The 53,735-nt window shown below is 39.9% G+C and overlaps 3 protein-coding genes and 1 pseudogene across 3 annotated transcripts; all 4 read right to left on the bottom strand.

Annotated features, from left to right (window-relative positions):
* Nucleotides 1–11,497: 11,497 nt before the first annotated feature.
* LOC120292231 (6-hydroxynicotinate 3-monooxygenase-like) lies at nucleotides 11,498–13,597 on the bottom strand. The gene is made up of 4 exons (XM_039310459.1): nucleotides 13,121–13,597; nucleotides 12,564–12,863; nucleotides 12,267–12,477; nucleotides 11,498–11,965 (listed from the first exon to the last, which is right to left on the bottom strand). The coding sequence occupies exons 2-4, from the start codon at nucleotides 12,815–12,817 to the stop codon at nucleotides 11,690–11,692; spliced, it is 741 nt and encodes a 246-aa protein (XP_039166393.1). The 5' UTR covers nucleotides 12,818–12,863; nucleotides 13,121–13,597; the 3' UTR covers nucleotides 11,498–11,689.
* A 9,375-nt stretch (nucleotides 13,598–22,972) lies between these two features.
* On the bottom strand, nucleotides 22,973–25,951 carry LOC104437701 (6-hydroxynicotinate 3-monooxygenase-like). The gene is made up of 4 exons (XM_039310509.1): nucleotides 25,567–25,951; nucleotides 24,561–24,865; nucleotides 24,246–24,456; nucleotides 22,973–23,722 (listed from the first exon to the last, which is right to left on the bottom strand). Exons 1-4 carry the CDS (start codon nucleotides 25,837–25,839, stop codon nucleotides 23,213–23,215), a joined length of 1,299 nt encoding a protein of 432 aa, XP_039166443.1. The 5' UTR covers nucleotides 25,840–25,951; the 3' UTR covers nucleotides 22,973–23,212.
* A 7,379-nt stretch (nucleotides 25,952–33,330) lies between these two features.
* Nucleotides 33,331–35,480, bottom strand: LOC120291963 (aurachin C monooxygenase/isomerase-like). The gene is made up of 4 exons (XM_039309777.1): nucleotides 35,207–35,480; nucleotides 34,441–34,742; nucleotides 34,145–34,354; nucleotides 33,331–33,826 (listed from the first exon to the last, which is right to left on the bottom strand). Exons 1-4 carry the CDS (start codon nucleotides 35,474–35,476, stop codon nucleotides 33,331–33,333), a joined length of 1,278 nt encoding a protein of 425 aa, XP_039165711.1. The 5' UTR covers nucleotides 35,477–35,480.
* Nucleotides 35,481–39,222: 3,742 nt separating this feature from the next.
* On the bottom strand, nucleotides 39,223–49,808 carry LOC120291962 (annotated as a pseudogene).
* Nucleotides 49,809–53,735: the final 3,927 nt, after the last annotated feature.

The raw sequence follows: 53,735 nt of genomic DNA, 5'->3' as shown, positions 1-53,735 counted from the left end.
TTCGAACATCAACGATGATGAGGACAACGAGCTAACAGCTTACACCTGCGTCATGCTCGACCCACGACCATGAGATGTGGGCGTCATATCGAGCGAGCGTTGATCTTGGCCCATCCATGCTCGATCGATGCTCGGATTGCCTACCATCTTTCGACGAAGGTATTGGAATTCTGTTAAGGCGGTGGCAAATAAGGTTGAAGGCATTGATGGCAAGGTCGGCGGGGACATGGAGATGGCTCTGGAGAAGGCGATCTGCAGAGCAACGAAGATGGAGGCATAAGGATGATGAAGAAAAAGAAAGAGAAATGAACAACGAGAAAAAAAAAAAAGAAAAAAAAAGTCTTTATATGAAAAACAGCTCCTAAGATTTGCAAAAGATTTCAAGCTAGTTTCTAAGTTGAGATTCTTATTCGAGACTCACTTTAGGTCATTTTTGAGAAAAATGTTCCACTTCATGCCTTTATTTAAAATCTTACTAAGCCTTAGGTTTTATAAGTACATATTTATTAATGTATGTCTCGAAATTGTAGCCACATCTATGAGATCTAATCCTAATTAAAGCATGTGAAGGTCCAAATATGAAAGTACAGGATTTCTGGGCACTTGGATTTTGAGGTGTTTCCAATTCCAAATTGGACTCTATTTCATGTGTAAGATATCTCAGTAAAGTTGGTCTCAATCTGGGTTCATGGCATACTTATAATTCAAGGGTAAGTTTTACGTTTGATTGTTTTAACCGCACAAAAGTTGACTCACATACCATTTAATCATAACTGTATAATTAAGCGATAAATTAGTTGATTTTTTGTGGCTTGCTCTCCTTATGAATTAGGTATCAATATTCGCAACAAATAATGTAAATCTCTCATATTCTCTAATGTTCTTCGTTGATTTTTTCCAACAATTTCGTTCTTTCGTGTTAGATTCGAATTACAACATCCATCAGCTCCCGCCCTATTTCACCACGACATAAGCAAAGATGCTTCTGGATATATTGTACTAGATGCTCCCACAGATTTTCACTCTATAACCGAAAACACATGAATGAATGAATGAACGAACTGCAAGTTTCGAAAAATCTTTAGCTTGACTGGTGGATGTCGGCTGATGCTGGTAGCAAAACATAAGCGTCGTGCAACAGTAGTGTGTCAAAACATAATTGGGACAGGACTCTTGACGAGGAGAAAGAAGACAAGCAAGACGATGATGGTCCCTATTTTTCGGTTCACCAGAAATCACACCTTCCTCGATCCGACCGGGTGAATGACCGGCCGAGCTTCAGCGATGGCGACAGGACGGAGACTAAAAGAGACGTCACATCGTCGAGAACTTTCCCTCTTTTGGTACTTGGCCTTTGGGTGTTCGACTTGGACGGGTCGACTTTCCCATAATTTTTGCGTTCATCGCATGACCAAATCGTTTGGTATAATTGTAGTTGAACTATAATTATGTTGTGATATTACTGTGTTGTGAAGTGTTGTAACTTTTATGTTTGATAAGCCTATTTTAGAGTTACAACGTCTCAAAATTGGACGAGGCAATTTCTCGAAATCTGCTATCGGCTATTGTAATTTTGTAATAGGTGCAGCTATGAGCCTATGAAGTGTTTGTCAAACGACGCTAGGGTTTTCTCTCTTCCCATCAAGCCGTCGCTCAAATATCCTTCAGGGACATCCCTAAGGGCTCCCTCCCCCTCTCCCTCTCCCTCTCCCTCTCCCTCTCTTTCTCCTTATCTCTCTATCGCCTCATCTTCACGCTAGAGTTTTCTTCGTTGATTTCGCGGAGTCGCCGTGGACATCTTCCACGGAAGTGGGAGTTTTGTCACGTGATCTCATCAGTTTGAAGCGAGTATCTCGGAAGAATCTGCTCTTTCGAATCCACTTGCTTGCTTCGACTCTAGTGCTTGCTCCTTATAGTCGTGCGCTCCCCAATTCTTCACTCTACTGTTGCTTTGCAGCCGGCTTATATGAAAGTGATTTTGTGATCAACTAATATCTCTTTTGCAAATCTTTTCTCCTGACCTCAAGCTATAGATTTAGATTTGGGTGCTATTCTATTCTGATCTAGACATAGATCTGGAATTATCGGCCGTCGGTTGTGTTTTGTTGCTATGACAGACCCATCTTTGAGGAATAAGCAAATCTCTATAGAATATACCAAGTTAATTTATCTTTCAGATTTTCTTACTTTGTGGGGTTTGCATATTTATCTTTCAGATTTTCATTCTAACCAAAAAAAAAAGTTGTTTGTCAAACATCTTATAAAATTTGCAACATAACTTTTCATGGTTGAAGTCGATATGAAGAAGTTATATCAAATATCATATAGTCTTGAAATATTGTCAAGGAAAGTTTTGATATTTGAAGTATTGTTTACATATATTTGAAAAGAACCAATCCGCTTAAACCTTCAACAAATTATCATTTGATTGTTTAAATGGTGGTCTGCAGATCCCCTTTTTTTTATTCTTTGGTAAGGGTGATTATGTTATCTTCCATCTTTAGTTGGATGAAACTTCTTCTAACCACGTCTCAAAATTGATGGTAGACATGATCATTAAGTGAGCTAAGCTTAGTTAGACTCTAAGAATGAATGCTTTTGAGGCACTTGTTAAGTATATTTAATAAAAAAATAGTTTCGATTTTAGAAGTATGTATCATCGGACACAGTTAAACTAAATTATATTAGTGGAGAGAGAGGGGGATGGTCATTTATGTGAAATGGAATAAAAAATTCACGAGTGGAGGAAAATCTACTCATGATTCGCAAGAAAGGAGTTATGCCATATGCCTTGGTGTCCAAGAAAGCATGATGATAGTTATTGTCACATTGTTCCGAAAACGAGTTCGTCATAATTTGGTAGTGAGATGATTGGTTGATTCCATGAAGTTTGAAAAAAACGAGAGGCGTGCAGAAAACTTTGAGAAATGGCACCCCGCCCCCCGGGGGAATGACATGTGATCCTACATGGGAGTTAAATTCAATGTCATGATGGTATTGGACAATAATTGAAAGACACCGAACATGTGAGTTCAAGCCTTATACGGACAAGGATTCAAATTACACGAGAAGAAAACTTTTTCGAGTTCATCTCGTGAGCTCTTGTCTCCATAATCATCTGATCGCAATGAATGAAAGAGTTACAAAGTCCTACAATTATTGCACGGACATCAATTTAGCTGTAAATTTTAATTTTAACAATTTACTTCTAAATCTTTGCATTAAATTTCAATATGATCCTTTTTACCAAATTTTCCCTAAAAGTAGCTAACAAGGAGGTCTAATCATTATCGGTCATTCTCCATGGCCCATCACCATATTTGAGATTTTTGGGCAAAAATTATTCGAAAAGACCTCATTGAAATTTCATGCAAATATTTAAAAATTAATTGACATAACTGAAAAGTTTATGGTCGAATTAGCCTCCATTCAATAGGTTTAGAATTAGCCAATTTTCCAGATATTTTTCCATTTGCACTTGCATAATTTGTGAGAACAAGACTATGTTGATAAGCACAATCAACATAATCAAGAGAATAATAAATGAGTGTTAGGTAAATTTTGTTCGGCTGAACAAGTAAACGGTAGATGCACCCGTGCGTAATCGAATTTAGTTATAAAATAATATGTAATTTCGTGGAAACAATACAATGGTTGCGCATGCTGCCCTAGGCAAATAATCTATTATTGTTACAATTATTATTATTATCATCATAGTCATCATCTTCCATCAAATGTTTATGTCATCAAGGTTTCGTGTACAAACTTGCAAATCGCTTCTCAATATAAAAGAAAGGTCGAATCAACGTGCTCATTTCTCGAAGATTTCTTGAAAATGACACACATACAAAAGGACACTATAATTTAAGTTAAGATATATATATAAAATTGTCCATCAGTCCCCTAATAATTTAATTTCTTCTGAAGCAAAACAGTTACACACTAAGATTCTGGCATAATATCACAGTCAGAGACTTTGCACATAGATTGAATTTCTCTGGGGATTGTGCATATGTCTTTTTTGATTGTGTATATTTCTGATTAGTTATAGTCATCGTTTAAAAAATATAAACACCCCATGTAACTTTGCATTACAGAGTACGTATAGAAATTACAAAATTCACTATTTCGTATATATTTATCTATTTGCACTGTCTATGCGAGGGACATTTAAAATTTCTTAGACTAAAGAATTGCACGGCCAATTTTCAAATAAGAAGACGCATGGGTGACAAAAAGAATACTAAGATCTAAACCCATTCTGGTTACCTAATACTAGCACTACAAGCTTCATTGCAGTTTCTCAGAAACAGCAGATGCTTGACTGAAGACTTGGGATAACTGCTATATTCTTTTTCTTTTATTATTCTTATCCCACTTGGCCTGTTTTATATTCCTGTTGGTAATGATTTTTCCAATCCCAAGGATAGGTCATCAAACGTTATTTAATTAAACTAAATTTTTTGGGCGCATCTAGGAGATATACACCAAAGCTGGAATGAATTTATTTATGGGATCTATTAATCCCCTTTCACCTGGTGTATTATTGAGTCCAAATCCCCGAATACTAAAAGGGTCCTCAATCTTAATACCCGTGTCCACCCTTAGTGCTAGGAAACAAGCTTTATACTTAAACATCTCGTTTGCATATTCGAATCTTAGTTTGGTGACATCAGGATATTGTGCAAAAAGAAAACATTTTCAATAATGATCGCCTCCTATAGGATGATTAATTTCATAATAGGTCACTAATATATGCACATGTGCCTATGCGGTAAAAAATTGGGCCAAAAAAAAAAAAGAGTAATGGATGCACAGAAAATTTATTTAAAGATTTAAATTAATTCTGAGAAAATGAATTTTTTTTAAGAAAGTGGAAAAAAAAAATGACTGTAGGTTAAGAGTTCGTTTGTTTCGTGGAAAATGAATGATTTGAAAATATCTTCTAAAAATGATTACTTGAAATAATTAGTTAATGAAAATTATTTTCATTATTGAAAATAATTAATGCCTAAACATTTTCATGAATGATGAAAATATTTTTGTTAATTCATTTTTATAAGCAATATAAGCTATCATTTTTAGAAAGATTTTTCAAATAATTTATTTTGCGTGAAACAAACGAAGCATAAGAGATATTTAGATCTAACTTTGGTTAGTGAAAGATGAAATGAATAACAAATTAGATGCACTAACTTAATTGAATTATAATTTATCTATTGTGCAACACTACAAAGCTACATGAATATCCATTGAACTTTTCTTTATTTTTGGAGAATCATTGAGATTGGAAATTGTTTTAGCTTTGCTTTTTGGATAGTGGAGTATTGCATAATGGAGAAGAGATAAGGGTAAGACAAGATTGCTCTCAAGTTCATCCCGCAAGTAATAAAATTGCTCCTAAATATAATAGACAAATGCCTCAAACCTCGAAATACCACACCAACGAAACTCCACTCACAATTATTTATATAGAAAACACCCATTCCATCAAAACGTGATGGACGTGGACCCCATCATCTTCTTTCAAATTTTTGTTTTCAATCATATTCTAACTTTCAACTCACTTTTTAAATTTTGTTCTATGTGAGAATCAAAACTTTCGCCGGCGGCTACAATTGATCGAGTCGATTCTTCATGACATCCAAGCATACTTGGGCTAAGTGTATTTATTTTACCTACAGCAGTCTTGGATCAAATCAAAAAAATTCTTAGACAATTCTTATGAAAAGGCCCAGAGTTGGGGAAGGGTGCAAAGGTCTTTGGGAGGACGTGTGTGCCCAAAGAAGAGGGGGCCTTGGCATCTGTGTAGGCTTCAAGAGTATAATAAGGCTGCCATGTTAAACATATATGGATCCTGTTTTTACCGAGTAAGGAATCTTTATGGTGTAAATGGATTCACTCGACTTCTTAAAAGTGTCGACTTTGTACAGGTGTAAAAAAGCCGACACATGTTGTTTGTGGGCTTGGAAGAATATCCTCAACTCATGACTGGAGTTTCAAGCTCCTTCTATTGGAGAATTGGGGATGGTGCTCGGTGTCCTCCGGTTTGATAACCGGCACCCCAAAGGTCCTCTCGAACTTGTATTTTCCCGAATTCAGCCATATACATCTGGCCTCTCTAGGGCGATGGTGGCGGACCTATTCACCAAAGCCGTGGAGCTTTGACCAAGTTGGTCTTGGACTCCTGACCAAGAACCCCTTCCCACCCTTTCTCACATCTCCGACATCATTTTGGAAGGGAAACACCTCACGTGTTCCACAGTGGCCTCGGCTTGGGATTTGACTAGGAGGAGGAAGACTCGGGTCTCAAGACACGTTCATATGGAACAACTCGATCACTCCAAGGTACCAACAAAACCTTGGTTTATTGCCAAACACTTCCTACCCAAGCTTTATTATTATCTTATGGTAGGATAGAAATGCCTTGTGTCCCTTCTACAATGAGGTGTCGGATTCCATAGACCACCTATTTTTTCGATGCCACATCTCTGCTAAAGATCGCCTTCTTTTGGGCCTCCAGATGCAATCCTGCCATGGCGAGAAATAGTTTGTGGGTCGAGAACCTCAACTGGCCGTTTCCTTCCTTGCAGGCAAAGACTTCTACAAGTTGTTCTGCTTCTTTTTGGGCTCTTTGTTATTTCTATTTGGTAACACAGGAATAGCATCCTCTTTAGAGAACAACACTTATCCATTCCAGCGGTGAAGAATCAACCTTCCTTCGCATGGGTGCTTCCTTGATGGCTCGTAGCTGGGGTATTGATCCGATCATTTTTTAGTTGGGGAATCTTCTACTTCGGCAGAGCTCCTCAGCTTGGCGTTTCATGTCTCGACACTCTCTCCTTCGGCATGGGTGCTTCCTTGATGGCTCTTCACTCTTTGTCGCTGGTGGATGCATGTAGTGATTTTCAGGTTCATCTGACCTTCAGCTCCCACTGCTTTCATTTTCCTTTTGCCATTATTTGGTTGTTTCTTGAGCTTCCTTAGGCCCGCTTGCGGTCCTCTTTTGCATTTGCCCTTCACTCTGCTCTGATCAGGGTTTTATCGAAAGACAAAGTTTTGTGTTGTCGAATCTTTGTAATTGTTCAAGCTATATATTCTTACCCTTACCAAAAAAAAAAAAAAAAATTACACTTTAACTTAATTGCCCCTACCCCAACCCCTCTTAAATCCACTTCCCTTCTCCTGTGAAAAGAGTGGCCATTGAAGCAAATCTCAATGATTTCTTCTTTCAATTAAGCCCTCTCATTTTGGCAATTCTCCATAAGATGAAGCTCACCTTAAATAAGTAAATCCTCTTCTCAAGAATGCTAATCTTATAGACTATGTACAAATGCAAGCTAAAGCATACGGAGTATGAAATCTCTTACACTCTCGATAACGACATAGAAAATTGAATCTACATCGTGTTCTAGTTGATCTAGATACGTAACACAAGCTTCAGTCTTTCAATAATTAAGTCAATCTTATGGTCTAGAGTTGATATTATAAGAGTGATATGGGACTAAGACATCATTTCATTTTAGAAATGATTGAATGACTCGCCTTTAATCTATTATTAGAATGACAGTATATTCTAAACTATAAAAAACTATACATAAATAATTATAAATTATTGTGGGATCTAATTTTTAAAAAAATTTATGGCTCATAATAAATCACTATCCTCGCAATTGCCCAATAATCATTATACTATTAAAGCCCTTTCACTTTCTTTGTGACGAGCCCGCATAGCATCTCCACAGTCACCAGGAAACAAGACAAAAAGTACCAAATGGGACGTCCTCTATATCAAATGAATGTGCATCACAGGAAGACGTCCTCTCTCTCTCTCTCTCTCTCTCTCTCTCTTCATAGTCTCAACTTTGTCATGGTTCCCACATGGTAGCTGGCATGGTTTTCCAGGCTAGCTAAACCAGGGAGCTCTCCCAGGCTCATAATCTGCAAAAACTTGGTTGCACTGGAGAGAAGAACGTGAGGAGAAACAGCAGGAAGCTCATTTGGAAGGAAGGAAGGAAGGATGGTGTCGGGAGACATGTTGAGCCACAGCATGAGCAGAGCAACCGAAGCAAGTAAGCAAAACACGTTCATATCGATTCATGCACGTCCCCTCGGGTCGCATCTGGAGATCCTCCATCTCCCTCAGTGTTCTCACGTGTCAGGACATAACCCAATCTTTCGATGCTTCCTACGCATCGAACGGTCGAGAACCGATCGAGACACAAGTCGAGACGGCGTGCGGAGCAGAGGATACTCATGGAATACGTACCTTCATGTGTTGTGTCTGCATACATAGTTCTCTTTTCCTTCGATATGCAAGTGCGTGTGGTTGTGCGTGTCTTTGTGTTCTGCGTCTTGCATTTTGCGCTCGGGCTCAGGCAAGTTAACATTACGTAAGTCCATTCGACGTCTAACACGCGTAACTTTGAGCTCACCTGTCGGAAACCCTTGCATCCTTCACCTCTTCACTTAATGTTTTTATTTTTTATTTTCCTTCTTTTTCTCCTTTTCTTTTTCCTTCTTCTTCTTCCTCCTTTCACTCTCTCTCCCTCTCTTCTGCATTCTCTCCTTTTCCAAAATGATCTCTCACTTCCAAGACCCCGCCGCCTCCACACGTTGCCTCCATCTTCGCCCGCTTTTCCAACCTCCTACACTGCCACCTCCTGTCCAAAACCTCTCGTACCTCCACGTTGGTGCCCGCGTCGGCCAGGAGCACGAGGCCCTCTGCCGCATCGATGAAGCATGCCACCGTCATTCGCCTCGTCTGCTGGCTATGCCGACCCTGGTCGAGCTGAGCTCTAGATCACAAACTAGGGCTCACTCGAGCTTAGATCCAAAATATGAGGCTCAAGTTCGCTGGCGAAGCTCCAGCTTGACGACGAAGGACCGAGACGACGGTGAGGTGGTGGTGGAGGAAGGAGATTCGGGGGATTAAGTTGATAGTGAGTCTGAGCTGAGGCGTTGTAATCTCCGGTGGAGTGAAAATAGGAAGTCTCCGGCGGAGTCCGGCTGAGGGAAAGGAGGAGGAAGAAGAGGAAGAAAGGACAAAAGAGAGTTAAAAAAAAGAAGGTAAAAACATTAAATGAACAGAGAGACAATGAAGGGTTTCTGACGGGTGGGCCAAAGTGACACGTGTTAGATGTTGAATGGACTTATAGTGCTGACGTGTCCATGACTTGACACCAAAATGCGATTGTTTCGCAAGAAGCAAATCTGACCATCCGACGGTCGAGTTAAACTAAGAATCATCTTTAACTTTGATTTATAGCCGCTCTCAAACAGCCAAGAGCCACCCCAGAACATCCATGATGTCGCTTTAGAGTGTCTGAACGGATTGGGATTTTTCAGACGGCGATTCTCTATTTGGTTGTTAACGTCTCAATCCATGTCGTATGCGTAAAAACGTCATTGATCGTTAGGTTCCTTAGAAATTAAACTTTAAATATATTACGGGTTGTCATCCTTTGTATTGTTAAAAAAGTAAAAGCCAAATTGGCCGTCCATTAGTCTGAAATTTCCAAGCTATCGATCCAATTTGGACGTAATCACGGCATCAATTTGGGAAAGCTTTGTAATTTTACCTTGCTTTAAAGTGTTTTTATTTTTTTTTTTGGCTAGGAAGTTTTATTTTGCTAAATCATGCTACCATTCACATGCTTCGATAAAATTATCGCAATGCTTTGGATAAATATGAATCAATAATTCTCAATTCAGTTAAAAACCACATACATTCTCAACTTCATCAATGTTTCAATCTACGTGAGTGGAATGATTGAATAATTCCAAATTTGGCCAAGACCAAGACTTGGACAAACGTGGACCACCTATTTTTGGGGCAATAATTTTATTTTAAAAAATTAAATCTAATTTTCATTGTACCCAGAATGTTGTTTTATCTAAAAAAGCCTCAATTTTCACTTTAATCTTGAGTCTACTCACGCATCCAAAATTCCCCACTAGTTTCTTCAAATTATCAATATCAAGGCCAGTTAAAGGTTCATTACTCGAATCCATGTGTTTTCAGCACCATCAATTTCGTATGAAATAACATCGACCTTTCAATATTGATAATCTAGAACAAATTACAATGATTTTTGGATGTAGGCAAATTTGAGATTAAAGTAAAGTTGATGAACTTTAGACCAAAAAGGGTCCGGTGCATAATTGAAATTGGACTTAAAGTGCCTTTTTCTTTTTTTTTTCCTTTTTAAGGAATAAAACCCCATTTTTGGGTTACAATCACTTAGGAACCTCACTTATATCTTCTACGGCACTGCACCACAAGGCCTCAGGTGAACATTCAGGGAGTTGCTGATAAAATTTTGGATACGGTGGATTGCACTTTAAAACTAACGTTCTCGCGCTTGGATCGCAAATCAGCTCGATACCACTTGTCACGGGCCGATTGATCAACTCTCGATCAACTCTCGATTCACCCTTGTGGCCTTAAGGTTTTACCCCTAAGCAGCCTTTCATACTCGACTCACAATGAACTTCTAGAGAGAGAAACACTTGATGAGAGAGAAGCTCTGGATTTTCATATATGTTGTGAATGAGAATACAACAAGGGAGGACACCCCTTTATATACAAGTATAAGGCAAATCCCAGCCGTAGATCTCCCTTAGATCTAACGGTGGAGATTGCACCTCCCCATCTACCAACCACCGGCATTTATAGCCAACTATTAGCTACTCGCATTTATATCGTATGCGTACAAATATAGTATCACCCGCCCCTAGGAGAATACTTTACATCTCGGGAACATAGGTCGAGGTTCATCACGTGTCATGCCCGTGCCATGGAAACCTCTTGGACATGCTAACTTTCGGGCCGTGACATTCTCCCCCACCTAATCAGGCAACGCCCTCGTCGCGTCTTCGGCATGAAAGGTTTCGATCTCTTTCTTGAACTACCAAAGATTCTCCTCGGGCTCCCAACTGGCTTAGCTCTCCGGAAGACCCTTCCATCAGATCATATACTCTCGCTTGGGCACACAATATCGTTTCCGTATGACTCGATCCGCCAAGATGCTCTCGACTTCTCGATCATACGAGGTTTTGGCCCCGAGCGGCGTCCGTTGTGACTCCCCTCGATCTGGGTCTTCCTCATCAATTTGGAAAGGTTTGAGCATACTTACATGGAAAACCGGATGTACCTTCAGCTTTGTGTGAGTGAAGAACGAGTTTTGTGCTGCTGTACAAGGGCTATTGCAACTGGAACAAGAAATAGCTACATTGAATAGTGTTTCAGTAAATGAAATGATCATTAACTCTCTAACACAAGTCTAATATGAGTGTCACCATCCATGATAATCCTGTTTAAGTCGGATACTTAAAAAGACACATCTCTTGCTATATTCAGCTGGAGCTAGAAATAATCCGTGACATGTCTGAAATCAACATTGACACCACCAGAATGGCAACATATATGAGATGATCACCATTTGCCGAACAATAAAAGGATGCTCGCTCGGAGCAAAGGATTATGTTTGAAGAAGGGCATGCCTCTCTGCAGAAGCATCTTGCAATCCTCCCAAGTGGCTGTGTTAGGATTGAAAGGTTTGCACTCAGGAAGCGTAAGGCCTTGTTTTATCCTCCCGACTTGCCGGGCATGCAAGACTTGCTTGGATGCAACACGTAGCCTAACGGATTGCTATTCTTCAAGAGCAGCTGTTAGATTTTTCAATCCCTACTTCACCCAGCACCAGCTTAGGACAGCAGCATCCAGAATCGACATGTTTGTGCTCCTTGAGCTGTGCGGTGTCGTGGGGTGTGCTGCGTCACCAACAAGTACCACATTGTCCCATACTATTTGTTCTAGTGGATCACAGTCGTAAATGGCATTTATGAAAGGTTCTTCAGTTTCTCTCGTGAGCTGAACTAAAGCTGGATGCCAAATTTTCTCTGCATCTTGGTACATCTTCAGAATCAAGTCATCCCTTACTTTTGTAGTAACTAAATTTCCCTGTTTTTGTCAATAACAGACTAAATATCATATACTATAAGGCGCAAGGGACTAATGGACAGGAATGTGCGTATAAAGAAACATCTATGATGATTTCTGTGATCTAGGTTTTAATGAATTTGGGATATATCAATACCCAGATCTTCTATGAGGTATGCTCATTTAGTTCCTCCAACTTATCTTTTGAATAAACAGGAAAACTATACGGCAATTTCCATCATGATCATTTGCATCTCTAACTAAATTCACAATTGCTACTACTATAGTACAGTCGGTGATGAGCAAGATGGGCGAATATTACCTGCAAGTCAGGTTCAGGTTGATTTAAATACCATATCCAGTTCAGCCTTTTGTTTGGGATCTCGAAAAGAACAGTTTGATTTCCGGGTGCCAAGTCTAAGTACAGGCATTTTCCAAACTCCAGATGTGCCTCCCTAACGTTTTTGATAGTTTCAGAATCTTTGCTCCCCGAAAAATTGAAAAACACCCTCCGGGCACAATAGCCAGAATGTCTATAATATCAACATAATTATGGTAAGCTAACAAAGTGTCTAAGTTAGGGATTGGCGCATAACAATTTGGACAGAGAAGTAACCACCTTGGTTTGACAATGGGAAGAAAGTGATTGCGAATTAGAGAGGCATCCATCTGCAGCGATGAGCAAATCTCCGTATACTTCGGTGGTTTCACCAGTGCTGAGAACTCGGGCCTTGATTTTGACTGATTGCCGATCATTGGAAACAGAGAGAGAGAGGAAAATATGGCCCTGGAGGAATATTTCTGGTGGCAATGCAGTGAACAGGTGGTCATGCAGAGTAGCCCAATGTGCTGCTTCATGATTGAAATTATCATCTCTTGCTAGTATCTTCCTGGTTTTCTCATCATCGATTGCTTGGCTCTGGTACAAATAGAAGCATAAGAATTTGGTAAGAACAAGGACACATTGTTAACTGCTCCATAACAAACATGATCAATGTCTATATGTTTAACAAGAAACAAAGAAAAGGAACCGTATCTCATTGATGAACTTAACATCTCTCCTCACTGTCAAGCAAAGCAAGAACTTAAATTTCATGCTGCTAGAAGAAAGACATATTCTGCGCCAATTCTCCAGTAATTGTGATCTTATACTTCAATACATATCATAACTCAAACCTCAGGACTTTCAATAAGGCTGAGTTCGTCATATGAAGTTTCCTTAGTAGATCAATGCAGAGAGGACAGGTGATGTCACGGAGAAGATCAGGGCGCCCTGTCCAGGACCCGATGAACTCCTGAGAGAGCCGATCCAAACTGAGTCCTGCACCGGTGGGGCTTCCTTTCGGAGCTTGCACGATTTCTCTATGACCGCAACGTCCACCCTGCCCGAATGAGAGCGTGTGTGCAGGACACACCTGCTATGCTCCCTCCGACGATCACGGCCTTCGGCTTCAGCTTCTCTTGACGAGGAAAATCACGACCGGGATTCATGACTTCTGTTGTCTTCTCCAGGAATTGCTCTGTGTTTCTAATTTACATGAAGGAGAGACCGTCCAAGTCTCCCAATTGTTGGGTCTCACTTGGTTGGGACTTTGGATTGCTGATTCAGGCTATGGTTGCAGGAAGTGGAATCTACCGAGTGCAGAAGGTATTGAGAAGTAGTAGACAATTGGGTCATTGACAAATTTCATGTTCGCTTGTTAGCGAGCCACGTGTCGTCTAAACTTTATCTGTAGCATAAAGGGAAAAAGAAAAAAAGAAGAAGCATGGAGTCATCATTACAACACCACCAAATGATTAACAAATCAATAGTGCTTGATTCACTCATTTATCTTGTTGGGTAAATTTTAATATTTATATCATATAGAGTTCTTATTTGATTCTATAACTTTATCTTTTGCCTTTCAACTCGAGATTTTCTTTTTGTGACAAAAAAAATTGATATTTTTTGTATAGCTATTCAATTAAAGAAAAATTAGTTGTAAAGTTACTATAGAAATATATACTACCTTGTAATTAGCTTGAGCAAAACATGATTGTTTCACAAAACTTGTAATCTTGAAATAAGAGGGTTCTAATTTTTTTTATGAGACTTTTAATGAGTTTGGGACACCTGGAGTACCATAACTTGGCACGGGAGGACACTTAAGTACCATAACTTTAAAATGGTACACTTCAGTGCCAGTTTCGAAATTAAATGGAACACTTAAGTGCCACTTCGGCAAAAATTCGGCCAAATGGCCGACGTGGCAATTTTCTAGCAAGTTTGGTCCAAAACAACGTCGTTTTGCATGTTGATGTGGCGAGAAAATGCAAAAATGACGCTATTTCGTATCTGACGTGTAAATAATAATATAAAAATTAATTAAATTAGATTTAAACTTAATTTTATTTAAAATATTCTAAAAATTAAAAGGGGGAGGTCAAGGGGGCGGCGAGGGCCGAGCCTCGCCGCCGCCGCCGCCTCCTCCCCACCATTGCCGGCCCTTACCGGCGACGAGGGGGAGGGTCGGCCGGGGTCGCCGACCCCCGCCGACCGGGCGGCAAGGGCCGTGAGCCCTCACCGAATCGCAGCGAAGGCCGCGACCCAGATCTGGGCGAGGGCTCACGGGCCCTCACCGCCAATCGGCCGGCCTCACCGGCCCGTGGCCAGGGCTCGGCGTCCCCGGCCGACCCTCCCCACTCCGTCGCCGGCCCTTCCCGGTGGGAGTGGGGAGGCGGCGAGGGCCCGCGACCCTCGCCTCGCGCAAGACCTCCCCGATCTCGGGATGAGGGTCGCGGCTCGTGCCCGCATTTGGGGCGAGGGTCACGTAGATCCGGCGAGGCTCGCACCTCGCCACCTCCCCCGTCGCCGCCAGAAGGGCTGGCAACGGAGTGGGGGGGTCCGGGGTCGACAACCTTGGCCGACCCTCCCCTCCATCGCCGCCCTTCCCGGCGACGGTGGGGGGAGGCGATCATGCGAGGGCTTAGCCCTCAAAGAACCCCCTTGACCTTCCCCTTTTTTTAAATTTTTTAAAATTTTTTAGAATATTTTTAAAATTAATTTTTGTATTAATTATTTACACGTCAAGCACGAGGGTCGAAGGGGGCAGCCGAGGGCCGAGCCCTCGCCGCCACCGCCTCCTCCCCCACCATTGCCGGCCCTGCCGGCAACGGAGGGGGAGGGTCGGCGGGTCGCCGACCCCGGCCGACCGGGGGCAAGGGCCGTGAGCCCTCGCCGATCGCAGCGAAGGCCGCGACCTGGGATCCGGGCGAGGCTCGCGGGCCTCACTTTGCCAATCGGCCGACTCGCCGGCCCGTGGCCGTGGCTCGCGCCCCGGCCGACCCTCCCCACCCATCGCCGGCCCTTCCCGGTGGCAGCGGGAGGCGGCGGGCCCGCGACTCACCTCGCGCGAGCCCTCCCTGCATCCGGGATGAGGGTCGCGGCTCGCCGCATTTGGGGCGAGGGTCACGTAGATCCGGCGAGGGCTCGCAGGCCCTCGCCACCTCCCCGTCGCTGCTAGGAAGGGCTGGCGACGGAGTGGGGAGGGTCAGCTGGGGGTCGACAACCTTGGCCGACCCTCCCCCCTCCATCGCCGGCCCTTCCCGACGGTGGGGAGGCAAGGACGAAGGAGGGCTTAGCCCTCAAAGAACCCCCTTTGACCTCCCCCTTTTTTTTTAATTTTTTTAAAATTTTTAGAATATTTTAAATAAAATTAAGTTTAAATCTAATTTAATTAATTTTTGTAGTATTATTTACACGTCAGGCACGAAACGGCGTCAGTTTTGCATTTTCTCACCACGTCAGCGTGCAAAACGACGCCGTTTTGGACCAAACTCGCTGGAAAATTGCCACGTCAACCATTTGGCCGGATTTTTGCCAAAGTGGCACTTAAGTGTTCCATTTAACTTCGAAACTGGTAGTCAAGTCTACCATTTTTAAGTTATGGTACTTAAGTGTCTTCCCATGCCAAGTTATGGCACTTGGACTGTTCTTCTGCCGACTTTTAATCATGGTAAGCAGCTTATTTCATTCATTTGTTACGCGACCCACATCCATCACCATAGGTTTGGGCAGTCCTCCGTTGAAAACTCAACAACTATCCCAATCAATGGCAATGAACAAGAATTGTGCAAAGAAAAAAAATTGCCATTACAATGTATTTGAAATTAGGGTGAGTTTGTTAGGAGTTCAACCATTCTTGGGAATATGTTTATGGACTTTTCCCTTCTTTAGACGTCGATAAATGAATCGGTCAACAGAAAATGTTTCCCATTAGCTAAAATTGACATGCTGAGACTTTGGCCTGATGCAACACTAATGAGGACTTGTCTCTCTACACTATTCATGATATCTTGATATTTGACCCTTTTTGAAATATATGAAATTGTTATTTCATTAATACATTGATAGTTAAATTTACTCTAAACAGATAACTCATGAGTTAACTAATTTATTGGGAGAGGCCGTAAAGGATTAACACGCGAACGACCAGAGAATTCAATTAAGGATAAACTGCTCAACCATAAGAATTGATAGGGGACAATATTACGTTGTTATAAGTCAATTAACAAATGGATGTAAATCGATTCGATAAGATTACTTAGTTGGCTCGTGGGTGATTATGCACAATTATGATATTTGCTACAAACGATAATAAACTAATTTTCTATTAATATTGTACTCAGAGTAGATAATTAAATTATCTCAATTACATGATAACCGAAGGTCATTCACGATTTGAAGAGGCACAAACGTGAGTCGAAAATTATCAACCATAGGACGCACGAAACTCCTTAAAGCCACTCAATAGTTTATGTCATATTAAAGTCACACTTAATCGATTTTAATCACGAAATTTAATTCGATTTCGAGTATCGACCTTTTGAGGATTTCAAAACCAACATATTAGACGTCGCCTCATTTATCCGTCAATTCATTGGTAAGCTTTAAATTTTCGGTGAGGCTCAGTAGGTTGAGAATTCAAAGCCAAAAAAGGGAGCCAGGCCAAGTGAAGTCCCAATGGGCCTCATGCCTATTGGATTCAGCCAAGTGGGCCCAAGTCAAGCCCACCAAGCCCATCTAGGCCCATTTCAAGTATTTGGATACAAGGGCAAAATGGGAATTTTGGTTAAATTTTGTGAAATGACCAAGATACCCTTTCTAGAAGGTTTTTGGCATTTAAGAAGAAGAATAATACAAAAGAAAAGTTGCATGGAGGAGAGTAATGTAAGGAGATTTGGTATGGGGAAATGATGAAGAAGATTTTTGGGGAAAATCTCTCAAGTTCATCCCCCTTTTTTTTCCATTCCCCTAGTTGGTTGACTCTTCCCCTCTCCATTTTCACTCTCATCATCATCATCTCCTTCTTCTTCCTTTGTTCATCACCATTCACCACTGCCACCACTGTCACTTCCACCGTTGCTTGTCCGTGCCATGTTCACTACCCCGAGCCACCACCACCATCTCCATCAAGCCGCCCCTCCCCAAGCTTGTTTGTGAGCCCAAGCTTCGCTGAGCCGCGCCATTTGTGTCGCTATTCGAATCCCGAACATCATGTCTTTGTTGCCATCATGCTGTTGTCATTGTGAGCTCGTTGTCACCATAAACCGTGAGTTAATCTCTTAATCCATGAGTAGGGTGTTAATTGTGTTTATGGCTAGTTTAGATTAAGGCTAATTGTAGTTATCTTAATTAATTACAGTTAATCTTAATTAATTGCAATTAGTCCTAATTAATGACAGTTAGCACTAATTAATGACATATTAGTGCTAATCAATGACGGTTTCATCAATAAGTAGAATTTATGCTCGAATTGTTAGATGAATTTATGCATAATTCATGTTGTTGGAAGCTTGTTATGCCTTGGAAAATAATTGCCCAATTTATAAACCTTTAATTACTATTAAGGAAAGGTTTTATGGATATATAAATGGTAATTCACGAGGTGTAATGTTCAAATGACATGTTTTATGTCTCAATTGGGCAATGAGGTTTTAAAATAAAAGTATGCAAAATTAGATGGGTTGATTATATGCACGTGACCACGTGTGATTATTTTACTGCAAATTCTATGTGTGAAAATTGCCGTAGTTTGTAGTATGAACACAAATCATATTTGCATTGGGCTAATTAATGGGAAATAAAACTGGCATAAGTATTAATGTGCTTGAGTGCTCACTTAAAGGAACCCATCACCTAATGGGAGTTTGGGGTTTGGGGACGATGTCCGATTTTTATCGGATGCCAGGCGAGGGTCCATATGTTGAGTCGTAGTTGAGATAGGACTGATGTTCGAGGGTTTGGGGCATGACATTACTTCTCTCTCATTTTCATGCTTGCAACCAAACAAAATAAAATCGACCGCTTTCCTTGAAAATGCATTTCAAGTGAATCCATTTCCTTGAACGATAAAGTTTTAGGCGAAACAAGCTCACCCTTTTCAAGTGCTATTGTGAAGTGTAATTTCTATGTTTAGTTCTATTTTGACTGTGTTAGGTATTTGCTAATAAATTGAGTAGGAAGACTTGATGTATCATGTCATGCGTTGCAAAAACATTGTAGCATGCCGGTGTGAGCATAATTATGATATGATAGAGAGTTGTATGTTGAGATGTGATGACACTGGAGTAAAACTACAACCGATCCTCGTCCAAATTGCAGTACGTATCGGTCTTCTACTTGGTCAATTGCCAATGGGTCATGCCCTCTTTGCTACCCGCGAGAATTAGTACGCAGATTTGATTTTGACTAATCTTTGAGGCTAGCAGTTGGTGTGTGTCGTAGTCCCAAAAAATGTTGGGAGTAGCCCAACATGTTTAGGAATCGATTTAGAATATCCTAAAAATTGTTCATCAAGATTACATAATAAGAAGGGAGTCTTATTATGGTAGGACACTGAAGAGAAAAAACATGTAAATAAGAATTAGTCTTAATTAGGCTGTATACCAAGATATAATTCTATTGACTACCTAAATTAGAGGAATTCAATAAATCAGGAAAGTTTCTAATTGGAAGGTGATTATTAATTAGGCAAGATTCCTAATTTGGGTGGAGGTCTACCGCTATATATAGAAGGATTAGATGGAGATTTAAAGAGCACCGGAAAATCCTCTAAAGAGATCATGGAAGTCTTCAACAATGTGAGTAAACACAAGAGTTCTTGAGAGTTTTTCAAGAGATGATGTGTTTTGTGACAGTTGTGAGGATTTATTGTGAGAAAAAAACTATTAGAGTGTTAATTGTAATCATTTGATTATAGTGGAGAGTTCTTGGATTAGCATCCCATGGTTTTCCCATTTGGCATTTTTCATGTAAAAAATTTATGGTGTGTCATTCTTCTTTTCTCTCATCTGCTGTGTATTTATGTTTTGCATATTGCGCAATTCTGATAGTTAGAATTCCACGCTGATCAATTATGATTTGACTTGATTTACAATACGTGGTATTAGAGCCAAGTTGTAAAAGATGTCAAAAGACAATGTCAACATGATCATGCTCATGGCTACAAATTACGTAATATGGAGGTGCAAGATGGAGGATCATCTCTACATCAAAGGCTTGCAAAGGCCAATCAAGATAAGAATGCCCCCAAAGGGCATGGTAAAAACTTCGACATTAGCTTCTAAATCGGCAAAAGTTGGAGAGGAAGAAGAAGAGGAGGATGAGTGGACTATCCTCAACAAAAGATGTGTTGGCACCATTAGAATGTGGCTCGATCAAAGCATCTTTGAAAAGTTCACTCAAGAAAACAATGCTTATGACTTGTGGAGAAATTTGGAGCAAACATACGCAAGGAATACATCTCAAAACGTAGCAAGCCTAATCAAGAAGGTGTTGTGTATGGAGTACAAAGATGGAACAAGTGTCTTTGAACAAATAGGCGCTATAGGAGGCTCGGTTAATCAAATCAATGCAATGGAGATGATGATTAATCCAAAATTGCATGCGCACTTCCTGATAGGTTCTATGCCAAAAAGCTGAGACACCTTAGTTGTGTCTATTCACAATTCAACACCTGATGGAGCATTGATTGTGGAGTTAGTGAAGGACAGATTACTGAGTGAAGAGCAAAGATATAAGAATGAGGGGTACTATAACCATGGTGAAAGAACTCTTATTATCAATGAACCGGAGAAGAAAGTAGATTGTGGGAGGAGCAAAAGCCGTGGACCTAAAGGCCGTTCAACTTTAAAGGCCAATGGTTAACAAAGAGCTTGTTTTCATTGTGTAAAAATCAAACATCTCATTAGAGATTGTCAATTCAAGGCAACCAAAAAGCAAGTTGAAGCATTAGCTGTAAATGTCATCACGGTTTATGAAGACATGATGATTATCCACACTAATGAAAACATCAACTTAACATGCCAAGACACCACTTGGCTAGTTGATTCTAGAGCATCCTTCACGTAGTCACCAAGAGAGAATTTTTCTTTTCATATATAGCTAGAGACTTCAGTCTTGGGAAGATGGGTAATGATGGCTCATCAAAGATTGTTGGCATAGGAAACGTTAAGATCAAGACCAATAATGGATGCAAGCTGATCTTGAAAGAGGTAAAGCATGTCCCTAATATTCACCATAACCTTATCTCCATAGGAAAGTTAGATGATGATGGTCATGTAAGTCATTTTGGGGATGAGAAGTGAAAGTTAAACAAGGACAGCTTGGTGGTAGTAAGAGAAGTGAAAAACGTATCACTCCACACTTTACAAGTAAAACTATGCGGCAAAGATGTTAATGCAGTGAGGGAGACATCTACCAAGCTTTGGCACAAAAAGCTTGGACATATGGATGAGAATGGAATCAAGGTTCTCGTATCAAAGAATTTACTCCCAAAAATAGAAGGTACCTCTATAAACCCTTGTGAAGATTGCATTGTAGGAAAAAAATAGAGTTGCCTTTAAATCTATTCTACCATTGAAAAAGGCTAATCGACTTGATTTGTTACATACGGATATTTGTGCTATGACTTCAAGAACTACTGGTGATCATCCTCTTATGTTACCTTCATAGATGATTTCTCAAGGAAGGTGTGGGCTACCACATTGAAGATGAAGGATCAAGTTCTTGATACCTTCAAAAATTTTACAAGTGAAACTAGAAAGAGAGATTGGCAAAAAATTAAAGTGCGTGAGGGCTGACAATGGCGGGGAATAATGAGGGTCATTTGAAGATTATTGCATAATTCATGGCATAAGGCTTGAGAAAATAATGCCTAGGATACCACAACACAATGGTGTTGCCAAGAGGATGAATCGAACAATATGTGGAAGGATAAGGTGTATGCTCTCCCATGCGAAGTTGCCAAACTCCTTTTGGGGGGAGGCAATGGGGATGGTGGTGGACTTGATAAGTCTATCACCTTTGATTCAACTAAAAGGCAATACATCACAAAGTGTATGAAATGGTAGGAATTCATCTTACAGTTACTTGAAATTGTTTGGTTGCAAAGCATTTGCACACATACCAAGAGATGGATGAGCTAAGCTTGATGGAAAAGCCAAGGAGTACATACTCTTGGGATATGCTCATGAGGATTTTAGCTATAGATTTTGTGGTCTCGAAAGCAAGAAGGTATTCAAAAGCCGAGACGTGATGTTCCTTGAGGATCAAACTATCAGAGACCTCAAGAAACATGAAGAACCTCAGAGTGTGGAGGAAGAATTAGTAGACTTGTATCCCATAGGCTTATTAGAAAATTCTATTAGTAAGAGAGCACAAGAAGATGCCGACAATAATGCGGGTGAGCAAACACAAATCGAGATTGTAGTTAATGATGAGGCCGCCGAAGGAGTTGAGGTCGAGATTGATAATGAAGATGGTGGAAATGCAGTCATTAATGATGAGGTTGAGAAGGAAGCAATTGATGTTGATGGTGTTCCTCAAGAGTAGCCAAAGAGATCAACAAGAGAGAGGCAACCTAATTGAAAATGCTCTCCAAATACGTGCTCTCACTGACAAGGGAGACCTTGAGGATTTCCAAAAAGTGAAAATTGATACCTAGAAGAATGAATGGATGAAAGTAATGGAAGAAGAGATCCAAAAACCTTGTCTGCGGCTTCATCTCTCGACCCTACATTCTTATGCGTCAGGATGGATTTCTCTGGGAGAGACGTCTCCTTTCTTTAACATGATTTTATCTCTGATTTATAATCATTGCCGCATGTTCCTGGTGATAGGCTTTGCGTGGGAATAATTGGAAGCAGCTGTGCTCTGTCAGACGCTCAGAACGCCTCGCTTTTTGTCAAGATCCTAGTGATAGCTTGGGTTATTTGGTGTGATTGTGGGAATAATCATGTCAGCCCAAGCTACATGGCCTTCAAAAACCGTGTAAATTGTTGGTCTTGAGGAGCTCAATTAAAAAGAATGGAGATATGGTTCCGTGCTACTGCTGAACTCTGTATTCTGAGTCTTGGTTTGGTTCATTTGTAGAGTCGTAAAACGGTGTATGTTGACTCTGTTCATTCTCTTATTTCATTAATTATGAGGGAATGGAGTAAAGCTGGATCACTACGAATTAGAGAATTTTTACTTTGCATGTGAATATATGCTACTACAAATGGAAGGATAGGTGCAAAGGACATGTATTTCTTGAGAATGCTTCTGAGCACATCAGTTTGTGAGCCTTTATCTGAGCTTTATGAGGATTTCAGCAAGACTCCGGATTTGAGAGCCTTACCGTAACTGGTATCTGCTTGGGCTTTGTTTATGGAGATCTATTCATTACAATAAATTTATCTGACAAGCGGGTTGTTGGGCTTTCTAACAAGCCAATTGTAAAGAAGAGAGCAGAAATTTGGAGCTATTTGATGTCTATACCGCAATTAGTTTCCTCTTCCATATGGATGCGAACTTACATGACCTGGAGCCGGGGACACTAGGAAATTTTGAGTGCCCATGTGGACACCATGACTCAGGGTAGTATGCACGTCCATGGCACTCGACTGATAAGCCTTGATTCATTATTTTGGACAGAAATTCACGGTTGTACAACTCCCTTAGAAGTTTTCCATATTTGCGGTTCCCTTGATATGATTCTGGATCAGTGAAAATGAGGATAGTCTTTTCTTGTCTGATTTGCATGAGTAGGAAAACTTTGGGCATCAACCTTCATGAAGGACAGTGTCATTATGCGAAATGTAGCTATCTTACTCTTAACAAGCTAATTGAGTTTCCAAACCAATAAGTGACTTGCATACAGCCCCGCAATTTACAATAACAACCACAATATATTCATTTGGACTGGAATCTAGTAGCAACGCGTTCCTTGTTCTTCAATTAAGCCATCAAATTGAAGAGTCCTCTGGTAGGGGAGCTTCATCAAAGAACGGCATATTCCTCTGCTGGAGCTCTAGACACTCTTCACGACCTGACGTCATAGGATCAAACCGTTCCCAGCCAACAACAGGCAAACCTTGTTTAATGCGACCCAGTTGCCGTGAATGTAGGACTTGCTTGGAAATGACTGGAAGCCGTAGAGACTGATATTCGCATAGAGCTGAATGCAGATTCTCAAGTCCCCATTTTTTGAGGCACAAACCAAGAACCGCAGCATCTGATATAGACATGTTAGTGCTTCTTAAACCGTGAGGAGTCGTCGGGTGAGCCGCATCCCCGACCAACACCACATTGTCCCAGAAGATCTGCTCTAAAGGATCACAATCGTATATGACGTTTATGAAAGGTTCTTTCGTTTCTTTCATTATTCTAGCCAACTCAGGAAGCCAAACTTTCTCTGCTTCTCTGTGCATTTCCTGGATCATTTCGCTGCTGACTTTCATGGTAACAGAGTTTCCCTGTATGAAATTTTAGAAATATGATATTATCTGTTGTTCCATTTTGGTTTTGCCGCACCTAAATAGATGGTAAAGAACTTTACAATTGATTAAATATTATGCTTCCTAATGCATCTGTGTTAAGCAAAATGTGGATTTTTTCTACCATATGAAGAGTGCTACGGCTGAAAATATTGTTAACTAAGAATGTTCTGGTCTGAGGAGATAGTAGTTGTATAGTCCTTTCAAGATAAGGTGATCTACTACTATAAACTGCATTGCTATCCTCTGAGGAAACAAGTCTTCAAAATTAGGACTGCACATAGTCATCAAGACTCAAGTCTGCAGAGAACTAATTGTTTCGTGTTGACAATGTTTGAAGAAGTTTGGCATTGCATATTTACTTGATAGAAAATTGCAAGGAAGATAAACATTTTGGCCAATGTTGTCTTTCCTGATTAAGATAACAGCATTCAATGGTGGTTAACAAAATCGAAAATTCACCAGAAAAAAAGCAGAATTAGGATTATACCAGAAGATTTACCTTCAGTTCAGGCTCAGGCTGATTGATGTACCAAATCCAATTAAGCCTTTTGTTCAGGAGTTCATATAACACGCTATGAGTCCCCAAACCCAGGTCAAAGTACAGACACTTCCCAAGATCAGGATAAGCTTTCTTGATCCCCAAAATGGCTTCTGAATTCTCTCGTCCTGAAAAATCGAGAACTCCCCTCCATGCACAATAACCTGAATACCTACAAAAACAGTTGCTGTCATTTCACACTACAAGCTCAAATGCAAGTCTTTTGTGATAAAAAAAATGGCATGGGGATCTAAATTCATTGGTTTCAGAAAGAACCTCAGTTTAAGGTCAGGGAGGAAACTCTGCCGAATGGAAGACAGACACCCATCTGCTGCGACAAGCAAGTTACCAGTTATCTCAATGGTATCATTGGTCTTAAGAACTTTAGTTTTGACTTTGACTTCAGCCTTGTTGTCAGATAGGCTGAATGACAGGAAAACATGACCCCATAACACAACACTCGGTGGTAGTTCCTTGCGAAGAAGGCCATGGAGCTCGGTCCAGTGCGCTGCTCTGAAATTGAATTCCTCATCCCTTGTGAGCACCCGGCTCACTTTCTTTTCACCATCCGTTGCATTGTTCTGCAGTACTTTCCAATAAATTAGCAGGAATTGGATATGTATTCGAACTCATTCAGAGAAGAACTCGGTCTAATTTGGTGTAACTAACTCTTGAAACCAAACTGAGTCAGTGAAACAATCAATTGGGTTGCCGGGTTTCACCTTTTTCACAAAGACAGGATATGATCCTCACGTTATATCACAGAAACAATCTGCTTCATTCACACAGAAACAATCTGTTTCATTCACATCTTCACGCACGTTTCTTGTTTGATCTTTTCCACTTTTGTTGGCTACAGCAGAAAGATGGGAACTAAATCCAAACCTCTGTCCTTGTGCATAAATCATAGACAGACAGTTGTTTTTTTTTTTTTTTTTTTCCGAATGTAAATACAACAAATTGAATCTATCACCAGATTCACCCCAAATTCCTTTTTTGGCTGAACCAAACAGAATTCTATTTTAAGTTTTCTGTTCAATTTCTGTGCTAAGAAAACCACATTTCTAGCTTTTATGGCTTTTGTATCAGTTGAAATCCGCCCATCTTAGCTAGATTACGAACTAAAGCTTCAAGCTTTGAAGCTGAATCTAACCATTTTCGCTGGCATAATAGCATTCCTTTATTCTTCAAGTCCGAACCCAACAACAAAGGACAACCCAACTCGCAAAAACTCATTTTTTCACGTCCTCGTCAACTCAGAAGACGGATAACAGGGCCTGACCTGATCAACAGCGAGTGGCAAAGTGGCATCGTGGAGCCGCTGCGCCCTCCCGAGCCAAGCCCCGATCTGCTTCCGAGCCGACGGTCCGAGCCCGAGCCCCGCGCCGGTGGGGGTCCCGGTCGGCGGCGCGCTCGACTTCTCGACGACGACGACGTCCCATCCGGCTGAAATGAGCGCGTGCGCGCAGGATAATCCCGCGACGCTCCCTCCCACTATCACTGCCTTGGCCTTGGGCTTCGTGGGTTTCTCGGTTTCTTCCTCTTGGCGCTCCATCGGGAGTCTACGAACATGATCGTCTTGTGAAAGCTTGTGGCTTTCGTGTTTCGCTCCGGGCGTTTGGTGAGAACATGTGGCGGCTTGGCTCGGAATAATTGAGAATCATAGCCCGATAGTGACCGGACGGTTGGATATTTTATGCTGTAATCTTATAATATGAACAGAACTAATAAGACGATTTCAAGAATCAAGCCCAGAAATAATTTATGATGCCCATCATGCGTGCGACGTGATTGGTAGTCCACATTTAGCTTAGAGAACGAATGAATAATAACTTTGCCTAACTAATCCATTAATTAGCCCAATAATCCTCTCTTAAGTGTAATTAACCTCCTAATTAAAGATTATGAGGTAAACTCACCAGTTTAGCGCGAAAATCGATTTATTGTGATGGTGGCACGACGGTGACCAAAACTCGGGTCTACGACAATACCAAAGGGGCCGAAAAAGGCCAACTAAGCCTTAGCTCTAAGCTGAGGTTTGGCCTTGCTTGCTAGTCGAGGCCATTTGAACATGGCGTGGGGACGGGCAGAGCTGTTCGATGGCGCGAGTAGGGGTAGGTGGCGGCGGCTTAGGTGACTGGAATGGCAGACGGCTGGAGCTAGGCGGACACAAGGAATTGGCGGCTCAGGGATGGTGACGGGCAGCCAGACGTCATAGACGAGAGTGCTAGTCGAGCGAGCAACGACGCGTGGGTTGGCCCTAGGCTCGCGAGTGGCTTGCGGGGGCAACGGGTTGCTCGAATGGGCGGCGTGAGGCTAGCGGCTTCAGTGAGGGGCTGTGCTGGTTTGTTTTCTCTGGAAATGGAGGTTGAATGAGGTGAAAATAAAGAAGAAGTTGCGGCTGGAAGGGGGACAATGAGCTTTGAAAGTTAAGCTTAAATATCCAAAACACTCAAGTGCAAGCCCTATAAGTCTCCAGCCATATCCAGCAACCATTTTCCCCTCCCATACTTCTCAAACTAGCCAAGTTTGAAGGCCAAAACAGCCCTGGCAACAGCTCTACGAATTTGCACCCATTCACCTCAATTTCCTTTCAAATCCTCACCAATTCAAGCCCAATTGGTGACCAAGAAATCTCCTTAAAGCTGCCATATAATTTCCACCATTTCTCCACATATTAATTAAATTTGGTAGCCCGAAAATCCAACTAAAGAGGTCCCTCCGAATTTCCTTGAATTTAATTGGCCAAATTTGATATTTTGCCAAAAATCTAGGCTCGCCGAAAATTCTTCAAAGGATGAGATGATGTCCTAAAAATAAATCGTGACATGTTTGAACTTTCGATTCCTAAAACCGAGTTCAATTTCATGGTTAATTTTAATTGAACGCGATTTTAGTGTGACCTAACCTACCGGGTAGCTTTTAGAGATTTTATCGCATTTAACCCGTGGTCAATAATTCTCGATCCATGTTTGTGCATTTTGGATCCATCGATGACTCTTGGTTGTCATAAAAATCTTAAGGTTTCAATTACGGGCATTGGGTACATAATCCACTAAAAAATCGGTTTAGTGTCGTTTGATGCAAATTTTACAGTCAGATGAAATCATCCACAATTTAATTACATGCTTTTGTTGAATCAACCCATCTTCGATCTCTAATTGATTTTAATGGTGCAATATTGACAATTGCCGATTAGCACAGTCGAGCAATCGATTTCCGGTTGAATTCTCAAGTCTGTCGCATTTATATCTCTAATCGATTTTAATGGTGCCGTATTGACCCTTGCTGATTAGCATAGTCGAGCAGTTGATTTATGGTCGAATTCTCAAGTCTGTCGTATTTATATTTTTAACGGCTTTACTTGATAGATTAGTTATTTCATGAGTGATCAACTTAGAGAAAAAGACTATAGGCGCATCGATAAAAAGCCCATTTTATTTAATTGGAACAGGGTCGAAAATCAGAATGTCACACTTAACCCTTTTAACATAAATCTAAGGTAACACCGATCGGAACATGTGGCGATTTGGCTCAAAATGAATAAGAATCATAGTTAGACAATGATAGCCAGATATTTTATGCAATAGTCTTATAATATGGCCATGACATATGATACCCATCATGTGAGTAATGTGATTGGTTGTCTGAGTTACATTAACCATGTAGAACGATGAGTGATAGGTTCAACATATTTATTGTATTATAATTAGATAAATGTTTCGATTGATGTGTGGATTTTGAGATATTTTTTTAAGCTATCTAAAGGTGCTACGTTAGAAACTTTTTATTTTTTTCAATAAGTAATCAATGCCATTCCTTTTTCTTGATATGTGAATGCATATATGCCTAATTTTGACGTAGTGATAGATCAGGAATATTTTCTTATTTATAAATCAAGTTGACCAATTTGTGAGAGTGATTGAATACGTTTTTTATTGCTGTACAAGGACCATTGCTGTTATGACAAGAAATAGGTAAACCACGTGCATCAATTGACCTAATCCAAGTGCTTTGGTAGATGAAATGATTCTTAATCCTTCTAATACAAATCCAAGGGGACATCAATCGAAACATGTGATGGTTTGGCCCAAAATGATTGAGAATCATAGCTAGGCAACAACGACCAAATGCAGTTTTTTTTATAATATAGCCATGACATATGATGCCCATCATACGAGCAATGTAATTGGTCGTGTGTTATGCTAGCCATGTAGAATGATAAGCAATAGGTTCGACATATTTGTTGTATTGTAATTAGAGAAACATTTCAATCAAAATATGGATTTTGGTGTATTCTTTCTGACTATATAAAGGTGCTATGTCAAAAGTTTTCTTTTCATTTTCAATAAGTAATCACTAGCATTCCTATTTCTTGAAATGTGATTGCATATATAGCTAGTTTTGACGTAGTGATAGATTAGGAATATTTTCTTATTTATAGATCAAGTTGACTAATTTGTGAGGGTGATGAACAAGTTTTCTACTACTGCATAAGGGCAATTGCTGCTGTGACAAAAAATAGGTAAACTACATGCATCAGTTGGCCTAATCCAAGTACTTCGGTAGATGAAATGATTCTTAACCCTCTTATCACAAATCTAAAGTGACACTAATCAGAACATATGGCGATTTGGCTCAGAATGATAGAGATTCATAGCTAGACAAGGACAATCGGAGCTTCGTGGAGGTTCACCGAGAGTTGGTTGTCGGAGCTTCGGCGATGAGGACCAGCAGCGAGCGGATCGGCGGCGAGCGGCGGCGTCCCGAGGAGCAGCGGGAAGCGGCCTCGCTCGGACTCAGGCAGAGAGCGGAGCGGCTCGGCTCGGGCTCGGGCAGAGGCGTCAGATCGCCGGCAGGTCGCTGGCCGGAGTAGCACCGGCGGAGATCTGCAGGCAGAGACAAGAGGGGGACAGCAGCAGCGTCGTCAGAGCGGAAGGGCTGCGATCCGGCTCGGGTCAGGCTCCGGGGCAAGGCCGCGATGGGGAAGCAGCGGCGTCGGACGCGGGCCGGCTCGGTGAGTGTTGCGGGCGAGACCGGCGCAGCGGCGGTGAAGCAGAGACGACTCGCGGGCCGCCGGCGGAGCAGCGGTGGGCGGCGGCTTGGCTGCCGGCGCGGGTGGTACCTGACAGAGGCGGTGCCGGCGCAGGCCAGGGGGGGCGGAGCAGCGAGGAAGACGTCTTCCTCCTTTCTTTTTCTTTCTTCCTTTTTCTTTTCCTGCCGCACGTCACTTCTGCCCTTTTTTTCTCTCAAAACCGAAGGCCCCTCACCTTTTTTGCTCTAAATTTTTTCGAATTTCGCCACCCCGCGTCCATACACGAACAACTCCTTTTATAGGGAAAAAAAATTAGAGGTTGGTTACATATTTTATTTCTAATTTTACCTATGCATAATCCCTTAAATATATGGTTGCACTCCACGCGATATTCTCTTTTATATTTTTCGAATATTCCATTCGAAATATTTCCTTTCTGCTCAAAATACATCCCCCAGTATATATTACTTGAATATGTGAAAAATCCTTCCCTCATCGGCAATCTAAAATAAAATAAAAACAAAACAAAAATAACATAAATGTTCCTAAACTATATTCCATGTGATTTTTTTTTTTTGGTAAAAATTAACCCAAAGATTTAGGTGTCAACAATTGTCGCGACCTAAATTTTCAGGGTAATCCTAAAGTTTAGGTTAATGGATTACTAAGTCGAAGACTTGGCGCGGACCTCCCAAGTCCTACCAATCGCGACTTAATAGAAATTTATTTAAACATGTAATTATATTCAATTTGGAGCCGCCACTAACCAATTAGGGTTGGTTAGAAACCCAAGTAAAGTATGGGAGAATACTTTACTTTTGCGAACCAAAGATTCGCAGGTCCGGGGACATGATTACGCTAGATTAGTCTAACGCCCTTTCGGTACCTTTTATTTTAATTTCAAAAATATTTTGCAGGCAATGTTGATTAATTTTAACTTAAGCTACTAACATGCAAATGGTGGTCATGCGGGTGCACAATCAATAAAATAACATTCAATAAAAAAAATGCTAATAAAAATGCATGCCCTAAACATGATTACCTAATTTTTCTTTTTTCTTTTAAAAATGTTAATTATATGCAATCTTAATTTAAACTTAATATGCATGAATTTATTTTAATGACATGCGAGATGCAATTCATATGGTATGACTTAAACTTATCACTATATGTATGCAATCTAATTTTTATAATCCTAAATATGCATGTGCTAAATGATATGATATGAATGAAATGGTATTTCTACATGCATGCTCTTTTATGATTTTATTTTAATGATGATTCATTTTTAATGCATATATGCAACCTATGCTAATTAATGATGATATGAGATTAATTATGAATTAACCTATTAACTAACCAAGGAAATGATTTTTTTTTTATTTTTTAATGACATAATGTTTTTTATTGGAAAGGAAGTAACTTAATGGTGCAATGATCATCTTTTAGCATTTTCTTTTTTTTTTTTAATTAAAAAAAACAATTAAACTATAACTCATATGGCATGCATAACATTTTTTGTTCTTCTTTTTGTTTTACTAAATGAAAATCGACTTAATCTAAAAATATCTAGGTGTATTGCTTTAATATGAAATGTGCATGGACCTAAATACCTAATATGATGCATGATATGTGATGAGCAAATAATAATAACACGCCAAAATAAAAATCCATCCATGTAAATCAATAGCATATTACTTTAATATGAATCAATGATGCAAAGTAATTCATGAATTTTGTTATAAAAAGTCGAAATAATAAAAAATCTAACCCAACGTCTCGCGGGTCAATATTTTTTATTATCATAACTTAATATGACAAATTTCCTAATGATAAAAATAAATCAAATTAGAATAAAAACAAAAACATGAAATCAAATATAATAATTCACCTAGTCTAACTCACGGTTGACTTGAGGAATGACGAGGAGTAGCCGGTGGTTCGGTGATGGATCGCCGTTCGGAATAAGGGCTGTCCGTCGGAGCTCCGGCGAGGTCCTGCAGCAAAACAGAGGAGGCAGCAGATGGTGATGGTGCAGCAAGGATAGCAGCAGGTCGTGCAGTGCATTCGTTGGTTGCGGGGGACGCCAGTGAGAAGACGACGGGCTTCGGGGCGGCGAGCTGCGCGTCTGGAGATGGAGCAGCAGCGAGCCCTTGTGGTGTCGGCAATTGTGGCAAGGAGACTCAGCAACAGAGAGTACACGGACAGCAGAGACAACAGAACAGGGGAGTTGCTTGGGAGGAACTCGGATCAGCACAGGAGCAGCTTCGTCGGGCGAAGTAGGGGTGTGGCGCGCGTCGGCGGACGGCGGCACAGCAAGGCGGCAGCGAGCAACGGGGGGTGAGGCGTCACGGGCTTCGGCTGCAGGCGGTGTCGGCGCGATGAGCAGGTACGGCGTCGACGTTCATGGGTCAGGCGGAAACGAAGCTGAGGCGTTGCTGGTGCTTGAGCGCAAGGCTGGCAGAGCGCGGCGAGGACAGGGGAGCGCGAACGGATGCCGGCGGGACTGCGAGCGAGGCAGACGGCGGGCGCGGCGCTGGCTGGGGAGCGGTGGTGCAATCGTGGCGGCGCGGGTGGTGCAGGCGCGGTGGGCAACAGCGGGCACCGGCGGCTTCGGAGAAGACGGACTGTAGCCCCTTTTTCTTTTCTTTTTTTTTGTTTTTCTCCCTGCTCTCACGTCACTTCTCTCTGCTCTCACCTGTCCCTGTCTCTTTCTGCAGAAGCAAAAGCTTCCGCTGACTTTTTCCACTCTTCTTTTCCTCTCTTTTCCCTGCTCACGTCAACTTCTTCTCGTTTTCTCTTCGCTATTTTTTTTTGGACGAACAATGAAGAGAAGCCCCCATTAACCGAAGCTCCCTTTTCTCTATTTATAGAGAAAAACTCCAATTTGTTTTTGCAGATGAGATATTCACTCAACCGTTCAACAAATTAGCAGCTCCAAAATCACACGATTTTCGAACTTTTAAAATTTTGAAATTTGGTTCAATTTTTTAAAAAAATTCCCTCCACAACTAAATGCTCTATTATTATTTTCTAAAAGATAAATTAAATTTTAAAATAGGTGTCAACAACAATTATGAATATTTTCTTATTCATAGATCAAGTTGACTAGTTTGTGGGGATGCAGAACAAGTTTTTAGCTGCTATACAAGAATTATTGCCGCTATAACAAGAAATAGGTAAATTATATGCATCAGTTGGCCTAATCCAAATGCTTCAATAGATAAAACGATCCATAACCCTCTTAAGACAAATCTAAGGTGACATCGGTCAGATCATTGGCAGTTTGGCTCAGATTGATTAAAAATTATAGCTAGACAGCAATGGTCATATCTTTTATGTGGTAGTCATATAATATGGCAATGACATCTACCAAAACTGGTAAGCTAGTTTCAAAAATCAAGCATCAAAGTTGTATGTGATACCCATCGTGCAAGCAATATGATTGGTCGGCCATGTAGAATGATGAACGGTGGGTTTGACATTTTTGTTGTATTATAATTAGAGAAAAAATTTGGTCGAAGTGTGGATTTGAGATATTCTTTTTGGTTATCTAAAGGTTTAAAAACTTTATTTTCTTTTCAATAAGTAATCATCATCATTCCTATTTCTTGATATGTGAATGCATACATGGCTAGTTTTGACACAGTAATAGATCGAGAATATTTTATTATTTATAGATCAAGTTGACTAATTTGTGAGGGTGAGGATTATGTTTTCTACTACTGTACAATGACTATTGCTACTGTAACAAGAAATAGGTAAGTTACATGCATCGGTAGATGAAATGATCGTCAACCATCTTAACATAAATCAAGGTGAATGTCACCATTATCAGTAATGATACTGGTTTAAGTCGAATTACTTAAGAAGATGCATCTCTTGCTCTATCCAGCTAGAGCTAGAAATAATTTGTAACATATATGAAATCCACATTGACATGCCCAGAATGGCAACAAACACAAATAATCAGCATTTGCCTGTCGAGAAAACATTGCTCGATCAGATCTATCAGAGCAAAGGGTTGTGTCCGAAGAAGGGCACGGCTCTCAACTGAAGCATCTCGCATTCCTCCCCATTGGCTGTGTTAGGATTGAAAGATCTGCGGTCAGGAAGCTCAAGACCTTGTTTTATCCTCCCGACTCGTCGGGCATGCAAGACTTGCTTGGATGCAACGGGTAGCCTAATGGATTGGTATTCTTCAAGAGCAGCCGTCAGATTTTCCGACCCCAACTTCTCCAAGCACCGGCCTAGGACCGCTGCATCCAGAATCGACATGTTTGTGCTCCTCGAGCTGTGTGGTGTTGTGGGGTGTGCTGCATCGCCGACAAGTACCACGTTGTCCCAAACTATTCGTTTTGGGGGATCGCAATCGTAAATAGCATTGACAAAAGGTTCTTTAGTTTCTCTCATGACCTGAACGAAAGTTGGATGCCAAATTTTCTCTGCATCTTGGTACATCTTCTGAATCATTTCATCACTTACTTTCATAGTAACCGAATTCCCTGTATTTGTCAATAACAGACAAAGTATGAGATAGCGCAAGACGCAAGGGACTTACGGAAAGGCATGCATATACAATGATATCTATATGATGGCTCCTATGTTCTAGGTTTTAATGAATTCTGGATATATATACACATACATACATACATAAATAGACCAAGATCTTCCATGAGATATGCTCGTGTAGTTGCGCCAATAAATCTTGTGAATAAACAGGAAAACTATTGGAAATTTTAGTCATGATTGTTTAGGTCTTTCAGTATATCAGCAACTGCTATTACAACCGTACAGTCGAGGAGCAATATGGGCGACTATTACCTCCAAGTGAGGCTCAGGTTGGTTTAAAAACCATATCCAGTTCAGCCTTTTGTTTGGGATCTCAAATAGAAGGGTATGATTTCCGGGTGTCAAGTCGAAGTACAAGCATTTTCCGAGCTCTGGATGTGCCTCCCTAACGTTCTTGATAGTTTCAGAATCTTCAATGCTCGAAAAATCAAGAACTCCTCTCCAGGCGCAGTAGCCTGAATACCTATTATATCGACATAATCATGAAAGATAACAAAAAGGGGTAAGTTAGGGATTCATGCATAACAATTTGGGCAAAGAAGTAACAACCTTAGTTTGACGTCGGGAAAATAGTGCTTGCGAATCAGAGAGTTGCATCCATCTGCAGCGACGAGCAAATCTCCGTCTATTTCCGCAGTTTCTTCGGTCGCGAGAACTCGGGCCCTGATTTTGACCGATGGCTTATCCTTGGAAATAGAGAAAGAGAGGAAAAGATGGCCCCACAGGAATATTTCTGGTGGCAATGCAGAGAACAGGTGGTCATGCAGACTGGACCAATGTGCTGCTCTATGATTGAAATTCTCATCTCTTGCTAGTATCTTCCTGGATTTCTCGTCATTGATTGCTTGGTTCTATTACAAATAGGCACATACAAGTTTGGTGAGAACCAGAATACAATTTTGCGTGCCACCCAACAAGCAAGATCAATCTCTATATGTTCAACTACAGAAAAAGATTTAAGTAGGGATCCCAGGGATAATTTACTAGGCCAGCTCCCGAAATTTTACGTCTAAATAGTGGCTTGCGGCGAGGCCCCACCAGTGTTACCGAGCACCGGAGGGTCGTGTGATCCCTGAAAGGTGATCTTTGACGGTCCCTCGGTCATAAAAAAAAAAAAAGACTCAAATCTCCTGGAAGAGCTAAACATCTCCTCTCGGTGTCGAGCAAAGTAAGAACTTGACAATCAAGGTGCAAGAAGAAAGACATATTCTGCGCCAATTCTTTAGTAGCTGCGATCTTAACTTCAATGTATATCATAATTCAAACCTTAGGAAGACTTGGAGTAGACATAGTTTATCATATGAAGTTCCCTTACAAGATCAATGACGAGAGGGGAGGTGATGTCATGGAGGAGTTCAGGGTGTCCAGTCCAGGACCCGATGAGCTCCTGAGAGAGCGGATCCAACGCAAGTCCTGCACCAGTGGGGTTTCCTTTCGGAGGCCTGCGCGATTTCTCTATGACCACAACGTCCCAACCCGCCACAATGAGCGCATGTGCGCATGACACACCTGCTATGCTCCCTCCTACGATCACGGCCTTCGGCTTCAGCTTGTTTTGATGAAAAAGATCATGACTATGATTCATGGCTTCTGTCGTATCTTCTCCAAGACTTGCTCTGTGTTTCTATCTGATAAAGATGAAGAGAAATGGGATTAAGAAAAATGAAGTTAAGAAAAATGGGGCTCGAAAAGATTTGAAATGAGGACCTCCTATGCTTTGATACCATAAGATGATTGAATTTACTTTACACTGATCCATCGTATCATATAGCTAGAGATATCATCAATTATAATTATGATGAAAATTAAAGATGTAGGATAATGATTTGATCTATATGGAAATTGAATAAAAAACGAATTGAAAAAGACCTCCAAATAATCTACTCGATATGTTATCTTTCGATGCTGATCTTTAGAAGATTCTGCACTGTACTGATTTTGATTTTTTACCTTTTAGAGGCTGTCCAAGGCTTTTAAGTGTTTTGTCTCATTTGGTTTTGTGACTATAGATTGCTGATTTAGACTATAGTTGCATAAAGTTTAATTCCAGAGTCCGGAAGTTAATAAGTAGACGATAATTGGGTCGTTGACAAATTTCACGTCCTAATAGGGTCACTAATCACGCGCAGAAATATCATTATAAATCAGATCTAAGATTCTAAAGTCCATTAGCTTAAAAAATGATTTTTTTTTATTTTATTTCAATAGCCACGATAATAAATAATGATAACACACTAATCTCGACATTTCTCGTGAAAATGATGGCAATAAAATAAATTCGTTTTTTCAATATACAAACCTTCACGTACCATGGAATCATCATTTAACATAGATTTTATGTCAATTCATATATAATTTAGATGAAATTAACCTTTAAATGATTCTATAAATTAGATAACGTAGAATTCAGAAATTGCCTAAACGAAATAGTTAAAGTTTTCCACTAAATTAATAACCAGATACCTCATCTTGAAGCCATAAGATTAATATATTTATATATCCATATCAAGTCGCATGAGCTTTATTTTCAAATTAATTGACTGCCTCATTACTGAGTCATTATTAGACCTTAACTACTAAGACCGGGTCATGATTAAGTTCACCTCAACCATCAAATTATATGATTGCCTCATTCAGGCATGGTGGGACGTTCTGATTTTTATCCTAACCACCAGGTGTAACTTTACAGTTTGTGTCGAATTCTAACTCTTCTCCATACAAATAGTATGGAGATAACTAGAAGGTGTATTTTTTTTTTTTACATAATCTTTTTTTTTCATTGATTTAACAATTAGACGAAGAATCTTGAATTGAAAGGAAAAAGATACAATTAGAGAGTCATATATGACCACAATGAGATCCTCCACTCTATGAGTAGAAATTTCAAAATTTACCCATTAAGATAAATGATTAAAGCGATAGACCTAAACGTTGATTATACCGTTCCACATAATGCGACAATAATGTGCTGAGAAGTATTAATTTGTTGATAATTTGGAAGTGTGGTAATGATGATTAAATACTTCCTCTTTCTGGGGAAAATTTCAAATAAAACCTTGAAGTAAGCATTTTTTTCAACAGAATTCCTAAAATGAATCTTGTATCAAATAAGGTTATGAAGTAGCCAGTTTCATCTCAAAACACACCCCTAGCACCTAGGCTGGCAAATTCTCCATCGCATCTTCAAAGTTCAAGTTGTGGTGGACATCCTTATAAGATTTTTGATAACTCTATCCAATTGAAGAGCTGTATAGTTTCCTTAAGTTTTGCTTATTTTCTCCCTCGGTATTATGAACAAACACGAGTTGATTTTGGCCATTTCCAATTCCTTAGATGGTGAAAATAATTTAAACAAAGTCCCACAACAATGTAGGAAGACTACATAAGTGGAATCGGGGCCGATAGAGAATTCTCATGATAGCAAAAATCTAAAAGATATCAATATGATGCGAATGAATAAAGAGAATATATATATATATATATATATATATATTAATTTCTAACTAATATACCATATTTTCTTTCATTTGTAAACTTTGCGCAAATAATGTCGACCACATTAACAATTTTTAGAGAAGGGAGATGATGTTTCGAAAGTACTTAATCACTTCTTTTTTTGTCTAGACATTATCATAATAATTCTTGGGGAGAAGAATAGTGTAAGTGTTATAACTTTCATATGATGCTCATTTGAGGGTCATAATTTTATTTTGGCTCTCTTATGATGCATTTGGTAATATTTCTGTTTCGAAAAATAATTTCTTTTTAGATATAATATTTTTTCTATGTTTATTCTCTATAATAATTTCTAAGTAAAAGAATGCATTTGGTAATTATACAAAATTTATATTCTTCACATAGAAAAAGAATATGAATATGTTTGGTATGATTCACAATTTTTTTTATTTATTTAAATTTTTGATAGTTTTTGTGGATTTCTCCTTTTTTCCTCTTTTTTCTTCTTGCTCAGCGGCCACCACGTGACTAGTGACCAAGGCCAATGGCAGTGGCTAGCAACAGGCGGCCGACCATCGGTTGGGGGCAATGGACAGCGGGGGTGAGGAGCAAGAAAAATGAACAAAAAGAAAACTTATTTTTAGAAATTATTCCTAAAAACAAGAAGCTACTTTTTCTAATTCTTGTTTTTATTCCAAATCTAGTCTCCGGTTACTTTTCTATTTTAGGGAATAGGAAAATTAATTGACGTTACCAAATGGATTTATATTCTTTTTTTTTTGCTTCGGGGAATAGAAGAACGGAAAAACAAAGAAATTGGAACATTAACAAACAAATCCTTAAGTGCCACATCAGAATAAAATCAATTATTTGAGTGCCATTTCCGGCCAATCATCCTGCGTGGATTTTTTAATTTTTAATTTTTTTCCTTTTAAATTTTTTTTTTCCAAGGCTGATGCCTTTCTTACCTTTTTAGGGCTGGTGATTGACTCTTAAAAAATTCGAAGAAAAATTAAAATTATTAAAAAAATTATCTATATCAATTTTAACGAAGTTATGTGAAATGATTAGTGTTCACATCAAATTTTCCAGCGAAATAAATCGCTGATAGCACTCAAGTAAACAAAATAAAGTTATGATACTCAAGTGGATACTGTAAGAAAATTATGATATTTGCGCTGTTCTCATCTCAATTCTTGGGCTATTTACACCTTTTTTTTTTCCTATTGTTGTTGAGGATTTTCCGTAAGTTTGAACTTTCGAAGATGTGACAACGGGTGGAGTGATTTTCTTTTGCACCCTTCTTTTGCAGGGTACACCTTTGATCGGGAGCCTTAGTCAAACAAAAAAGCAGCTGATTTTGCAGACAGCACCAACAGCTGATTTTTTATTCAATATTCATTTTGAGCGTCATCAATCAATGACGCAGAAACTTTATTGATTGGGCCATGCTTAGCCTCTTCAGTGTCTTCAAAGGGTTGACAGAACCCTAAATGTCGTATCATTCCTCCATAGCTCTTTTGCCCGCATGATGCAAGACCCAGTTTTATATTTGAATAGTGACCCAGTTTTATAAGTCGGCAGGAAGAACTTGTTAGGGATTCTTTAAGCTTAATTTGAGCATATTCTGCTACCTTGTTAAGAGCTCGTTGCCTCATGGTTAATGACCAAACATGTATCCATAAAAATAGTGGTGGATGCATATCTAACTTAGGGAGGTGAGACAAAAATAATTGCAATACAAAACTCAGAGGAGGAAGGGGGAGACATCACAATCTTGTATAATATTGCATAGAGTATGGCACATGGTATGATAAAGTTTCAATAAGTAACAAGCCGTTGGGCTAGCAGAGTGATGTAGTCCGCTCTTCCCCTCTACTTGTCACTATATAGAAATATGAGAATCATTCGTGAAAAAGTTTGAGATATTATTTTGTTCATCGTAAGTGAAAAGTACAATTTTTTCGAGTGTTATTTGTATTAGGAAATTGATATGTATGTTTGTAGATCATAGCCCATTTCCTAACTTCTAAAAGAGACAATTCAAAAAAAAAAAAAAAAAAAAAAATCTGAAGGAGACCAAACTAGTTTGGTTAGATTTTTTGGCATTTCTTGTCTTATCTTGCTAGGTATCTCACTCGGGCAATTTGCTTCATATGACTTTGTGTGCTCATGATGATATCGAAAATGGTTTGGGGTTGTGCAAACTGTCATGATATATATATATATATATATTCAAAATCACTTTCCCCTATTTGGTGTATAGTTTAGTTCATTCTTGCCTCTTTTGTCATCCTAGAAACTTGCCAGGAATTGCTCATTATATAGACCCTCTAGCCCTAGTGATCATCCTTTGCCTTCGTTGGAATAGGTGGTTACATTTGCCATCTAATATTATATTCGATGCAAAATTGCAGAGAAGATAAACATTTGGGCACATGTTCTTTCTTTTTCAGACTAAGATGACAACATTCAACAGTGTTTTCACAAATCGAAAAGTTTACCACAAAAAGGCAGAATTAAGATTGTACCAGAAGATTACCTACAGTTCAGGCTCAGGCTGATTGATGTAACAAATCCAATTAAGCCTTTTTGTTCAATAGTTCAGAAAGTATGCTATGAGTCCCAGAACCTAGTTCATAGTGCAAACATTTCCCAATATCATGATAAGCTCTCTTGATCCCAAAAATGGTTTCTGAATTCTCTTATCCTGAAAAATCAAGAACTCCTCTCCAGGCGCAGTAGCCTGAATACCTATTCTATCAACATAATCATGAAAGATAACAAAAAGGTCTAAGTTAGGGATTGATGCATAACAATTCGGACAAAGAAGTAACGACCTTAGTTTGATGTCGGGAAAAAAGTGATTGCGAATCAGAGAGTTGCATCCATCTGCAGCGACGAGCAAATCTCCGTCTACTTCCGCAGTTTCTCCGGTGTCAAGGACTTGGGCCCTGATTTTGACCGATCGCTTATCATTGGAAACAGAGAAAGAGAGGAGAACATGGCCCCACAGGAATATTTCTGGTGGCAATGCAGAGAACAGGTGGTCATGCAGACTGGACCAATGTGCTGCCCTATGATTGAAATTCTCATCTCTTGCTAGTATCTTCCTGGATTTCTTGTCATTGATTGCTTGGTTCTAGCACAAATAGGCGCATAACAAGTTTGGTGAGAACCAGGATACAATTTTGAGTGCCACATAACAAGCAAGATCAATTTCTATATGTTCAACTACAGAAAAGGAAAAGGACCCATATCTCCTGGAATAGCTTAACATCTCCTCTCAGCGTCGAGCAAAGCAGGAACTTGACAATCAAGGTGCAAGAAGAAAGACATATTCTGCGCCAATTCTTTAGTAGCTGCGATCTTAACTTCAAGGCATATAATAATTCAAACCTTAGGAAGACTTGGAATAGACTAAGTTGATCATATGAAGTTCCCTTACAAGTCAATGGCGAGAGGGGAGGTGATGTCATGGAGTAGTTCAGGGTGTCCTGTCATGCCCATCGAATCTTTACTTATCATTTGGTCATTCGATTATGACATCTTAAGAGACATTGCCGACCCAAATCGTAATAACATTAAAATGCACAAGCAGATATGTGAGCAAATCTCCAACCATCAAATAGCAGGGATAGTTAAAATATAGTCATATATATATAAGCTTCATAAGTCATTATATCATACATAGTGGGTTCAACATTAAACAACTAGCTTCACATATTCGACATGGATAATCGCTCCGCCACGCCTCCAAAAATGACTTGGGGGTAAACCTACGCCTCTAATACTACAAGAGTGATCCAAAAAATGCTAACAACCCACACCACTACCTAAGCTCCTATGGCCTCCAGCTCCTTGAAGATCAACTCGGTTTCGGACTTGGGGTTGGACACTTCCCCATTGGGAATCTGCCTATCCTTGGCATCCCAACTAATGCCTTTCCCGAGCCTCCGACATTGGGTGGACTGTCTCGAGCTGTGGATAGGACCATGACTCTCATTGCCCACCCAAAAATATCATGCCACAAATTGGTGTGGCACGAGATTAGGCAAACCCTCATCAACCCAGGTGGTTGTGACATATTGCGTGTAGTGCACGTTGACTATTCCCACTACTAGGTACTTTGTCACCTCCTGACTACACTCGATAGGGAGGCAAAAACGAATCTGACGGAATGGTTCAGTCATTCTTAGGGCCTAAAAACATTTCAACAAACAAATATGAGATAAGCTCAATGAGTGAACTTCCTAGACTTCGTGTAGGGAAGTCATTCACCTCGGAAACGTCCTAAACATGCAAATATCTATTGATGGGGAAACATGGCAACACACTTCTCGTTTTACTCTTATTGATCTCATAACAACTTACCTACTATATAAAGCCATCAAAGTAGATGCATAGGCCATTTTTTAACATAAACTTCATGTTGAGACAACATATGAATATGCATTATGTCACGCCCCGATCCTTGGGCACGCACCCATCCCTCACCTTGGTCGATTTATAGTGACGTCCCAGGATGCATCGCCGACCCCTTCAATTTTAATACGCATGCGGAAATATATAAAACAATCCCCAGACAATAAAACAATAGGATAGGAAGTAGGACTAAATTCCTAACTTTAAAAAACAACCACACTTATTTACATTGCAAACCAGTGCATATATATATATGAGGTGAACTACTAAGTCGGATTCAACTTAAACAAGTTGAGAATTAAGGTTTACAAGCAAGGGTGAGGGTTCCACAAACTATGGGTCCTCGTCCTCCTCTCCATCATCCTCCACACTCCAATTGGAGCCTTCAGCAGATTGCATTGGACTTCCGAGATCTTTAAAATCTAGGTCTGCTGCATCTAGGGACCTGAAATGTTGTCCCATAATCAGGATGAGACTACGTCTCGGTAAACTCTACCCCTTAAGACCTGATTAGAAAGCCAATACACCTTAGGCTGCATAAGCACAACACGAGTCAGAGGACTTACCTTGGCCTCAGTTCCATCCTACAAATCAGCATTATTTATAGATGCTTTATATCACATCAACCAATCATTGAATTACGTCATCACGTCAATTCAGAACTCAAATCGAACCATCGATTGATCGATCGATTTAGTCGATTACGTGTCATCTCGACCCTTTCTTGGTTGGCACATCTCATACTATCTATAAGTCCGTTCATATCAGGACTGCTCGCTCTAAGCTGATAAATAAATAGTATAGCTCGCACTAAGCTGATAGGGTTAAGGTATATTGCTCTTGCTAAATTGACATATCGCCTGCATGTTAATATAGTATACCGGTATACTGCTCTCGCTAAACTGACATATTGCCCGTAGGCTGATATAGTATACCCCCGATGCTCACTCTAAGCTGATAAAGTGTACTGCTCGCGCTAAGCTAATATATCGCTCGCAGGCTGATATAGTACACCGATATCTTGCTCTCGCTAAGGCCCGACATATCGAGCTCGTAGGATATTTTAGTATACTATCTTGATCATTCAATCAATTTGATCTTTTATCATTCTCGATAAAATAGCCGTGAGTGGGGACACGGTCAGCTTTAGCCAAAATATCATACTTTCACTTTTTGAACATCCCACCAGTTTCAACAGCCCATATAATATTTGTGGCGTTGTAAACCAACACCCAGTTATTTTTCAATTAATAGCCAAAATTATTTAATTTAGGAATAAATCCTAAAATTACCAATAAATCAATTCAGCAAAAATCAATGCTCAAATAAATAAATGGACTGTACCACAATAATCAGCATAAAATTGTGGTTGTCGACTATCCTATCTAATTTTCGAAAAATAAATAAATAAATAAATAATTTTGAAAATTATTAAATAAATACAATAAATCCAATTTAGGCCCATAATGCCTAATTGGAAGTCAAGACAAGCTTGGAAAATTACCGAGACTAGTTCAATAAATGATATGACTTGTCTACTTGCTAAGTACACTAACCGTTTGCCTAACATGCATAGGTAAATCCCTAATTTAATTATTCTAATATAATCTATCAACCTAATTGCACTTAATTAAATCTAATCAACCACTAAGCATCATTAGCATACTAATAAGGGATTAGTGAGCAAAACTCACCCGTTAAACAATCCATTCGGATTGAAACTTCAGGAACGTCGTGAGGGACGTTTTTCTCCAAAGCGGGCCTAGGGTTCGGGGCACACAAGCACCTCAAAACGGGCCTAGAAGTGGCTGTGATACCCACAAAAGTAGTTGCTATTCTTGGCTGGAAATGGAAGGAAATCAACTCAATTTATTTGGGAATTGATCGAGAAAGAGGAAATAGGCCAAACCGGGCCTAGATGTGGACTCACGGGGGTCGAACAAGATTAGAACAGCTCCGATTGAGCTCCACCAACTCCGAAACAAAAGTGGGGATGGCGTGAATGGCGAGAAGGCCAAACGGTGTGGGCGGTGGCTTGTGCGTGGACCGCGAGCGGTCCAACAGTCCGAGCGGCGGCATGAGGCGGTGACGGTGGCTCCGGCTTCTTCCTTGGCTTGCTGGTTTCGCACAAGGCAAATGGAGGAAGAGAGAGATAGGAGTGTGGACGGCAATGAGGGAGAGAGAGATAGGAGTGTGGGGCAAGTTTTGATTTTGGTGGGTCCTTTGGCCAAGTTTTTCCACCAAATTGTCCCCCCTTTACTTGCCCACCACACCAAGACTCCATGGCTGCAAATGAGCCACACACACACTCCTCACAACTTCTCAAATGGTCCAAAATGGCTAATAAGAGGGGGAGCTACGAATTTTGAGGGAAATGACTTCAATTGGTTGCTCAATCTTGCTCCATCTATCCTCATTTGGTCTCCATAAATTAAATTGACACATCAACACTTCAATCGACATTTTTCCCTAACCCAATGAACCATCTTGAATCTCAATTTAGTGACAAAAAATAATCCTTGGCCCTAATTGAACAAAAATGTTTGTAAGCCGACTTTTTCCTAAAATGTCTCGATTGTCAAAAAAATATTTTAAGACTGAGTCGACGTTCCTAGAATTTATTGTAACATGATAGAATCTTCAATTTCTGAAATTGAACTTGAATTCACGGTTAATTTCCATTTGACGCATTTTTAGCGTGACTTAGACTATCGGGTAGTTTTCGAAGATTTTTAGTGCATATGACCCGTGGTCGATTTTCTTCAAGTCACAATGAACCCACTCGACACATTGGCAACTCTCAGTTGTCGTGTAAATCTTGAGGATTCAAATATGGACACAGGGTCCCAAAATGATAGAAAAATCAGTCTAGTGTCGATCGACGAGAATTTTTCAATTTAGTGGTGTCACCCATGATTAGCCACATATCTCAGTCGAATAGACTTATCTTTGATCTTAAATCGATTTTATATTGTGCCGTAATGACCTCTAAAGATGAGCACGGTCGAGAAACCGATTCCTGATCGAATTCTCAAGTCTATTGCATTAAAATTCCTTGATAACTTCCATGAATAGTCTAGTTATCTCCAGAGTGATTAGCTTTGAGAATGACCATATAAGCGTGTCAATAAAACGCCCGATTTATTCAGTAGAAAACATGGTTGAAAATCTGGGATGTCATACATTATGATCTAAGTCATGTGCTCATGCCATGCACTTTCCTCATGTAACTCATACATATATCGTTGCCACACATGTGCAGACTATGGCATCATTCTCATCATATGCAATTAGTATTCATGCACGTGCGCGTAGGATAATCCCGCGACGCTCCCTCCCACTATCACTGCCTTGGCCTTGGGCTTCGTGGGTTTCTCGGTTTCTTCCTCTTGGCACTCCATCGGGAGTCAACGAACATGATTGTCTTGTGAAAGCTTGTGGCTTTCGTGTTTCGCTCTGGGTGTTTGGTGAGAACATGTGGCGGCTTGGCTCGAATAATTGAGAATCATAGCCCAATAGTGACTGGATGGTTGGATATTTTATGCTGTAATCTTATAATATGAATAGAACTAATAAGACGATTTCAAGAATCAAACCCAAAAATTATTTATGATACCCATCATGAGAGCGATGTGAATGATAGTCCATATTAGCTTAGCCTTGTAGAACGAATGAATAATAGGTTTGACATGTTTCCTATATTGTAATTAAAGAAGTATTTCGATTGAAGTGCGGATTTTAGAATATTCTTTTCGATCATTTAAAGGTGCTACGTTGTAAATTTTCTTTTCCTTTTCAATAAGTAATTGCTGATATTCCTATTTCTTGATATGTGAATGCATACATGATTAGTTTTGATGCAGTTATAAATCATGAATATTTTCTTATTCCTAAATCAAGTTGACTAATTTGCGAGGGTGATGCACAAGTTCTCTATTATTATACAATGACTATCGTTGTTGTCACAAGAAATAGGTTAATTACATGCATCAATTGACCTACTTCAAGTACTTTAGTAGATGAAATGATCTTTGACCCTTTTAACACAAATCTAAAGTGGCATCGATCGGTACATGTCGCGGTTTGGCCCAAAATGATTGAGAATCATAACTAGATAACCACGGCTAGATATTTTATGCAGTAGTCTTATAATGACCATAACATCTGCTAAAGTCAGGTAATTTCAAAATCAAACATAGAATTATTTATGATACCCATCATGTGAGCAATGTAATTAGTTGTCCGTGTTACATTAGTCATGTAGAACAATGAACAATAAGTTCAATATGTTTGTTGTATTGTAATTAGAGAAATATTTTGGTTAAAATGCAGATTTTAGGATATTCCTTTTGGCTATCTAAAGGTACTGCGTTAGAAACTTTATTTTCCTTTTCAATAAGTAATTACCAGCGTTCCTATTTCTTTATATGTGGATGCATACATGGCTAGCTTACACGCAATGATAGATGGTGAATATTTGCTTATTGATAGATAAAGTTGACTAATTTGTGAGAGTGATGAATAAGTTTTTTACTACTGTATAAAGTCTATTGCTGCTGTAACAAGAAATAGGTAAATTATGTGCATTACTTGGCCTAATCCAAGTTCTTTAGTAGTTGAAATGATCCTTAACCCTCTTAATACAAATCTAAGGTGACACCGATCGGAACATGTGGCGATTTGGCTCGGAATGATTGAGAATTATAACTAGACAAGGACAGCCGGATATTTTATGCAGTAGTTTTATAATATAACCACGAGATATGATACACATCAAGTGAGCAATGTGATTGGTTGTCTGCATTACGTTGGCTATATAGAATGATGAATGATAGGTATGACATGTTTGTTGTATTGTAATTAGAGAAATGTTTCAATTGAAGTATAGATTTTGGGATATTCTTTTTGTCTATCTAAAGGTGTTATGTTAGAAACTTTCTTTTCTTTTCAATAAGTACTCAACAACATTCTTGTTTCTTGATATGCAAATGCATACATGGCTAGTTTTGATATAGTTATATATCAGGAATATTTTCTTATTTATAGATCAAGTTGACCAATTTGTGAGGGTGATGAACAAGTTTTCTATTGCTACACAAGGACTATTGCTGCCATAGCAAAAATAGGTAAACTACATGCATCAATTGGCCTAATCTAAGTAGATGAAATGATTCTTAACCCTTTTAACACAAATCTTAGGGGACATCAATCGAAACATGTGGTGGTTTGCCTCAGAATGATTGAGAATCTTACTTAGGTAATGATGGCCAGAGGTAGTATTATTATAATATGGCCATGGCATATGATACTCATCATGCAGGTAATGTAATTGATTGTTCGCATTACATTAGCCGTGTAGAATGATAAGTAATAGGTTCGACATGTTTGTTGTATAGTAATTGGAGAAATATTTTTGTCGAAGTGCGGATTTTAGGATTTTTTTTCAGCTATCTAAAGGTGTTACGTTATAAATTTGTTTTTCCTTTTCAATAAGTAATCACCGGCATTCCTATTTCTTGATATGTGAATGCATACATGGCTAACTTTGATGCAGTGATTTATCACTTCTTATTTATAGATCAAGTTGACCAATTTGTGAGGGTGATTAACAAGTTTTCTACTGCTGTAGAAGGACTATTACTGCTATCACAACAAATAGGTAAACTACATGCATCAATTGGCCTAATCCAAGTGCTTCAGTAGATGAAATGATTTTTAACCCTTTTAACACAAATCTAGGGGCACATTAATCAAAACATGTGGTGGTTTGGCTTGGCATGATGAAGAATCATAGTTAGGCAACGATGGTTGGATGCAGTATTCTTATAATATGGCCATGGTACCCATTATGCGAGCAATGTAATTGGTCGTCCACGTCACGTTAACCATGTAGAATGGTGAGCAATAGGTTCGACATGTTTTTTGTATTGTTATTAGAGAAATGTTTAAGTCGAAATGTGGATTTTGGGATATTCTTTTCAATTATCTAAAGGTGCTACATTAGAATTTTTCTTTTCTTTTTCAATAAGTAATTACCGGCACTCTTATTTCTTGATATGTATATGCATATATGTCTAGTTTTGACGTAGTGATAGATCAAGAATATTTTTTTATTTACAAATCAAATTGACCAATTTATGAATGTGATGAACAAGCTTTCTTCTGCCGTACAAGGACTATTGTTGCTATGACAAGAAATAGGTAAACTACATGCATCAGTTGGCCTAATCCAAGTGCTTCAATAGATAAAATGATTCTTAACCCTCATAACACAAATCTAAGAGGACATCAATCAAAACATGTGGTGGTTTAACTTGGAATGATTGAAATCATAGCAATGCAACGACGGCCAGATGCAGTATTCTTATAATATGGTCATGACATATAATAATTATCATGCGAGCAATGTAATTGGTTGTTCGCACTATGTTAGCCGTATAAAATGATAAGCAATAGGTACGACATGTTTGTTGTTTTTTAATTATAGAAATGTTTCAATCAAAGTGCGGATTTTGGAATATTCTTGTCGGCTATCTAGAGGTGCTACGTTAAAATTTTTCTTTTTCTTTTCAATAAGTAATCACTGGAATTCTTGTTTCTTGATATGTGAATGCATACATGGCTAGCTTTGATGTAGTAATAGATCATGAATATTTTCTTATTCATAAATCAAGTTGACTAATTTGTGAGGTTGATGAACAAGTTTTCTATTACCGTACAAGGACTATGGCTGCTGTAAAAGAAACAGGTAAATAAAATGCATGAATTGGCCTAATCCAAGTGCTTTGGTGGATGAAATGATCTTTAACCTCTAAGGTAACAACGGTTGGAATATGCGGCAGTTTGGCTTGGAATGATTGAGAATCATAGCGAGACAACAACAGTCGAATATTTTATGCAATAATCTTATAATGACCATCCTAAAACTAGTCAAGTAATTTCAAAATGAAACACAAAAATTATTTATGATACCCATTATGCGAGCAATGTGATTGGCTATTCGCTTTATGTTAACCGTGTACAACGATGAATGATAGGTTCGATATGTTTGTTGTATTGTAATTAGAGAATTGTTTTGGTCGAAGTGCGGACTTTAGGATATACTTTTTGGCTATATAAATGTGCTATGTTAAAAATTTTCTTTCATTTTCAATAAGTAATTATTGGCATTCCCATTTCTTGATATGTGAATGCATACATAACTAGCATTGCCGCAGTAATAGATTATGAATATTTTCTTATTCATAGATCAAGTTGACTAATTTGTGAGAGTGATGATAAGTTTTCTACTGCTGGACAAGGATTATTGCTGCTGTAATACGAAATAGGTAAATTACATGCATTAGTTGGCATAATCCAAATTCTTCAGCAAATGAAATGATCTTTAATGTCATGCCCAGAACCTCGAGCACGTGCACATCCCTCGGTGGTCGACTAAATTGCGACGTTCCCAAGATGCGTTGCTGACCCATTCATTTTATGCATATACGAAAGCGAATTAAACAATTTCCAGACAACAATAAGCAAGTGATAGAAAAACAGGACAACCAATTAACACAAACATATTTTATAAACATACCGGGTTTATATACACAAGAGTCTAAACCAAAAAGAGCTACTGAGTTAACCCTTCCCGGACCCGACCTACTTGGAATCTGGGTCTACTACGACATTGTCAAGAATGTTGATATCCAATGGGTCAGCTACTGTGGCTACGGGCTCTTTACCCTCGGGCATCTGGTGCGCATCGATATCAGCTATAATATTAGTGTCCACTACAGGGTCGAGTACCTCCACATACTCGTCATTGATGGCAGGCCCGTCGAAACCATCCAAGGGTGCTCCTGAATACTGTTGGGCCTGTGAAGAAACCACGCCTTGAATTGATGAGGTACAAACTGAGGTAAGCCCTTATTGACCCAGATGGTAGTCACGATGAGCTCACGGGTCCAGTCAAGGGTCCCGTGGATAGGGAGTATGGTACATTGGGTCTCCGCCTCTTGTGGCCACCCAAATTGAATGTGGCGCACCTCCATCTAAGGACCTATAAAATTTAACTATGACGGGGTGAGACAAAATCTTAAAGAGTCTATACCCTAAACCCCGATTAAGAGGAAATTCATCTAGAGGCAGCCTAAACACGCATCATATAAGACTTACCTCACCTCAATACCTCCCTATACATTAGCACATCTCATATACATATGCATACAGTCAATGCACTCAATAATTGGAACACTTCAACTCATAGATCAACCAATCACAGAGGTCTCGATTATAAAGCCAAATTCTTATAACATATCCCATTATGTGACATCCCGATTTTCCAATTCTAATTTCATTAAATAAAGACGGGCATTTCGTTGACACGCATATAGTTCCTTTCCTTGAGTCGGCCACTCATGTGAAAACTAGTCTATCGGGTGAAGCAGTTAAGAAATTCTAATGCATCAGACTTGAGAATTTGATCAGGAAGCGACCTTTCGACCGAGATAACTGTAAGGGTCATTGTGGCACAAATAAAAATCGATTAGAGATTGGAGATAGGTCGGCTCGATAGAGACATGTGATCAGGTGTGGGTGATTCCATCGGATCGCACAATTCTTGTCGATCGACACTGGACCGACTTTTCTATCGATTGTGTACCCTGTGCTCGTGTTTGAAACCTTGAGATTACCCCGACAACCGAGAGTTGCCAATGTGTCAAAGATGTACATTGTGGCTTGAATTAATCAACCACATGTCAAATGCATAGAAAATTCTAAAAGCTACCCGGTAGATCAGGTCGCGCTAGTATTGTGCTAAAGTGAAATTAACCGTGAAATTGAGATCGAATCTTAAAATTGAAAGTTATGGTGTGTCACAAATCTTATTAAGATCATTGGATTAATTTATGGACTTTAATTTGGACTTAATTGGAAGAGAATTAAATGGAATTGAAGAAATTATCTCACAAGATTCTATGCCGGCGGAAAATGAAATTGAACCTATTGGACTAAAGTTGTGGAAGGTTGGACTTAGTGGATGGTGACATCACGTGAGGTGATGTCATGGGGAGGCAAGATGGGCTAAGATGATGACAAGTGGATGGTGGGGATGAGCTTTTGGAAAGGTGGGATGTCACTTCCCCCTTGTCCCCATCATCTTCTTCATTTTGAATTTGGAGGAGAGAGAGAGAGTGAGCTTGAGCGTGCAACCAGCCGGTCGTCCAAAACCCCTTTGTCCGCCCTTCGCCCCCTCGATCGCCGCCGCTCGCCGTTCGCCGCCGGAGCTCGCCGTCGCCGCTCGTTCGCACTCGACCGCATGTTGTCCTGCGTGCGAGCTGCCTCGCCTCCGTCCGCTAAGCCTCTAGTGTCGTTGTCCCTCCTCGCCAGTAGCTCCTCGTCGTCGTTGGAGCCTCCATCACCGTCATTCATCGCCGCTAGTTGTCGTCTCGAGCCCTAGCCGCTTTTGCCGGTCCTCCTCCGCCTTTCCTCCGCATGACCAACCGCTGTGCCGCCTTCCTCCAAGCTCAATCGGTGGCTGGAAATTCCAGAAAGGTCCGGTCCTTCCAAGCTCGATTCGGCCGCCTTTTAGTTCTCATTTGGTGTTGATCTGTGTAGGTTTGTCATCGGCGTCGTCGTGCTCTTCGCCGGAGACTCATCAGAAAGCGATTCCGATGAGTTTAGCTCACTAAACCTTGATTAGTAGGTTAATGATGCCTTAAGTGTGTGTTTAGCTTAGGTTGATTGAGATTAGGTTGTTAGATTAGTTTAGTTAGATGTGGATTAGATTAAGGTGATTAATTAAGGTAAAGTATGTTTAGTTTAAAGGTTAAGTAGGTTTATTTTAATATAAGCCTTGACGTGACTTAAAGGAATTTGTTTATGATTTAAATAAATGTTTCGAAATTATTTGATTATTTAATGATATATTATATTTCGAAATTATTAAAATATTATTATATAACAAAAAAACTCGAAAAGTTATTTTTGATCATAATTGCTCAGAATTTCGTGCTGATCACCGCTATATATTTAGAATTTGAAATTGATGAATGGTTAATGCAAATTGAGTGTTGATTGTGGAAAATATGGATTTTATTTTGGATAACTCAAATGTTGGGTTTCGCATTGAAATTTAATTTTTAAAGATTGATATTGTAATTGGAATATGTGAATGATGTGCAAAGTGCATTGAATTGATTATGAGATTGTTGTGTGATAATTAAGAGGAATTTTCTTGAGCTATTGAGCTGGAATTGCCCCTATATGGGATGCCTCATACAACGGATGTAGGTCAGATTGATTTTGGGCCCATGCTCCTTTGGGAATGCCGTCGATGTACCGACGAAGCCATGCTCCAAGGTGGGGAGGCGATGCCTAGTTATATGTCGCAGATAGTCGAACTATGAGTAGGCTATGCCCTTGTGTGGCGGTGAATAATAATTGGAACACTGGCTGTGATTGCGAAATTGAGTGAAATTGATTGTGTTCCGATAGTTTACATTCTTATTATTACTTGTGTTGGAGTGATATGAATTGTACTAACCTGCAGGAAGGTAAGAAGGCGAGGTAAGTCTTATGTGCTGTGTGGCTAGACCACTCTGGGGCGCATTTTCTTTCTAATAGGGGTTTAGGAGGGGTGAATTTGCTGAGACAAAGTCTCATCTCGGTTTGGGGAAAATATTATAGGGTCGTAGATGGCGGTACCCCCGGAGAAGAGTGGTCTGCTGACGGAGATTGACCAGACGACGCAGAGTGCTCCTGACCTTGGAAGTCCTTGGGTCTATTAGTTGGTTAGGTCCATTGTCTGGGTCCAGGTGACCGTGGATGTCAGGGTACCTCATATGTTTAGGGTTTGGTTTCGTTTTGGAGTTGATGGCGTTAGGGTTGGCCCACTGGATAGCATTGACATTTCGTTGGTTGTGATGAACACCATTTTGGGTGAAGGCGTGGCGGATCTTCTCGATAGTAGAGTGATCAACGCATCGCCCCCGGCCTCTTGGGTGACGGACTTAAGGATGTGGGATCGTCGAATAGGGCCGACTAGTAGTCTTAGGACTGTTCCTCTTTTTGGCGAACCGATCCATGTTGTGTAGACTGACCCTTTTTGATGTACATAAACTCTGACCCATTTTTGGTGCATATAGTCTCTGGATCTTGTTGGTGTATGTAATTCCCCTGGAATGATGATGATGATGTATGAAAGTATGTTTGTTTGATTTTGAATTGACTTTCCTGCTGTCCTATCCCGTATGTTTTTGTCAGGGGATTCTTAGCACGTTCCGCATGCGCATAATAATTTAAATGGGGTCGGTGACACTACCTGGGAATGTCGCATTTACATGACCATGGCAGGTTGTTCACGTGTCTCGGGGTCGAGGCGTGACACATTTCATACCACACAATTTCGTCCCATAATCAAGTGCAGTTATATTAATCACCCAAGCGTGTTCTAATTAGTTATGATCCAACGGCCATAGCCAACTCAACAATCGGCGGTCATCCGGCATAATCAAGCGTCATCTTGCTTCATTGGGCATGACAACGTCTACATCTAGACGGCGTTTCCAAGGAGCATCGGTCTAGCCTCTACTGCGACTGACATCCGTTGACTTGGAGCATTCCTCAAGGAGCATTGTTCGGCATAAACGCATCGTGACAGATTCCAATAGTGATCACACACATCCAATCTTGGCCAAGGACATCGTGCTTTGCACTCAAATGCCTCAATTTCAAATAATGTACTTGGCCTATTTTCTTCATCTTAAAAACACCCAGTAAAATAATTGTGCGTGGACACACGATCAAATCGAACTATAAAATGTGATATCCTTTTCATTTTAAAATTCCATGATTTTATATAATACTTAAAACATTTTCAGCATCAAAAATTGACACCCAGCATTTTTCTAGAAAATACCAAAATTCCATATTTTGAAATGATAATTCAAAAATCAACACCAAGCAATTAATTGCAT

This window comes from Eucalyptus grandis, chromosome 3 (genome assembly GCF_016545825.1).
Source record: "Eucalyptus grandis isolate ANBG69807.140 chromosome 3, ASM1654582v1, whole genome shotgun sequence".
NCBI lineage: Eukaryota > Viridiplantae > Streptophyta > Magnoliopsida > Myrtales > Myrtaceae > Eucalyptus > Eucalyptus grandis.
This window is presented reverse-complemented; position numbering and strand designations above follow the sequence as displayed.

What these genes read in the sequence shown, in the direction of transcription:
- LOC120292231 (XM_039310459.1), bottom strand. Translation starts at nt 12,817, where the DNA reads ATGATAATTTCAATCATGAAGCAGCACATTGGGCTACTCTGCATGACC. An exon ending in CTTCCCATTGTCAAACCAAG is followed by an intron (nt 12,478 to 12,563) that starts GTGGTTACTTCT and finishes TTGATATTATAG; the next exon opens with ACATTCTGGCTATTGTGCCC. An exon ending in AACCTGAACCTGACTTGCAG is followed by an intron (nt 11,966 to 12,266) that starts GTAATATTCGCC and finishes TGACAAAAACAG; the next exon opens with GGAAATTTAGTTACTACAAA.
- LOC120291963 (XM_039309777.1), bottom strand. Translation starts at nt 35,476, where the DNA reads ATGAATCATAGTCATGATCTTTTTCATCAAAACAAGCTGAAGCCGAAG. An exon ending in CCCCTCTCGTCATTGATCTT is followed by an intron (nt 34,743 to 35,206) that starts GTAAGGGAACTT and finishes TATTTGTAATAG; the next exon opens with AACCAAGCAATCAATGACGA. An exon ending in TTTCCCGACGTCAAACTAAG is followed by an intron (nt 34,355 to 34,440) that starts GTTGTTACTTCT and finishes TCGATATAATAG; the next exon opens with GTATTCAGGCTACTGCGCCT.
- LOC104437701 (XM_039310509.1), bottom strand. Translation starts at nt 25,839, where the DNA reads ATGGAGCGCCAAGAGGAAGAAACCGAGAAACCCACGAAGCCCAAGGCC. An exon ending in TGCCACTCGCTGTTGATCAG is followed by an intron (nt 24,866 to 25,566) that starts GTCAGGCCCTGT and finishes AAAGTACTGCAG; the next exon opens with AACAATGCAACGGATGGTGA. An exon ending in CTCCCTGACCTTAAACTGAG is followed by an intron (nt 24,457 to 24,560) that starts GTTCTTTCTGAA and finishes CTGTTTTTGTAG; the next exon opens with GTATTCAGGTTATTGTGCAT.